This window comes from Silene latifolia, chromosome 7 (assembly GCF_048544455.1).
Source record: "Silene latifolia isolate original U9 population chromosome 7, ASM4854445v1, whole genome shotgun sequence".
Taxonomy (NCBI): domain Eukaryota; kingdom Viridiplantae; phylum Streptophyta; class Magnoliopsida; order Caryophyllales; family Caryophyllaceae; genus Silene; species Silene latifolia.
The window spans coordinates 117,003,510-117,075,598 of record NC_133532.1 but is presented as its reverse complement, the minus strand read 5'-3'; the positions used below and the strand labels follow the sequence as shown (position 1 = coordinate 117,075,598).

General features: G+C 40.6%; 3 protein-coding genes and 1 long non-coding RNA gene across 7 annotated transcripts in view; 2 read left to right on the top strand and 2 right to left on the bottom strand.

Annotated features, from left to right (window-relative positions):
- The first annotated feature begins 25,201 nt into the window (after nucleotides 1-25,201).
- LOC141592683 (protein RRC1) lies at nucleotides 25,202-37,969 on the top strand. 4 transcript variants are annotated; one of them, XM_074413442.1, is made up of 18 exons: nucleotides 25,202-25,380; nucleotides 25,635-25,724; nucleotides 25,971-26,106; nucleotides 26,283-26,328; nucleotides 27,556-27,616; nucleotides 27,697-27,834; nucleotides 28,461-28,574; nucleotides 28,845-29,010; nucleotides 29,365-29,477; nucleotides 29,615-29,683; nucleotides 30,118-30,339; nucleotides 32,998-33,056; nucleotides 33,201-33,285; nucleotides 33,637-33,774; nucleotides 34,794-35,018; nucleotides 35,539-36,275; nucleotides 36,464-36,630; nucleotides 37,387-37,969. In XM_074413442.1, exons 2-18 carry the CDS (start codon nucleotides 25,650-25,652, stop codon nucleotides 37,647-37,649), a joined length of 2,814 nt encoding a protein of 937 aa, XP_074269543.1. In that variant the 5' UTR covers nucleotides 25,202-25,380; nucleotides 25,635-25,649; the 3' UTR covers nucleotides 37,650-37,969. The 4 variants fall into 4 exon arrangements, with proteins under 4 accessions (XP_074269543.1, XP_074269546.1, XP_074269545.1 ...); XM_074413443.1 differs by having other exon boundaries at nucleotides 25,237-25,380; nucleotides 25,640-25,724; XM_074413445.1 differs by lacking the exon at nucleotides 26,283-26,328 and having other exon boundaries at nucleotides 25,640-25,724.
- A 1,055-nt stretch (nucleotides 37,970-39,024) lies between these two features.
- LOC141591277 (mediator of RNA polymerase II transcription subunit 4-like) lies at nucleotides 39,025-40,198 on the bottom strand. Its single transcript, XM_074411614.1, has one exon. The coding sequence runs from the start codon at nucleotides 39,861-39,863 to the stop codon at nucleotides 39,159-39,161; it is 705 nt and encodes a 234-aa protein (XP_074267715.1). The 5' UTR covers nucleotides 39,864-40,198; the 3' UTR covers nucleotides 39,025-39,158.
- Nucleotides 40,199-41,832: 1,634 nt separating this feature from the next.
- Nucleotides 41,833-42,889, top strand: LOC141591276 (uncharacterized). The gene is made up of 2 exons (XR_012520779.1): nucleotides 41,833-42,052; nucleotides 42,430-42,889. It is a non-coding gene; the product is annotated as an uncharacterized LOC141591276 (long non-coding RNA).
- A 28,334-nt stretch (nucleotides 42,890-71,223) lies between these two features.
- LOC141591275 (mediator of RNA polymerase II transcription subunit 4-like) overlaps nucleotides 71,224-72,089 on the bottom strand; it is a 1,992-nt gene continuing 1,126 nt past the window's right edge. The window contains exon 1 of the mRNA XM_074411613.1: nucleotides 71,224-72,089. This exon is cut by the window's right edge and continues 1,126 nt beyond it. Coding sequence (XP_074267714.1) covers nucleotides 71,347-72,051 — 705 coding nt within the window. The 5' untranslated portion in view covers nucleotides 72,052-72,089 and the 3' untranslated portion in view covers nucleotides 71,224-71,346.

The window sequence follows — 72,089 nt, the reverse complement described above, 5'->3', positions numbered from 1 at the left end:
AATGAAAGAGCTCAATAATATGTGGTGGAAATCCAATCTGAGAAAAGATGGGGTCAAAATTCGCTATAAGCACAAAATAATACACGAGGAAAGATTCAAACAACGACGTTTAAATGTGGACAGACCAAAATAAATTTCGTAATGGGCAGAAGGGAGTACATTGACATCTTCAAGAGATGCAAATGCCTTTTTGAACAACTGTAATCCATCTCTTACTAGTAATTTGAAGCTCACATAAGTTTCCATAAGCCTAGCGAATCTTATAATAAATTTTCTTTCAATTAGCTTCTCCGCAAGAGCAAACTAAGGAGTAGATATGTACTGAAACAACTGCAGAGACCAGGTGCAATTTAACAAGTACTCCATAATTCCGCATAAAGGAACGTTTGGAGGCTAATGTAAACAATAGAATAACTTTACTCTAATTAGAGGAATATAAAAGATAAAAAAGGCTAACTCAATAAAATTACTGAAAGTTTAACATAGAATATGTAGACGAATACCTTTGTGTTCAAGCCCAACGCAGTTGAAAGCTCATAGAATTTACGCATCAACATTTCTTCTTCTACCTAAAAGTCCAACACAAGAACTAACATTAATCATCACAATGGTAAATACTAAAGGCAAAAAGGCTAACAAGACAACAATATACTAAGATGCTCTGATCAATTTCCCTTCTCTTTATTTTTCCACAGTTATTGCACTTGACATTGAATGTTTCATATGAGGAATCATGCTATAGCTGCCTTAAAATCATTTTAGATTTTTAGACTGCTGTTTTATCCTTCTAATCATAATGATGATCTAAAACATTTTTCAAATGAATTTATCGAGAACCCTACTAATCATAAGTCATACAATACAGTTTCTCCTTCTGTTTTGCTACACCAGTTACTATAACAACATAGCAAGAATATTACTCTAGTGGTCCAGTGCCTAAGGGGTTCTACAAATAGCGAGGTAGGGGAAAGGCAAACGTATGCTGCATTCTCTGTCTAACAACACACCGTGGTTGTTTTGAAATGACCTAAAATGAAAACTACGTCAACAGTCACATCAAATAACTAATATTTTGCAATAAAAAGAAATGCAACCATTTTAATCAGGCATTTTGCAATAATATATCACAGTCCGAAACCAAAGAATAATGAATATAAGGCTCCGTTGGAAATAGCACAGTGTTGAACAGTAACTAACTCAAAAACAACGTAGTGTAAACTGTAAACTTGTATCCTTGCCCCCCTTCCTCTCTTCTTTTTTCTATATAGATGAAGTGAATTGGTATTTTAACAATAACATTTTAGGACAAGTCAAAATAAAACTTTTTGGAAGGTAAAATAAGGACCTGAAGTCTATGCAATTCAAAAGACATTTTCTTGTGAGCATCCTCCAGCAATTCCTTCTGCTTATCCAAATGCCTAACAAAAAAATAACACAGTATGTTAAAATCAGAAACCAGAAAGAAGAAAAGGATGACCAGAAATTAAAGCAAAAAGTAAGACAAATTAATAATGGAGCAGAAGAAGATTGATAAGCATTACTTGAGCATCTCTGGGGAATGTTTTGGATCCATGAGTTTTCTGATCCAATAAATAGAGAAATCACAATTAGCAGGATTAACAGGCGCCAAAGAAATAGGGCGAGAGATAGAATGTTGAAAGTCCAAGAAGACAAATGTAATGAGCCAATATTAACTTCTCACAAACCATGGCAAACCAGGAAAAGCAATATTAATCTTAGTTTTTAAAGACGTGAGGTGCAACAAGGCGATAAGGGTATGCAGTAACAAGGAGAAAGCAAAAGTGTGCGCCTTATGCCCACGAGAAGCATCACTTTTGGAAACAAAATTGTAACTTCAGAAGAAAATGTTGCGCTAAAATACCCTTAGTTGGATTATAAAGAGGGCTAACACGTAAGATATGTGTAATGGGCAAAGAGAAAGCATAACCGTAAAATAAATGACTAAGAAGATCTTAATATAAAATTAGCAAAACAGTAAACATCATTTGTTGCACCTTAAGCACAATTTAATTTGAAGAAGTGCACCTCGCTAAGGGGCCGAAGCGACAAGGCGCTAAGTGCGGCGTACGCCATATTTTTAGCAAAAAAATTGTACTTTTTAAATCAAAATTTTGGGCAACAATACCTTTTTTAGGAGTTTTCATATAGGCTATTGAGTAAAAATTACGAATAATGGGGCAAATAAATGAGATAATTAATCTAGAATGCACCGAAACGTTTTGGCTAGTGCCACATCCAAGACGCCCTAGGTGCACTTTTTAAAACTAAGGGCTCAAGGCACACTAAAGGCGCTTCCAAGTGATTTGGCTAGTGTCTTTATCGAAGTTGATCCCCCTAAGAGCGTCTGAGGCAGGCTTTTATAATCACCTAGATCAACTAACAACAAAACTACCCAACTCAAGATAATTTCCTCAAAATAATTCCCCTGTTTTTCTCATCTTCATCGGTTAAATAACGCTCAACAACAACAACAACAACAACATCAACACCAATGTTAATTCCTCAAACATTTTGACAACCTAAATAGCATCATATTCACATTTTACACCACCAATATTAAAATTCAAATCAAAATTCAACTATGAGCAGCTCAGCTCTACAGATGTACGAAAAAGACTTTAAAAAGAAAACCAAAGTCTAAATCCTTGAATGACAGGGAGCTCCGCTCGGGTTTTGTTATCAAATAAATTTGAAAGAGTAACAAATAGATGCACAAGTAGTGAAGAATTTCAATTAAAAGAAAGGGAGAAGTGTGAAGAAGCCCCTTTCTATACAACTACTACTGTCTTAAGAACTTGACACAAGAGAAAAAAGAAGCCTTATATACTCCCTTCGTCTCAGTCATTTATTTACCTTATATATTCATTGCGAAGGGTATTTTAATCAAATTAAACACGTGATAGAGACGGAGGGAGTATTATAGAAAGGTCGTCTAATAGTTCAACCAACATAATTAACACAATTTCTGAAACAATCAATATAACAATGCTTGAAAACTAAAATTACAAAAATCAAAGAAAGAAGAAAACCAGTTTGTGATGGCGATAGGAGGAGGTGAATGCAGTAGCGTGATCTCCACACGGAATTAATTGCGCCGTCTGCGGTTACAAAACTTGCTTTCTGGGTTTTATGTTATCAAAGGGTGAGAAGATGAATAGAAAGACGAAGTTACAGACTTACAGTAGGTTGGCTACTTAGCTGTATCCTGTATGGGTTCAAGCATTAAACTTTGACGTTGTTAACAAAACAAAAGTTTGTTTTTTTAAAAAAATAAAATAAAAATAAAGGGTGCACGAGTCGGGTCCGTGTTTCGTAAGCTAGACACATATCCAGCTCCGAATTATTATTCGAGGACCCTTACTCGACCCATTCTCATTGGATCTAAAAAAATGAGACTCATACTGCCCTCAAAGGACCCGACTCGATGTGTCTAGGTTGGGTCTTGGTGTCTTGGACACATCGACATTCCTATATACAACCTACATAAGCCAAAATGAAATTAGGAATTCAAGAGCTTATTGAGTCATGGGCTAATCTCGTTTCAATATGAGTTCGAACACACGTAGTATGATTGCACAAGTATAGGTTGTGGTTTACGAGCGAGGGGAGCCGAATTGAGCAAACTTAAAGGCAAGTAAAAAAATAGAGTTGTTAAGTTTTGGATATCAGCCACTTTAAAACATTTGTAGAGAGATATAGGCATAGAAAATGTAAGCACGAATTAATTTCTTATTTGTGTAATTGGACTTGTATCAATAAATTTGAATAACTTTACCAATTAAACTTTATCAAACTTAACGGATTAAGGTCAAACACAAATTATTCTATAAGACCTATATTTAGGTAAGACTAACCCAATAGCATAAGGCCCAACAAAATTACTTAATAAAAATATGAAATAATATTTTTATTTTAATAATCTAATATTTTAAATTAATAACATACATATTTAAATATGTTAGTTTTCATTATAAAGTATAAAGTTATCAAAATAAAATCAAAAACTTAATATATCAATGTTTTTGCTTGGGCTTTTCTCCTATTGGGCCAGTCTTATGCTATAGGACGGTCCTATAGGAGAGTTGCTGAAGGTCAAATTAAAAGGGATCGATTTCACCCAATGCCAGTCTAGCTCTAGTCACCCTTGCCATAGGCATATACCAAACTTGCAGTATCACAAATCAAATTGACATAAAGTTTCAAAACCAAAACTCAATTAACACAATCCAAAATTAAACGGAATAACCCACTTCTCACTCACCTCTATGATCCTTGAACACTCGACTCGACCCAAAATAGTGTATTTGGACCCTAACAAACTTGAATCTGACATAACTTCTATCATTAGCAACAATCATCCATATTCCATATAATACAAGTATATGACCGCCACGGAAACGCTAATTCTCATTTCAGATGAACTACTCCGTTTGACACCTTTAGACGGTCTTATGTGATTATTTTTATGGTAAATATGACCGTTTATACTGGGTCATAATTTTACCATAAAAATAGGGTTATGCTCATTCATGAACATGATTTCCTCAATCATAAACATAAATGACCATTATACCCTTGTCATTTTTACACCTCATTTCCCATTTTGTATAATCCTCTCAAATTACTATCAAACTCCGTCAAACCACCACGCTTCCCAACCGCCGCGCTAACCACCTGCACCGGATGAGCCCTCTCACCGGACCAGCCGCATCAAAACCCTAATTAATTAAGGCATTTTCAAGTATTCATTCAACTAATTCAATCTATAAATACTATTAAAAGGCTAGCCTAAAAATGCCACATAGACAATGCCACATTGGATGAAAAAAAGCCACGTATACAATAACATGTGACTTGGCAAACTAATATGACGTGGATTATCCAATTTATTATTATATTGCATTAATTTAATTCACTTATTTACTTTAAAAATCCATCCATATTCCATTAGATTTAAATTTAATTAACTCAAAAAAAAAACTACAATAAAAAAATACGCATTAACTATAAGTTAATAATTTCAAGATATTTCATATGGAGTACTATTATATGTATTCGAAATAAAAAAATTTGAATACATAAGAAATTAAGAACGAAGAAGAATAAATAAAGTTGAAAACAAAAAAAAATTATATTGTCACTAATTCACTACTTTTTTTTAAAGGCATTAACTCACTATTATTGTTACTATAACTTTGTTGTATATAGAAGATGTTTACAGAACTAATTAATCGACAAATAAGTATTAACGATCATATAAAATATTTTATTAGGAAAATGTAAAATATATGAAAAGGAAAATATTTATTTAATTTAAGTAATTTACAAACAAATTCTGTAAATACTTGTGAAATTAAACACTAATAATAGAATTTTAAAAGGATAGAAATACCGTATTTAGTTCATGAAATTATTTCACGTAAAGGATAAGGTTTTGGAAAATATAAAATATATGGAAAAGAAAATATTTATTTAATTTAAGTAATTTACAAACAAATTCTGTAAATACTTAAGTAAATCTATAAAATATAGTTAAAAAGCTAGATTAAAGCATTTAATTTAATTTCACATGGCATTAGCATTTAATATTTTATACCCTATTAATTTCCATTAATTTTTATTGACTGTTTAATTATTATTTATTAATTATTATTAGATTATTGGTTATTTGATATGATTCTTAAAAACAAAATTGAATGATTACTAAAAGTCCTTACAAAAAAAGTCATTACATATTGTGTAAAATACAAATAAAGAAAATCAAAAGACATCATTAATATTTTTAAACTAAATGTATATATTAAAGATTTGATGAGCTAAAAAAACCAAAAAAGGATGTAATTTACCAAAATTCACATAAAAGTTTCATAATTTACAATTATATTTCACATTTTAATTGAAATTTTTGGAAGAGAACATAGATGTTAGTGAATCGGTTAATTTTTTTCATATTAACACAACCCATAAAATTAAAGTATATATTTATTTATTTCTTTAAAATCTATATAATAAATAGTATAAAAAGGCTAACATTGAGTACACTTTTAAATGACATTTGATATAACCACGTGATTTTAAGAAGCCATATTACAAGTCTCATCATATCATCATTATTGTCTTTTATGTCCCCTAATATTTATTCTTACAATTACAATATTAAAAAAAATTAAAGAAGACAACAAACTTTTTATCTTCTTCCACTTCAATACTTTATTCAATTCACCACAAGCATTTAACCATACTTTTCATATTCTTTCACCATAACTCATTTCTCAAGTTTCTTATAATGATTCATATTTTTAGTTTACCTTAAATCTTTTGATGATATTATGACTTCTTAATTACTACTTTTTTTTTTCTTGAGATGATAATGTTTATTCCATGAGCACAACAATAGACATGCATTTTTATTATAATTTTTTATCAGCCTACAACTCATTCTTTTTTTTCATGTTCTCTTTTCCATTATAAGATTTTACTATATTGGTCAAACTTATTTGATAATATTTTAAATATTCTCGGTATATCTTATGCAATTTTGTATTTCGTTTACAATTGATTTTGGCATAATACTAATTTGTAGAATTGATTGAATTTTCGGGAGCATGACATGCACGGAGATCAATACATGCAAATGACAATCGACAAGTATGTGGATTTTTTAAGAGGTAGCATAGTATTTCTCATTTTTTTCTTGGAATTTCTTTTTTTGGGAGATTTTTTTATTTTAATTATTAATACAAAACTCATTTGATAATATTTTACATATACTCGGTATATCTTATGCAATTTTGTATTTTGTGTACAAATAATTTTGGCATAATACTAATTTGTACAATTGATTGAATTTTCAGGAACATGACATACTTAGAGATCAATACGTGCAAATGAAAATCGACAAGTATGTGGATTTTTTAAGAGGTAGCATGATGTTTCTCATTTTTTTCTTGGAATTTCTGTTTTTTTGGGAGATTTTCCTATTTTAATTATTAATACATGACAATCGGTGAGTACAGAACACAATTTAAGAATTATCAATTTTTTTTATTTTAGATATTAGTTCAATATCAGTTAACACGATATTTGATGTTGGAGGATGTGTTCATATGGATGATCAAATCTGAAACTCGTGAATGGAGTAATCACCATATTGAGGATGTATTTTTATGTCGTTGACATTTTAATTGATATTAGCCTATCTATTTTTGTTCCAATAATTATGCTAAGGTTTTTAGCCTATTAATTATTCTTGGCCTTTTAGTTGTAGTGATAGTATCGACACAACATCGACGGATAATCTTACAAGAGAAAAAAAAACCATCAAATGATAATTAAATTTGAAATGGAGAGACACGTATTCAATGTATTCAATTACTATATTAGTCTTACTTCATTCACTTTGTTAGGCTATTTTTCTTTTACCTATTGAAGGAGAAAAACTTGACCACCTTTGGTAAAATTGGCGGTTAAGAAAATCTTCAATCTCCGGAGCACCAATATCTTGAAGTTACATAATACATAACCCATGTATAAGTATTAATCATTGATTTCTATATAAACAACTTATGTCTATATACATGTAATTAGACTATTTAATTTGAGTATGATGAATTGAGAATGCAAATCATTACTGAATTTACGAGTTAGCATAAATTATGAATCATCAGATCAGCAATGAGCAACGTCATTCGTTCAACATATACATTCAAAAAAACTCATTACTAAATGCCTAAATCCCATTAATTTACTAGGTTGTTAATAGAGGAGAAGAAGAGTTACTCATGATTAGATTTTTTTTGTATCTTTTACAAAGACCCACATTTTAACGATAAATACAATGCCTCTATTCCCCACTAATCTCATATTATTATTGTTTATATTACCGTGTTATTATGTTCAATCTCATAATTTCCATCCTATTTTATCGTCTGCAATGTTCCCAAATCAAAATCTGTTTTATACAAGTAGTATTAATAAAAAAAGAAAATTTGTATAGGACCCGTGATTTTTCACGGGTTTCAAAACTAGTTAATTCTTCATATCTTTAAATTCTGGGTTTGCACCATCCATCGACCAAGCGTTGACATATTTGATGCTTTTGATGAGGTTTAATTCACCATAACCTTAAAATATTATCATAGTAATATGCTTCCTCCACATTATGTTCTTCATATTTGACTATACACGGTTTGACACTTTCTTCATAATTTTTGCTTGATTTCAGATTTTCAGTTGCCATCTTATCGGATACTCTGAGGTGAGGGGAAAGTGTATATCTACATTTAACACTATGGAAACATATCATATGTTGTTCTTCCATAGTTCCAAATAACATGAATTAATTATCTTTGTTAATTGAAGGTTATTGATGGAGTTCGCAAAATCAAGGATGGGCATACCATAGGTCGCTCATGCCCACCACTGCAATCGTCCACCACACGACAATAATTTCATCAAACCCTAATTAAATTATTTATAACCTACTTATATTATATTTTTGTATGTTAAATAATTAACATCTCCATACATCTAATAAACTATAAAGTTTAATAAAATTGCATAGATTTTAAATTTAATATATAATTTTATGATGATAATATTTAATACCATAAGTGTGCATCCCCTATTTACTAAATGAATAGGGGATTCTACGTTTTTTCCCGCCTAAAATATTAACTTCTATCTGGGCTTTTAATTTTTGCATTCTATTATGGGCCAAGTCTAACGTAAAAAAATGATTGCCAAAAAATATGTATAACGTTCTTCTATTCTACTATTGGCTAAATCTAGATCATCAACTCTTGCCCAAAAATAACGTAAAAATTGATTGTCAGAAAATAAGTATATAATCCTCAATCATTGCCAAAAAAATAAGGGGGCGTTTGGTTAGAGAAAGGGAAAGGGAAAGGAAATAAGAAAGGGTAAGAGGGGGAAAGGTAAAGGATTACCTAAAACTTAACTAGTTGTTTGGTTACATCAACAAAATGAATTATGGTGGGTTGTGGTTTATTTTGGTGTGCGGGTAGTGGGTTAGGTGAGGTGGTTGTGGAGGTGGTGATGGTGGTGATGGCGGTGGTGGTGACAGTAGGTTGGCTGTGGTGGTGGTGATGGTGGTGGTGGTGGCAGTAGGTTGGTTGTGGTGGTGGTGATGGCGGTGGTGCCGTCATGGTGGTTGTGGCGGTGGTTGTTTATGTGGGGTGGCTGTGGTGGTGGCGATGGCGTCGTGGTGGTAGTGATGGTGGCAGTAGGTTAGCTGTGGTGGTGGTGATAGTGGGGGTGGTTGTGGTGGTGGTTTTGGTGGTGGTGGTAGCGATGGCTGTGGTGGTGGTGGTAATGGTGATGGTGGTGGTGGCGTCATGGTGGTTATGGCGGTGGTGGTTAATGTGGGGTGGCTGTGGTGGTGGTTTTGAAGATGGTGGTGGTGGTGATGGCATTTTGATGGTGACTTGTGTGGTGGGAGTCGCAAGTGTGGTTATAGGTAAATAAGGTGGTTGAATGGTAACATGGGTAATGAAATCTGATACCTTGGGGGGGTTGGGGGTAAGGAATTAGATGTATTGAGGGGTAAGGTAGGGAGTTTCATTCTCTTTGTTTGTGTCAAACAAACACCAACAAAGAAAATCAATAACTTTGTTTCCCTTTCCCTTTCTTATAGACCTCCAACCAAACGCTCACTAAGTATACAGTCAATCATTGCTATAATCTCTTATATACTAAGAGAATAAAGTTTATCAAATTTTTCCCTACAAACTCCATCTATTTATATAAGGAAAGTAATGTGATCTTTTTCCAAACTATTATCTTTTCTTTAATGTATACTTTTTTTCATCAAATTCTCAATTATAATATTTTAATCAAAATAAAATAAGAGTGGTATAAAATTATAAAATACAAATTGTTAATCTTTCTTTGAGAATGACGTGATGCATACTTGCACTCTATAAAACAAAAATATAAACTAATATAGCTTTGTGAAAAAAAATCATTAAGATGATTTAAAGAAAATTAATAAAATGAAATCCTTAACTTTGTGATAAAAAATTCATTAAAATACAAATTTCATGACATACTCAAATTTTTTATTAGTTTTGCGGTTTTATTTTTTTCTCATATCAAAATATAATAAGGTGAAATATAAAAAAGTTAAGGTACAAATTTGAATGAGAAAGTAATACACACTAAAATGTAAATATTCTATAAATGCCGCGCATATACTGCGTGGGATCTATGCTAGTGTTTATACTAATTAATTATTTTATTTAAAAAAAATGACCATTTTCTAGTCTTCTATAAATATTTAGGAAAATTACCAAGCATCTTCTTTCTTTTAGTCTTCTTGAAATTGACCATCTTAATTAATTATTTTATTTTAAGGAAATTGACCATCTTAATTAATTATTTTATTTTAAGGAAATTGACCATCTTAATTAATTATTTTATTTTAAGGAAATTGACCATCTTAATTAATTATTTTATTTTAAGGAAATTGATCATGTTTTAGTCTCTTACAAATGTTTAAGAAAATTACCAAGCTTCTATAATTTAATTTTAACCCAAACTATATAATATTTGCATTGAAATCACTTAATCGGGTCCATCACACGGTGCTAGTGATTTAAAACTATATAATATAATTAATTTGTATAACTTTCTTTAATTACATTGAAATTCCTTTGTTTATGGATTTAATATATAGTATTGATTGATTGATGATTGCTCATCGAGATTTGTAATTTTTCTCAAGTAAAATTGGAGTAATTCTATTCCTTACTGTTCCGGGTGTAATTTCGGAGCAGTGTTTTGTGACCACGTAAGCTTGTGGAATGATGTCGTTGCTTGTCTCTTCCTTTCGCTCTCTCCTGTAAAGATGAACAAACTGAGGGCTCGGCTTGGTACCGAGCGTACTCACTCCGACGCTCAAGTCAGTAAACTTAAAGAGATTAAGTTGTGTGTTACTTGGCGAAATATATCGTAGAGAGATGAGGGAGTTTATGTGACACCCCGCGATAAAGCGGAAAACATAACTTATAAATTCAAGCGGAAATTAGGAAATTTTTGAAACTTTTAAAATTTAAAGCGCGGGTTCATTAAAATCCAAAACATAAATAAAGAATGCGGAAAGAAAGTTTAACTTATACAAACGTGATAGTCGAGGTGAGGGAAAATATATCCCTCGAATGACAATACAATAAAAGGTAGGTCTCAACAATCCTAATAAACTAACTACTAGGCCGAAGTGCTCGCTAGCTCACACATGTCTTCACCCCATGAATGCATCACTAATACACCATCATTCATGTAAACATGAACGCCACGATCGGTGGGGAGTAACTCAAGGTTCTCCCAGCCACAAAATGTCAAAACGAACATAACAAGGAACTAAAACAGGTAAGTCATATAAGATACATACAAAAGATAAGAATATCAAGTTTATATGTAAACATGGCAAATAATTGAGATGGAACAAGATAGGCCAACATTAGCTTAATAAAGATTCAGCTGATCATGTGAAACAATAAAATAATATGAAAGACAGGAATATGGTCATTTATACAAAAGCACGCATTTCAAAGAAATACAATATAGATATGAGATTAGAATCCGAATCATGTGAAGCAGTTAAGTAAGGGATCAACCAATACAAATTACAAGAATAGAAACTGTAGCCATTATTTGGAAAACCACTTAACAAACATTGCACGGGACGTGGCTACTAATGTCACATTCATACTTATGGCTTGCATCTCACCATAAGAACGGATGGGAACATCAATCCCGATGATCATATTGCAACTAGAGGGCTTATAGCTCACCCCTAGTATCCGATAGGACCAAGACAAACAACACAAGGCATAACTCTTACCTTGAAAGACAAATACCAATATCTATAACCAAGCAAGACCTTTACTACTCATATATAAATATATAATTCCCCTGGTAGGACGACAATGGTACTCCCAAGACTCGTCCTAGTCTAAATCGCCGACTCTCGGGGGCGAAACGGTCCCCGATTCGACATGCGGCGAACAGTCCGCATCCAAGACTCGATCGACGAACGGAAGTCGAGAACCCACAATCGGCGAAACAGTCAAAGAGGCGGAAGATATGAGCTAAACCCACGGTCGGCGAAACGATCCGAAAGAGGCGTAAAGATAAGTCAAGCAATACGGTATAGTATAAAGGCACTATCAAACGAATACGACTCAACCAAGCGATGCGAATCAACTTGGAAAGAGACTACTACACGACACAACCAAGCGATGCGAATCAACTTGGAAAGAGACTACTAATGAAATGAGCCGATGATAATCTAAATAAGACATTTCATGCCAAATCATAATCATGAATATGAATAAGTAACCCATTTCTTCAATATTTGTCACTTGAATAAAAATGTAAACAAACGGAAATGAACCATTTGTAATAAGCAAAACAAGCATTCAATTATAAACGACTCAATTTAATTAAACAAGTAGAATAATTTGCTCATATTTGAGATAAGATAAATAAATGAGAATGAACGGACTAAAAATTCATATTATAGGTAAATGAGACGTTTCATCAAATTTCGACTTGAATAAATAATAAATTCAACATTTATGATTAATGTGAGAAAAATATATAAATGAACGATATTTAATGAATTAAGTCATATAAGGCACGAGACGGGATTTAAATCATTGAAATGACCAACTTGCGCCAAAACCATCCATAACCATGACTCAAAGGAGCCATAAGATAAAGTCAACCATAACCCTATAAGACAAAATGTTGTCCGTGGCTCTTTGCTCCTAAATTAAGAGCACTAATACCACAATAAGCTTTTCGCTAATTCATGACAAACCAAATTGACTGCATCAATTACTTTTATGGATTATAAGCACTGAAACATGCTTACTCTCACCTACAACCATCATACAGATACCTCACGACTAAGCTCAATTGCCTCACCAACTAAACAAAAGAACTTCAGGTAATATCTAAACTACACCAATACGGATTTATGAGCGTACTAGAGACGGAAATGAAAGAGTAATCTACCCACAACCTCAACACTCGACATGTACCACAATGACACTCGAAATCACGCCATGACCGCCATCACCACCGTGTCACACCACCACCAATTCCCGCCTGAAACGGACCATGGCGGTCCCCGCACTCGGTACCCACCAAGCAAGCTAGTCCATTCCTGGGTCGCTCAACCCGACTCAAACACTCCTGCGGAACCAGAATTTTGACGGGCCTGACCATATTCCAAATTGTTTACGCATACTACCCAAAACCACCCACGACCCACCAAAAACGGTCCACAAAATAACCCTCTAAACATGCCGAGCACGGTCATGTCGGGTAACCCGCAAAACCATAAAAACTTGATCCAACAAAGGACCATGACCGTGGTTCACAACTCCTATCTTGACGCCCAGAACCCGCAACACTAGTCCCGCTTATCATTATTGCGACGGTCCCTAAAACAGGGGGACGAACCATCCCAAAACAGTCTTTACCAACAATAATTCGAGACGGAACTTTACATATGAAGGAGAAAGGACACAAAAACCAAACTTTACTGAATAAAAGCATGTAAAACGACCCATAAGACGAAAATTCGACATTTTGTCGAGTAACCTATCACCGTTACCTTTTTTGCTCTCCAAAACGCCACAGGGGTCGCCCAAGGATGACACGAAACCCAAAAACAGAAGAAATTAACCCAAAATCCGAATCCTTTGTAAGACGGCCGAAAAGAAACATGACGAAAGTCTGGCTCTTTCTTACATACAGAGAAGGAGGACGAGATGAGGAAGCTATTGGTGTAAAATTTATCGAATTTGGTTGAGAATGGAGGCGGGATCTGAGGTTGGAGCTCGACTAAAATGGCGTACGGTCCATTGCTTGGCTGCTGCTGTTTTGTTTTTTGTTATTGCAGGTGGAAATGCGCAGAGGAAGGAGGAGAAGAAATAATGGGGGTGGGGACGGGGCTTATAAATAATAATAATAATATAATACTATATTATAATCATAATAATAATAGTAATAATAATATATAATAATAAAAGAATTATTAAAAGTAGAGTGTAAGAGAGTGTGTTGTCGGAATCGGGTTGGTCCGAATTGAAATAGTTTTATAAGAGAAATGCGAGATCTTTGCTAGAAGGATATGTGACGGTCTAAGCTAGTCGGAATAATGTTTTGAGTCTATATTAACTTAAGACGGAAACTAATATTATTATTGTCACTATTATTATTGTTTGACTAAAATACGTATTTTTATATAAATTAAGTTTTAGAATATTCTTTTTATAAAATTCGTGCTACAAAATGAATTAATTAAATTAAATAATTTTAAAATATAAAATAAATTAATTAAACGGTTAAATAAATTTTATATCTCAAAATGGGAAATTCGCGGGTGTTACAGTTTATACCAGATTAGTGAATTGTGAGATGAATTGTGGATTATTGGATCGTTTTCTCAATGAGGATTGAGGAGTATTTATGGACTTTCACCTTTTATCACGTAGTAGCCAAGTGGCGAAGCGGTGGAAAGATCGCTTTCTACCCTCGGCCGAGGGACCCATGGCGGTAGGCTGACCCGTTGACTCCATGCCGAGGGGACTGGATGTGAGTACGCGGATGTTCTTCCCGGCTGGCTAGTTGCCTAGCCGAGACCAGTGACAGCCGAAGCGTGCGTCGCTTAAGGCATCTAATACGTTGACTTGTTGTCTTTTAGCTTTGACCTTGCTCAATGTGTTGACTCGGTCAGTGGGTGCAGAATATGCCCCATCAATTTGCCCCCAGCGTAGTCTATGCCGTGGTATGGACCTTCGATGAGTGTTGAGCGTATTCTGTGCAAGTTGAACTTCTTCTCCGGCTTCTTCTTCCGCGGCTTGGTTACTCGTTCGGGCCGTCTCAGTATCCCCCTCCACATGGATGTGTAATGGACATCAAATGTGGAAAAGAAGAAAGCGCTGGCCGAGACCAAGGTTGAGGGCCGTGTGCTTTGATTGCCCCTTGCCGTCTTTGCCAAGCTTGGTTGATCAGTCGGCCGTTGGCAAGTAGATACCAGGAAGCGTGTCAAAGAAGAGTGGTTACTGTGTGTCGATTGACATTCCGTGGCTGTATGCTTGACGCGTGGCTTGGCATTGATTGGTGGACGTTTCATGGGTTTCGCTCTGATTGGTCCGCTTCATGGGCTTTGCTCTATAAATAGAGCAGTTTGCCCCGTTTTTTGGCCATCAAACTTCATTTTCTCAAAAAAAAAAAAATTTATTCTCTCTAGTTTTTTGAAGCAACTTCTCTCTAGTCTTCAAAGCGTTACTCGGCGTAGCACTTTTCCAAGGTAAACAAACAAATTTTTTCAACTTTTAATTGTCAAGTAATTGTTGTCATGTCTTCTGCTGATGCTGGACCCAGTACCTCTGCGCCGGGGGGCGAACCGTCGCATCCTTATGAAGAGGAGCCACTGGTTGTCACCCCGATAGGGTTTGGGGGTCCTAAGTCGCCTTCTCCTGAAATTGATGAGCAATTTTTGGAGGGTATTGATGATGATGATGATGAAAGGACTCATTCTCCTGATGAGGAGAGGCCGCATCTCTTGGATCACGGCGACGCCTGTTCGATCAATCCTGATCGTGCCTGGACGAACAAGTTCGCTAGTTGTTCCGGTCCTGATCTTTTTGAAGACCATTACTCCTTCGGCAGGGGGTATAAAATTGTTATCCCTGAGGAGGGTCGGGCGGTCTGTTGCCCTCCTGAAGGCAGATCGGCGTGTACATCGGACACCGGAGTATGGGCTCCGGTTTCCTCACGAATGCATACGTTCGCCATCATTAAAGCCATGAACGTCGCCGTGGCACAACTGCATCCGTTGGCCATCAGGACGATTATCGGCTTCGTGTGGCTCTGTCTTTTTAAGGGGAGGCCCCAACGGTTTTACTGTTCGCCGGCTTCATCATCTTCGGCCGTCTACCCTCGGTGGCACGGGGTGGTACAGCGTGCGACGGAGCGGGTTACGTTACCGTGTCCAAGTGACATCTTGCAAGGACCGGAAGGGGCGGTGGGTATACGTCGAGTGCTTGGGAGGATTATCCACCGCCGGTCCTTCCAAAGCCGCGTCAACTTGCGGTGCGAGAGTAAGGGGGAGCATGATAGATATGTCTCCCGGAGTAAGCTTAAGATGGACGCCTCGAATGTCTATCTTAATGAGGACGAAAAGCGGGCAATGCAGCTGTTTGAGGCTGAGAAGGATGGCACGCCGAAGGGATGGATGCCCCAACGCAGATCATTCTTCGGGATGAGCCGCTCTTCTGCCATGTCGGCCTCATCACGGCCCTCGGCCCGGGGTGAGTGGGGTCGGTATGAGGCCCATCTTTGCTTTTTATGTTTGTTTTTGAACCTTGGTTTATTTCTTTTGCTTAACTCCTGCTTCGTTTCTTTTGCAGACCGATTTGGCCCGAAACTGCCTGTCTCCGTCCTCAAGAGGTTGGGACTTGACGAGAACAGGAGAGTTGTTGAGCTGCATCCCAAGGCCTTGCCACGTGATCGCAGACCGGCCCCAAACGAACTTATGGAGCAGGAGTTGAAGGCACTGGATGTGACGGCGGCTCAGGACCAGATTGCCGGTAACGTGCCGCGCCGGAGACCAAAGACAACGTCTACGGCGGCGACGACGTCATCTCCGGCTCAGTCTTCAATCCCCGTAATCCAAAAGGAGACGGTGGTCGTTGATGTTGAAGAGGAGGTCACCATTGTGGAGGCTCCTCCTTCTTCGAAGAAGAGAAAAGAAACGAAGTGCACGATGCTGCATTATTCTGAGGCCGGGAAAAGAAGGACTCAGGCCCTCTATCCAAGAAGGTCAAGATCGGTACGGATCTAACCCACGGCTCGGTTGGCTGGTTCTTTAGGCATTCCCGATGACAGGCTCTCTGACATGTCAATGAATGTTGACATGGATGCTTTGTCTGAAGTTTTGTAGATCAACCGTCGCCGTAGTCGTTCTTACGATCGGCAAATCGGGAAGCGGCTGTGCAGACGGGCAATCAAAATGTCACCGTCGACTCCTCATCCCTGACGGTTTCCCCCGCTCAGATTGCGGCGGAGGGTGCAAGGTTGTCCCGGAAGCTGGCGAAGTGGACTGAAATAGCCGGCGCTCACATTATGGAGCAAGAAAAGCTCATGGCTGAGTCTGCCCCTGCGCTTGAATGGCTTAGGCTCGAGCTTGCTGCTGCTAAGGCGGAGGCCGAGAAGGCGAAGAAGGACTTCGTCGTCACCATGAAGAACTTCCTCACTCAGCGAAAGCTTAAGGAGGAAGCTGAGAAGCGGGTCCTCGCCGAGAGCCAAGGTTGAGGTGCGTTGGGTGGCCGACGCCTAAGCTGCGGAGGAGAGCGAGAAGGCAAAGGGTGGTTATGATGCTATGGTTGAGCAGAGGGAAAAATGGAAGTCCCTGCATCTGACCGAGGCGAAGGAGCACAGGAACACAAAGGCTATCCTTGCACAGAGGGGGAAGGACATTGAGACGCTGCAAACCGTTGTCATCCCTGACATGTGTGCCCGGTACCGGGACCAAGCTGAAGAGGCTACCAGGGATGCAATCAAAGAGCTCGTTCCTGAAGGCTCCTTCCCGTGGCAAGATTTTGACCGGCTTCTTGATGAGAAGGCGGATGCTGCGGAGGCCAAAGCTGCGGAGGAGGCGAAGGCGGCGAAGGCTGCTGAGGAGGCTGCGGCCAAGGCGGTCCATGCTGAAAAGGTGAAGGCGGCCAGGGAGGAAGCTGAAAGGGCAAAGGCAGGTGAAGCTGCCAAGTCGGCTTCTAGGCCGCCCACTGATGGTGATGCTGCTACTGCTGCCGGTGGCGAGCAGAAACATGCATAGGGAGACGGGCGGTCGTCACCGATTCACCCTACCCTTGGATAGCCGGTATTCGGGGCCAACTATTGAGCCTTTCCTCCCTGCCATCCTTTTGGCGCTTCAAATCTTATGTCTGTAACCTTTTGTTGTACTTTTTTGTTTTTTGTAAAACTTTAGTAGGTTGTGTTTAGGCTATCCCTATGGGGACGGCCGTCGACTTTGTTTTGCCTCATCCTGTAAACATTTTTTCAATAAAGTTTGTTTATTTTGCCTCCATTAAGTTGTCTTCTTACGTTTCAACATATTGAGTGCTTTTTCGTTTTTACTTCCGCCGTGCGAGCGGTTAGAAGGCGCATCTCAATTGTACTTAAACGTTTAAACATGTTGGCATGTCGGTCGCTTCCTCCACCACCCCCGGTCTTAGCCGAGGCGGTCAGATTTGCGCTTCCCAACCGCCGTTGTGAACATGTTAGCGTATCGGTCATTGTGTCCCCGTCGCCCTCGGCCTTGGTCGAGGTAAAACAAGGTTCTGACTCGACAAATAAGTTCGTATCTGTAGACATATTGATCGCTTCCTCTGCCGGGCCTTCGGTTGGCCGAGGCGGCTAGATTTGCGTCTCAACTGTACTTATACGTTCCTATTAGCGTATCGGTCGTTGTGTCCCTGTCACTCCCGGCATTGGCCGAGGCAATTGGGGTTACGGCGCGACAACGTTCGTATCTGTAGACATATTGATCGCTTCCTCTGCCAGGCCTTCGGTTGGCCGAGGCGGCTAGATTTGCGTCTCAACTGTACTTATACATTCCTATTAGCGTATCGGTCGTTGTGTCCCCGTCACTCCCGGCATTGGCCGAGGCAATCGGGGTTACGGCGCGACAGCGTTCGTATCTGTAGACATATTGATCGCTTCCTCTGCCAGGCCTTCGGTTGGCCGAGGCGGCTAGATTTGCGTCTCAACTGTACTTATACGTTCCTAGGCATGTTGGTCGCTTTCGCGAGTATCAACTGCATTTGGCGTGACTGTCCGGCTTTGGCCGTGGCGTCTTCTTTGGCATGGCTATGGACAAGTATTTTGATGGAAAACATGGATTATTTTTCATAAGTTATAATCACGCGTTGGGGTGCCCACAACGGTCTCGGACACCTCCGCCGCTATACAAAATATTTCCTTAAGTTGTCCGTGTTCCAGTGGCTCATCAAAGGAACACCCTCCATGTCTGTCAGCCGGTATGTCCCCGGCCTCATTTTTTCAACCACCTTGTAGGGTCCTTCCCAGTTGGCCGTCATTTTTCCATGGACGTTTCCTTTGTTTGTGGCGGCCGACTTTCTTAGGACTAGATCTCCTACTCTTAAGTCCCTTTTGTAGACCCTACGGTTGTATGCTCTTCTCATCCGGTTTTGATATACTGCCAAGTTGAGCCGTGCCGTATCTCGACTTTCTTCGACCAGGTCTAGAGAGGCTCTTAGGCCTTCCTCATTTTCGACTGGGTCAAAAGTTTGCGTTCTGAATGTCGGCACCGTTGCTTGATTGGCGGGACGGCCTCGGTCCCATGACTAGGTGGAATGGATGCCCGTTGCTTCTTTCTCCGTGGTTCGAAGTGACCACAGGACGCCGGGTAGCTCATCAACCCATCTTCCCTTTAGATCTTCAACCTTCTTTTTTAGCCCGTTTAGGATTGTTTTATTAGCTGCTTCCGCCTGCCCGTTGCTCTGAGGGTGGCAGACGGAGGAGTATGCAAATTTGATTCCGAGCTCCTCCAACCAATTCATCACCATGTTGCTCCAAAAGTCTCGGCCGTGGTCAAATACCATGACTTGGGGTAGCCCAAAACGAGTTATGACGTTCTCCCAAATCACTTTTCTTACGGCCGCCGTGGTCTTGGCAGGTACCGCGACAGCTTCGACCCATTTGGTGAAGTAGTCAACGGCGACAATCAGGTACTTTCTTCCTCCGGAGGCCGTCGGAAATGGCCCTAATAAATCCATCCCCCACTGTGCAAAAGGAAGGGGACTAAGCACCGGTTGCAGGTCTCGGGAAGGAGCATGTATCACCGGAGCATGCATTTGACAATTCTTGCACTTTTTGGTCCTTGCTCTGGAATCCTCAAGCATGGTAGGCCAGAAGTAGCCGGCTCGGAGAGCTTTGTGGGCTAGCGTTCTTGCCCCCATGTGATGTCCACAGATGCCTTCGTGAATCTCTGTCAGTATGAGCTCCGCGTCGGCTGGGCCGACACATTTCAAGAGTGGCCTTATTACAGACCTTCTGTACAATTCTCCTTCGAACACTAAGGACCTTGCGGCGATCCTTCTTATCTTCTGAGACAGACTGAGGTCCTCCGGCAACTCATTTGTCAGCTTGTATTTCATTATCGGAGTCATCCACGTCGTCTCGGCTTCGATGTCGCCCACCATGCCGACGGTCTCAGTGATGCTTTTAGCATTTCTGATATCCACCAGCACGGTTAAATTCTTGATGCTTGAACTGGCAAGTTTTGAGAGAGCGTCGGCTCGGTTGTTCTCGGACACTGGGATGCACTTTGTATCGGAAAGATTTCAATTTTGAGGTGTCGGCTTTTACCCTCTCCAGATACCTTATCATCCCATCGTCTCGAGTCTCATACTCTCCTCGATTTGATTAGCCACTAAGAGTGAATCTGTCTTCACACGACATGCTCCGCCCCGCAGCTAGCTAACTCGACTCCAGTTATCACCGCCTCATATTCGGATTCGTTATTTGAGGCCGAGAAGGTAAACTTCATGGCGTACTCAAACTCGTCCCCGTTAGGGCTGATGATAAGGATGTCGGCTCCTGGGCTGTTCGCCGTGGAGGACCCGTCGGTATATACTTCCCACACACCGGGATTTGATTCTTCTTGATAAGTGCATTCGGCCAGGAAGTCTGCAAGTGCTTACCCCTTTATCGAGGGCCTCGGTTTGTACTGAATGCCGAAGCCGGAGAGCTCCACTGCCCATTTAATAAGCCTGCCTGATTTTTCGAATTTTTCTAAGGCTTTCTCCAATGGCTGGTCGGTTAAGACCGTCACGGGATGTGCGTCGAAGTAGGGTTTTAACTTCCTTCCGGCAACGACGACGGCGAGGGCTGCTTTTTCAATCAGTGGGTAATTCCTTTCGGCGTCCAGCAATGTATGGCTGATAAAGTAAATTGGGTATTCTTTGCTTGTTTTCTTCCTTGACGATTACGACCGGCCGTGGCGAGGTAATCTGCTAAGTATAGATATAGCGTCTCCCCAAAGATCGGCCTAGACGGGGTCGGCGGTGTCGAAGGTGAGCTTTCGATTGCACGAAAGTTGTGCTCTGTTGCTCCCCCCAGCTGAAGTTTTTATTCCCTTTCAGCACTTGAAAGAACGGTGTGCTCTTGTCGGCTGACCGAGAGATGAAGCGGGCAAGAGCCGCCATTCTCCCGGTCAGTGTCATAACCTCTTTTCGATTCCTCGGTTCCGGTAGGTCCAGTATTGCTTGGACTTTCTCCGGATTGGCATCAATTCCACTGACACTGACAAGTACGCCGAGTAACTTGCCGGCCCGGACACCGAAGTTGCATTTCTTTGGGTTGAGCTTCATTCTATATTTCCTTAGTGAACAAAATGTTTCGCTTAAATCGGCCAAGTGCTCGCTGTCAGACTTGCTTTTTACAATAGCATCGTCGACGTAAGCCTCGATGTTTCGCCCTTTTTGATCTTGAAACACTTTGTCCACCAGCCTAGTGTAAGTTGCGCCAGCGTTTTTCAAACCGAACGGCATCATTTTGTACATGTATGTGCCGTGTATGGTGATGAATGCGCACTTAGGCATGTCTTCTTCGGCCATGAATACTTGATGGTACCCTGAGAAGGCGTCTAGCAGGCTCAGCATAGTGTAGCCTGCCGTTGCGTCAATTAAACTATCTATTCGAGGTAAGGGATAGCAATCTTTAGGGCATGCTTTATTAAGATTTGTAAAATCAACACACATCCTCCACGCCCCTGATGACTTCCTCACCATTACAACATTTGCTAGCCACTCAGGATAAGTACAAGGCATGATAAAGCCCGCCTCTAATAGTTTATCTACTTCGGCTTTGATGGCCTCATCCTTCTCGGCCGAGGAGTTCCTCATCTTACGCTTGACGGGCGGCGGTGGAGAGTACGTTCGGCTTGTGAACGATCACCTCCGGCTCACGCCGACATCTCGAGCTGCTTGAGTATGCGAAGACATCTTTGTTCTTCCTCAGCAGGTCTAGGAGATCGGCTCTGAATTTTGGCTCCAGGCCGACACCGATAGTTACGGTGCGCCCTGGGTCAATTTCCACTTCCTCGGTCTCGACTCCTTCGACCATGCCGACATTGGTGTGCATCGGGTCGCCCTCCTGCTGTAAGGATGGGCTCTTCCCCTTCTCTGACTTCTTCGCCACTTTGAGGGATTGCATGTTGCACCCTCTGGCAGATACTTGGATGTTGACGATTTCGTCTCTCTCGTCCTTTGAGACAAGCTTGTGTGCCTCCCCCCGGTCCGAGACATACATCAGTGTCAGGGCCCGGATGGACATTACAGCATCGGCCTCGCTCAAAGTGACCCGGCCTATAAGAACATTGTAGGCAGACGAACCGTCGATCACCACGAACTCAGACAGAACATTTTTAGCCGCATCGGCTTGGCGAACATCACCGCGATCCCGATTGACTCCCGGGGTACCGGGCCGGCCCCGGAGAAGGCATACGACGGGTTAGTGCAGGGGCTCAGGTCTTCAATCTTCAGTCCGAGATTGAGAAAGCATTCCCTGAACATGATGTTCGTGTAGGCGCCTGTGTCAATTAGGCACCTCTTGACCAAGTGGTTGGCTATGTCTAGGTGGACTACCAGTGGGTCGCTGTGCGGGGCAACGACTCCCTCGTAGTCCTTCTTTCCGATGGTTATATCGGGGACGGTGGAAGCGGGGATCACTGTGGTGGGCACAAAGTTGATGGCTTGGTAAAGCTCATTCAGGTGTCGTTTGTGCCCATTAGCTGACCCACCGTTCTCGTTTCCTCCGATGACAACCTGGATCACTCACATCCTCTGGAATACTGATTTTCTGTTCGCCCCGTCGGAGCTTGTTTCTGCGCCTCCAGCTACATACTTGCTGAGGGCCCCTTTTCGGATCAGCTCCTCGATGGAGTTCCTCAGATGGCGACAGTTGTCGGTCTTATGGCCGGGTTGGCCATGGTAGTCGCAGAACTGGCTAAGGTCGCCGTCCCCCTCGCCTTGGGGGCCTTGCCCATTTACGCCCTCGTTCTTGCTTAGGCGAAGACCTCGGCCGGTGATTTGACCGGGGGGTGAGACCGTGTACCTCTTCGGGATGTATGGTTCGAACCCCCCCCCGCCCGCCGGTTACATTTCTGTTGAATCTTTCAGGCCGTGACCTATTCATGTCACGACGTCCTTCGTCTACGTTGTCCGTGGCTCCTCCTTTACGGGTGCCCGGCTTCACTGTGGCCTACCCAGGTCTTGTGATAGTCCTCCACCTTTATGGCTCGGTCGGCCATCTTTCTGGCGGAGTCTAGGTTGAGGTTCTCGCACTTGATGAGCTCATTTTGAACTCGCCTTTCGGCGAGCCTTTCATCGGTCGAAGGCGCCGATTCGGTGTTCGGCTCACGAATCTGCTGAACCTTAGCGTCGAACCTCTTCACATAACTTCGGAGGGACTCGTCCTTCCCCTGTCGGATAGTTAGGAGATCCGAGGTCTCCACGGCCCTTCGCTTGTTGCAAGCGTACTGGGCTAAGAAATTGTCCCTTAGTTCGGCATAACAGTACACCGAACCATTGGGTAGCCCCTTGTACCAACTCTGAGCCATCCCATGCAGGGTCGTTGGGAAGACTCGGCACCACACCTCATCGGGTTGCTCCCACACCGACATGTACGACTCGAAAGCCTCGGCATGGTCGGTCGGGTCGCTATCCCCTTTGTATGATATGGGTGGCAGCTTCAGTTTGGTCGGCACCGGGACTTCGAGGACATAGGCATTGAGGGGCTGTCTGACCACGTGCCGAATGACACGCGGTGATCGGCTCCTCGCAATCCTAGTCCGACTTCTCTCCCCGTGGCGGGAAGGGCTTCTTGTTGTCCGACTTTGGAGAGTCGGACTTCTTTCTTCATTTCTTCCGGGGTGGCCTCGTTGGTGCCGCGACGCGGCGTCCTCCGCGAGTGGGGAAGGACTTTGAGTGCACATCGGCACCACGGGCACCGCCGGCGTCCTTGCATGCCCAACTCCTTGTATTGCTCCGGTCAAGTTGTTCGGAGTCACTTTGTGGGCCCTGGTCACCGGTGGGAGGCGCTGCGCCCCTCTCGCCGTGACGGGGGTAACCCGTACCACCCATCGGGTCCGGGAATAGCTTTAGTTTGGTGCATCGACCACATGTCCCATGTGATGACACTGACGTGAGCGGCGCGTGTTCCCAGCTCTCTTGGCATCTCGTACTTCACGGCTCAATCACTCGGCCGGTGGGGGACTACCGATCTCGAGAATTAGGGAACGTTTCATCCACGGTAGAATCTTTGTTTCGTCACTCACAATTACTTCTTGTTGTTTTGACATCCTCTTAGCTTTTTGAGTGGTTTTTTGGTTTTTTTTTTTGTAAGGGAGGTGACTAGCTTTTAGTATCTTCTTCCCACAGACGACGCCAATTGTTCCGGGTGTAATTTCAGAGCAGTGTTTTGTGACCACGTAAGCTTGTGGAATGATGTCGTTGCTTGTCTCTTCCTTTCGCTCTCTCTGTAAAGATGAACAAAGCGAGGGCTCGGCTTGTGAGCGTACTCACTCAACGCTCAAGTCGGTAAACTTAAAGAGATTAAGTTGTGTGTTACTTGGCGAAATATATCGTAGAGAGATGAGGGAGTTTATACCAGATTAGTGAATTGTGAGATGAATTGTGGATTATTGGATCGTTTTCTCAATGAGGATTGAGGAGTATTTATAGACTTTCACCTTTTGTCGTGGTAGCCAAGTGTGAGAGCGGTGGAAAGATCTGTTTCTACCCTCGGCCGAGGGACCCATGGCGGTAGGGTGACCTGGTTGACTCCATGCCGGGGGACCGGATGTGAGTACGCGGATGTGCTTCCCGGGTGGCTAGTTGCCTAGCCGAGACCCAAGTGACAGGCCGACAGGCTGCGTCGGTTAGGATGTCTAATACGTTGACTTGTTGTCTTTTAGCTTTGATCTTGCTCAATATGTTGACTCGGTCAGTGAGTGCAGAATATGCCCAATCACTTACTTTTTCAATTCCTCACCATTTTTCCTTAGCACGAACCAAACACCGATTTAGTAAATAGAGGATTATTCATGAAAATTGGTAAACATAATTAAAACCGTAGATACAAACCCAACTAATTAAACGCAGCTCTCAAATCTCAATTACACACTACTCCTATTCCTCCAACCCTATACAACGAACGAACAGACCCAAATCCCTCAAATCAACCCTAATTTCCAAACAATCCAGTACAAATCGTCTTTCAATCAACTGAATCAAGGTAATGTTGTTTCTCTCAATCGTATGATTCGTTTTATTTTTTATTTTTTTAGTTGTTTAATTTTCAATTAAACTTGATTTGGCTGTAAAATTGTAATTATTTATTATAATTTTAATGTTTGAATTAAAGGTGGTCAATCAAACTTGTTCGATTAAAATTATTGTTAACTGAAATACTTATTATTTTAGATTGTGATATTATAATGTTAGTAGTAAGAAATTTTAATTTAGATAATTTTTATGTGGTGTTTTTAGCATAGAGATAGAGAGATGAGCTCGTTTTCGATTACTCGGAAGAAGACTCCATTCCAGAAGCACAGAGAAGAAAAAGAGGCAAAGAAGAAGGTGTAATTATGTTATGATTTGAGATTCGGATGCTTGATTTTTCTGCAGCAGTAGGTCTCACGAGAGACCGTCTCTTACTAATTTAGTGGGAGACATAATAGGGAAAAAAGAAATTTAGTGGGTCACTCACCCCATCATGTGAGAGGTCTCTCAGTAACGCTATTGAGAGACCGTCTCTCCGGAGTTTTTGTGTTTCTGAAGGGGGTTTGTGGGGTTTTTGCTGATCGTTTTGGTGTTTTAATATAGAGGGCAGAAGATGAGACAGCTCGTCTGTACGAAGAATTTATCGAGTCATTTCAAGGAGAGGACACTCCAGGTTCAAAGGCATTTGTACGAGGAGGCTTAATTAATCCTAATGAGAAAGCGAAAGCTGACTCGGAAGGTTAGGCTCTTTATGAGTTTTAAGTATTGTATTCTGCGTTGCAACCTTCATTTTTGAGCACTATTTAGTTGGTTCCTAATCTTGCTTTAGTAGCTGTGATATGGCTATAAATGCTTTACAATGTACATCGGATACATTAATAAAAATATGGGCTTTTTACTATTCACAAATGGCAGGTGGAAATTCCAAAGATGGTGTATCTGGTTCAAAGAAGGGGAGTAGGTAAACTATGCATTTAGATCACATGTCATGATGCTCCATAGATCAGGCACTGTGGATTCAATAGTTCTGATTTATCTGCTGTCTTGCTTTTTTTTGAGTCGGGTGTTGGTAATTATGGAACCAGATTTCTATGTGCTTATCTTCTATGTGTATTACCGTACCGTATCAATTTAGGCATCTTTTTTGCATGCACAGTTTCTAAGGTGTTTTACCTCACTTTTTTGCATCCATTCGTTACTGGTACATTATACAATCAACAAATTTTCCTTTTGATCGGCGCGTATTCTAGAGGTGACATGATAGTCCCAGTCAGTATGTGAGTTAACCAAATTTGATATATCATTTGTGTTTGTTGCCTCAACTAATGCTTGTATTTATTGGCCTAAATAACCTAATTTTGTATCAAATGGTTCATTGGGAAAGTCAGTGGCTACCCTTTGACATGTAGGAATTTTTTCTTAAGTTTTCCTCTTTGTTGACCTTATCTTTGGTACTACTGGAATGATAAGAGTAATCTAAGATTCATAAATGTAAGTTGCGTAAAAGGCTTAATGCAATCCACATTGTTATTTGTTCAAACTTTTAACTGTAGAAGTGTAGTATTAGTGTCGATAAAATAGGTCAAGACACTTCGTTGACCGTGTCTAGGTGTCGTAAAAAATAGAAATGGATTGTTCGACACTCATACATGTCAGACACGACTCCTTGTCAGAGAGTCGAAGTAACACTGGTGTATTCCAAAAGAGTGAATGCATGAATGGGTAAATGTAAGATTCAAACTTTGTGCAAGAGAAGACCTAATTCATGAGTTAAGTTATGCCGATATTCTGATGATTGTATGGACTAAGGAATTGACAGTTCTATGAAATCCTTGATCACAAGGCTCGTCGAGTTGGGTAAGAGTGTCCATGTTAGATATTGATGTTAAAACCATGGATTTTGTATATTTGGAGGATTTATCTGAATAGAATGAAATATTTTTAGGTCATTTTGACAATCACCTTGCTGGAAGATTTTAGCTAGCTAGTTTGTGTCCCTGGATTGTAATTTGTAAAGTATATGTATTAACACTATCCAGATGATGGATAGGATTTTTCCATTACGGAGACCAAGTGTGTTTTAAGTTTTCTGCCTTTAGTCAACATTTTCTATTTTGTTGTATCCAATGTATATGTTACCTTTCGACATTGTCGTTTTCGAGTGAAATCAATGTTCACGAATTGGCAGATATGTTCCATCATTCTTACCGCCTCCGATGGCAATGAAGACCAGAGAATCTGAAAAGGAGGTAGGGATATTTTCTGGTAGATACTTGCTGGCTTTTCACTGTCAAGTTATTAATTTCTGTGGTTTTCATGGGCCGTACAGGAACCTAGAGAAAAATCAAAAGAGAGAGAGAAAGGAAGGACAAGAAACATTGACAACTTCATGGAAGAATTAAAACATGATCAAGAATTGAGAGAAAAGAAAAATCAACAGCGTGATGGGCGCCATGATGATGTTTCGGTTAGCAACTGCTATTTTTATTGATATTTCATGCTGGTTGTGACCCCATGCTTTTGTTTGGCATATGATGACTTTCGTTGTGGAGGAGCATGTGTGTACATGCTCATGCTATATTATAGATATAACCTTTATGTTTTGCATGGAAGAAGTTTCTTCTATAATAGGATGCCGATCCCTGGCACTCTCTTTGTTTTATCTAATAAAAGGTAACTTCTGGGACTTTCAGCCGTTTGACCTCCACTTGGTTACAGAAATGAAACTGTAGATCCAATGGCAGTCCCACTTCTAGGGCTTGTTATTTTCTATAAAATTTTTTGGCGTGTATCAATTGATTCATCACAGCTAAGTTGAAAATATAATCAGTAACATAACAAGCTTTATGTATTACGCAATATTCTGTTCATGCTTTGACAGATAGTCGGTGGGGAGTTGTTGGTGACCATAGATTGTTTATTGTTAGTGGGGCATTACCGCATTAGCCTCTTGCTCTTGATTGCTTGAGACTACATTTAGCGAAGACGAGATGGTGGTTTTGTCTAGCCTGCACTTATCTCAAACAACATTGTGTATTCCAATTGCTTCACTCATCAGACAATCACTTGGATCTAATTCTTTACCATTTTCAGCCATTTTCTCGCTTCGACGAGCTGCCCGAAGAATTTGATGCAAGTGGGAGGGGTTCATTTGATGACAGTGATCCACAAACAACAAATCTCTATGTTGGAAATCTGTCACCAAAGGTAAGTGCGTTGAAGTGCCCATGTATCTTGTCTGAATATGATTTTTTATATGCTGCCTAAAACAGTATAGATGGAACAATTTTGATTTCAGCTGTCTGTCTCTGCCATAATCTTTTGTATGTGATACTGGCAAGGTTTAATGGGTTAATGTGCTTGAATAACCTGAGAGTCTTACATTCTGTTATATTTAATGTTTGATTTTCACAATATTCCTTTTTATGAGGTAAAAATGAGGTGTAATGACTCCTTACATTAATTTAAATAATCTAGGTGGATGAAAATTTCCTTTTGCGTACGTTTGGGAGGTTTGGACCTATTGCTAGTGTAAAAATTATGTGGCCAAGGACAGAAGAGGAGCGGAAACGCCAAAGAAATTGTGGTTTTGTTGCTTTCATGAACAGAGGTGATGCACAGGCTGCGAAGGATGAAATGCAAGGTATGCTTACTACAACTTGGCTTTTAGATGTGTCTTTTGGATATACAATAGCCATCTATTTTTGTTTTGGATATCCGCAAATCCTTTCGTGAAATCCGTAGACAGTTAGAGTGCTCTTTCTTTCCACCTATTGCCATTGATGTGAGAGAGACTTTTAGCAAGTCTTGATCAAGTATACATATAGTTCTGTTTTTTGGCTCTTGACATTCCATTCATGTGGAAGACGCAGTGTGAATTTGGCAGGATGCTCTGCTATTGTTTTTATTTTTTAAAATCATTATGCTTTGAGTGCCACGTATTAATACTATGGTAGAATGGAAGCTAAGGTCGATTTTATTGATATGCTTTCTTCAGGGGTAATCGTGTATGAATATGAATTGAAGATGGGATGGGGTAAATCTGTGGCTCTTCCATCACAAGCGCTGCCTGCACCTCCACCTGGTCAAATGGCCATCAGAAGTAAAGAGGTTGACTTGCTTATTTATTTAGCAGGACATTGGGTCTCCAGCTATTTTTCATTGCTCAGTACCCGTCATTATGTATTCTGTGTTTCTTTCACCAGTGCCGTGTTTCTGATTACGCTCTTTTGATATCTGCTCTGCAGGGTGGCACTGTAATTCTATCTGGTTCAGGTACCCCTGTGGCTCCTGTCCCGAGTCAGAATTCTGAATTGGTAGGCACTCCTTTTTTGATATGTTCTCACCCACAACTTTCCTTTTTTGAAAACCATCTGTTTCGGATGTCTTTTTTACTAGTACTGACACTACCGAGTGTCTTCTAATAGTTGACTGTCTATTTTTAGAAGTTATTTGCTTGTTGCATTTATGCACAATTGAACACGTTGAGACCTGACTCTTAATTTGTTATGTTTTTGACTTCCATTGTGCTTGCGAAAACCGTAGATGGTTTCTATAGTGTACCTTTTCTTGTATTTTTTTCTCTACTTCCTCAATTCTTTTCCATCTGGGTCGCGAACACCATTTATCCCCCATGTATCTTTAAAATATATTGGGAGAATTTTTTGTGAAACTGAAGGAGGATGATTGGAGGTTGTGGTAGTCAACTTGATTTCTGTAATGGTTTCTAATGCTTTGCTTGACTTTTTAGGTCCTTACTCCTAACGTCCCAGATATAACAGTAGTACCCCCGGAGGATAAACATCTTCGTCATGTCATAGATACTATGGCTGTATATGTTCTGGATGGTGGATGTGCGTTTGAGCAAGCAATAATGGAGCGTGGACGAGGGAATCCTCTTTTTAGTTTCTTGTTTGAACTTGCCTCAAAAGAACACATGTACTATGTTTGGAGGCTTTACTCCTTTGCTCAGGTGTGTCTCCTTTCCATCACGTGTAGACATTATGAGCTAGGCATGATTCCTCTTTTATTTTTTTATTTTCCATATGATGTTATTGTACTGTAAGTCTGTAACTTCTGTGAGAAGCACTTTTGATGAATTATGTTTACGAAACCATAATTTTTAATATCAGGGCTTACTAATGGGAGAGGGAAAGGGAGAGGAAGGGAGGGTGAGGGAGAGAGAGAAGACAAGTACCATTCAGTTTCTTCAAAGACATCTCCATGGTTCTGTTTTACTGTTGTTACTACTACATTTTTCAGAGTGCCTTACTAATCTTCCACCTATATCTTTTGCTTTTGTTTCCTGTGAGGAGACACTAATATAAAGGGAAGGGAAGGAGAGGGGAGGGTGAGGGTGAAGGAGAGGGGAGGGTGAGGGCTTTTAAGCAACTTGTCTGTTGATGTCATTTTGTACCATGCCTTTCTTGTAGGCTTTCTTAAAACCAATTTGGATCATTATCTGTAAAATTTGCCGTCTTGTTTAATGGATTTGATTTGGGGTCCGGGTTCCTTGTTGACATGCTGGGGTTCATCATGTTTGTAGTGGAACGTTGCTGAGGTATCATTCACAATAATCGTAGAGCGTCTAAATTTCCTCAAGATGATTCAGGGTATCCAATCGTATGATTATTTTTTCTCATTAGATTCTGCTAGCTGAGTACCACGTTCTTGTAGCCGGGGCAAAATTAAGTTTCCTGGTGACAAATTCATAAAGATGACACTCTGCGCTCTTTTATCTTGTAGCTAACTACTCCTTCGTTTCACTCCAAATAACCCCATTTCCCATATTTGGGAATTTTATTCATTTAGCCTCATTTCCCATTAGCAGTTTTTTTATAATGAAAATGACGATTTTATCTTCTTTATGTCTTTTATATTAAAAATAATTCCACTCACTATGATTTTTATTGAATCCTTACTACAACCTAACAACTTCAATTGACACGCTAATCAGATATATTACTCAACTCAGTGCCATTATTAAGCCTAAGGGTGTGTTTGGATAATAAAAGTCGAAGAAAAGAGAGGGGAGGGGGAAGGAGGGAATAGAAAAGGAGGGAAGGGAAGGGGAGGAGTAATGGGGTGTGGGTGTTTGGATACCATTTCCCTCCAAATCTTGCCTATTGTGGAGAGATTTTGATTATCCTTGGAGGAGGGAAAATGGATCCCTCCAAATCCTTCCCCCTTCGTTTCCCTCCACCCTTACTTGCTATCCAAATAAGGGATTTTAAATCTCCTACTCTACTTCCCTTTCTTTTCCCTCCAAATCTCTCAATCCAAACACACCCTAAAGGACACCAATTACGGCTATTCTTTTCCTTCATTACCATTCCACCGCCACCACACCATATCCACCATCACCCCTTACACCAGACTGCCCTACCCACCACGATTCTCACACCTGACTGCCTTACCCACCACCATACCCGACCTCTCTGCCCACCCTTACACCAGTTCCCACCACCCACCACCACAATCACCTCTACCTACGACCAGTGTGGCATGGTTCGGAGTTTGGTGGTGCGAACTCCTACCTGCTTCGTCTGTACCGGAATCGGATCCGTTCACGAACCAGAACGATGAAACCAACGAACTCGTTATCAAATATGGAGTGTTATGAAGGCGATGAAAAGATTAGGCTTACCTAGAAATGGAAGCAGTAGAAGGCAAGTAGAGGGAGCTTGGAAGCCATGGAGAAGCTTTAGGAGATGAAGACGAGTGGTTAATTTTGCCGTGGTAGATTTATGGGGAAGGGTAAAAGTTGATATTTTTTTACTCCTTTACTTTTTTTTAGAGAGAGAGATTGTTTTGTGGGTCACAGTGTTATGGGAATTTAAAAAACTTTTCTTTTTTTCTTTGGTTAAGTGGGTCTTTAATTATTTACTCGTGCTTTAAAAAAAAGAGGTGGGACCTAGGTATAGTAGGTATGACTGGTTAATCTATCTTCCAACATTTATTACCGTGTTGGCATGATATACCAAAATGAATTTTACCACAGATGTTGTCTTATTTAAATAATATTATTCAAGATTGAAACTCGGTTTACAACTGGGATACGCTGTTCGAACCCAGTTTGGGAGAGGTAATGAATTACGAACTCGAACCCGTTTCTCGAACCGAACTACAAACCATGCAACACTGCCTTGACGCCCTCTACCCTCCACCGCACTCGGCCTCTGATACTGGAGAGTGGTGTAGCAGTGGCCATTGAATCATGGTGGTGGTGGTGGTGGTGGTGGTTGATTGATGATAGGTGGTGTGGTGGTGATGGTTTCGTGTTGAAATGTCTTTAATCAGAAGACATAGGGTTGAAGGTAGGTAGGGAATAGGATGAGTGTTGTTTGGTAATTTTCAGCCTTCTGTTAAAAACTGTGCCAAACCCTAATATGGGCTAATTGGAGAGGAAGGAGTATAGTTTCTTTACATGTAGACGAGAAAATATTTTGAAAGTTGAAACTACTTGGCATAATGTTCTTGTATTTAGAGCCTTGGTGGTGTATATGTGCCAAAGAGTAGCCAGCATTTAGGAGCAATTGTTCCACACATCTGTTTCAAATTGTTAATGTGTTTCTCTCATGTAAGGGCAAAATGTAAGTTCCGTTTCCTTATTTTTGTCTACTTGCTACAGGGTGATACTTTGCAGAGGTGGAGAACAGAGCCTTTTATAATGATCACTGGAAGTGGGAGGTAGTTTTCCTCAATATTACCATGTTTAACCTCCAATTTTACCATGTTTAATGTAGTTGTCTTTCTGTTCTCCCATGGTTTTGATACAAATTTATATAGCGTTTTTGATTTTATATTACAAATATAATTTATTGATGTTTTTAGGTGGGTACCACCAGCGCTGCCAACGCCTAAAAGTCCAGATACTGAGAAGGAGACAAGTTCTACATATGCTGCAGGAAGAAGCAGGGTATGCCTTAATGCTGTACTGCTTCATGTTGGTGCAGTCTGACTATTAACCGTGTTTCTTTTTCAACTCTGAATAGTTGGGTCAGTCATTATTGTAGGATAGTCATTCATGAATAGCATCAATATTTCAAGCTTAAAGTATTGCTTACTTCCATCATACGGCACCTTTAATCCATGCCTCCATGTACGTCGGGGGTGGGGGTTCTGACGTGCCTAGTTTTGTGTAAAGAGAGATGGAAAACAATTATGTTTCTTCTCTTACAAGCTCAATACACATGACCTTGTGATCTGGCCGCGCATGATATTTAGGTGTCTTCTTGATGTAAAGTATCATTTTACTTTACTTTTGCAGCGTGTGGAGCCTGAGAGGACACTAACAGATCCTCAGAGGGATGAGTTTGAGGATATGCTGCGTGCGTTGACATTGGAGAGGAGTCAGGTGAAAGATGCTATGGGGTTTGCCTTGGATAATGCTGATGCTGCTGGCGAGGTATACAATATTAGTTGATCTGATATTATTAAAGTAGGTTGTCGAATAATCATTTCTGGATATTACGTTGGTAAGGCTTACCTCAGGCCTCAGCTGACCAATTCCTGATCTTAAATTTAAAGCATTAGATTGTTGACATACTCCTATCCTCACGAATGAGGGGAAAATTTCCTGATTACCTCATATATTACCATTTCTGTCAATTTGCCTGTACGCAACATGTATCATAGAGTGGTTAATGCTACTAATTAATGTCTAATGATGCAGTTTATACCTTTTGGCTTTTGCATCAATTTTCATAAATTTCATCTCAAATTTGTATCAATTGTGTCTGGGTTAACGTAGTAGGAGATCCCTACAGAAAGAGTTGCGAAATTTTAATTTGGGAGGGAAATTTGATTTTATTGCAATAATCTGTTGAATAGGCTATCAAGTGCCAATTTTCCATACTCTCCCAATTATATACAGTAACAACACTTTGGACCATCTAGAATAATTTTTTGTCGTATGGAAGCGGCATGTTTTGTATATAAGTGGTCTGTTTGTGTCTGATTTCAATGTAATAATTGATGAAGACGAATGGATGTGGGAGATTTGAGGCATGCAGACTGATAGACATTTGCTATCAAACACATTGCGCCAATCTATGGCGGAATAAAATAGATTGGATGGTTCTGCAAGTTGCGGGTACTGTAGATCCGTCTCTAAGATAAATCACATATATCTTTTACAATTCCGCACTATGAGTAAAATATAAATTTTGTATTTTTTAATTGAGCTCTGTACTTCAGTAGAATGGCAAATAGTTGGCAGTTTTGGTACCACATGGTCTAGCATAATTGTTGTCCTCTTGTATCTGTTTGAGCTACCTGCATTTTTCTTCTTGCATTCCATTTGATATCTCTTGCATTGTTGGTGTCTCTTATTGTGTTGATTTACGTTTTCACGAGAATTTCCAGATCAAGGTCTCAGATAGCTTGGCTTCTAATTTCTTCTATTTTTTGTTCTCTGCTGTGCAGATTGTTGAGGTTTTGACGGAGTCACTTACTCTGAAGGAAACTCCCATACCAACTAAAGTGGCAAGGTTGATGCTTGTGTCTGATATACTTCATAACAGCAGCAGTCCTGTCAAGAATGCTTCTGCATACCGTACTAAATTTGAGTCGACGTTGCCTGACATAATGGAGAGCTTTAATGATTTGTACCGTAGTGTAACCGGAAGAATTACTGCTGAAGCTCTAAAAGTAAGTTCTAATTTTGTAATTTTTTTTTTCAATGTGGATACAATTTGTCTTTTGAAAATTAACTCAAACTGACGCCACTTTCACAATTGCCACAAAATAATGTGAACTGTCTACTCCTTACAATATGAACTCTAATATATTTTCTTCTAATGTAATTTTAAGTTTTTAAGTTTTAACGACGTAGTGGTCACTTGAAGCGATTTTTTTAGTTACATTCCAACTAAATGTTCTATGTAACTGTATTAGTCATGCTATAATGACGGGATTGTTGCATTCCAGATTTTGCTAAACTGACTCTTGGAGACAATTTTTATCCAATTTTCAAAAGTTTTCTGGTCTTTCAATGACGGTCTTCAGCATCGTGTTTGATAGTTTATTAGTTGATTTAGTTAGGTGTACCTTTTTCAGTTTTCCAAGTGTCAAGGCTTGCTTATAATTTTCATTTTGAATTATTATAATATGATGTTACTTAATTTGTGATATTTCTTGTTCACTCCTAACTTGAATTTGATGATTGCAGGAGCGGGTGATGAAAGTGCTACAAGTTTGGTCAGACTGGTTTCTGTTTTCGGATGCATATGTGAATGGATTAAGGGCTACTTTTCTGCGACCCAGCACTTCCGGAGTCACTCCATTTCACTGTATTTCTGGTGATGCTCCAGAATTGGATCCAAATGCGGGACCCCAAGATGTGAGTGACGGGAGCAAAGCTGACCAAGATGCAGCATTGGCCATGGGTACGGGCGCCGCTACGAGAGAGCTGCTTAGTCTCCCTCTCTCTGAGCTGGAAAGGCGTTGTAAGCATAATGGACTTTCACTTATTGGGGGGAGAGAAATGATGGTTGCACGATTGCTTTATCTGGGAGAAGCTGAGAAACAACGGGGATATGAACTGGAAGAGGACTTGCAATATGTGCACACAAAATCAAGCTCAGTTAAACATGTAAATATGCCTAGAGATACTAATGTCGAAATGGAGGCTACCTTCCCTCAAGCACTTGCTATCCCACAGCCAGAACTGAAAGCATTTGCTAATATCGAAAAAGCTGAGTCTATATTGCCAGCCTCAAAATGGGCTAGAGAAGATGACGATGATGATGATGAGCCAAAGGAAGGTTCTAGAGGTCTGGGGTTGGGTTACTCATCGTCGGGTAGTGAGATTGCTGGAGATGATCCTACTAATGCAGACGATAATGAGCATGTAGCTCAAACTAGTACTGCAACTCAACCTGAAACCATAATAGACGAAGAGCGGAGGTTTGTTACTACCATTGTGCTTGTTTGCTTTTTTTGCAGTTTTAACATCTTTGGCTTAATGCAGCCATCTCCTGCTTTTTAGGGTGCTTTACAGTGTAGCTGTATGGTTTGCTGAAGTTTAATTTTTATCCGTAATTCATTGGAACGAGCTTTAACATAGGGTCACATCTTTTTCATATTTCTTGCAGACAAAAATTGAGACGTCTTGAAGTTGCATTAATGGAATATCGGGAGTCTCTTGAAGACCGGGGTATCAAAAGTTCTGATGAAATTGAGAGGAAGGTTTCTGTTCATAGAAAACGTCTCGAATCAGAGTATGGGCTATTGGATTCAAGTGATAATCATCCTGGGAGCAGTAAGTTTTTTTGGGCTCTCTGCTTTTAATCCTCAAATCCAGTGTGAAATTATCTTGCTAGAGTAATCAAATCTGTGTTGCTAAAGACTTGGCATTATCTGACAATTATGGGTGCCCAAGTATCCCATGTGATTATATAAATTTGTATGAATGTCCTCGTGTTTTTTATGTGAGGAAATCTGCGTGTCATACCCCAAGTCTGATTTTCAAGTGCCGGACATGAGTACGATTTTGTAATGTGAAGAATTGGTCAAACATAGAAGTAGAACCAAATTTTTGCAGGTGACATTGTTTCTTTCTTAGGTTCACGTGGCTCATATATGTATGAAAAAATCTCATTTACGGTCTTCTCATAACGATATAATAACCGAATGGCATAAACCTATGAAATTGCGAGATAAACCAATGGAGATTTCATTCGAGGATTTTTGTGTTTCTGTTATAATAACTGAACGACACAGACCTATGGGCTTTGTGATGCAGCAGTTGTAACTGTGGTTTTTTGTTCATAGAAGCTAAAAATGTTACCTTAGGACTTCTTATTCTTTTGCTCATGTAATATTAGTCATCCGTTTCTACCTCCTACAGTATGCTATTGTCGTATCATATGTAAATCTGTCCGGTCATTTTTGTGTTCATTGATATTAAAATTGTTACCCTTGAGAGTTCTTATTCCTTTGCTCGTGCTATTCTGCTATGGATAGTCGGCTATTATACTTCTAGAGTACGTTAATGTTGTTTGTACATGTTTCTCAGAAAGATCAAGTTACGAAAGACGAGACAAAAAAGATGATTTGCGGGATTCTTCCCGGAAGCGTCACCGAAGCAGGAGTCGAAGCGGGAGCCCACCACGTCGATCACTGAATAGAGGAAAAGAAGATGGAGATCGGGATTATCGTAGTGCCAAGGGGAGGAGTAAATCTCATGATTCAGACAGTGAAAAGAGAAGTGGCGGTATTGGTAATAAAAGAGATAGAGACCAAGAAAGGGACGCGGATAGAAGGCGAAGAATCAAGTAATAGTTGTCTTTGCTTTCGGGCCTAAGAAATCACGACTGCAAGTTAGCTGAAGAGGATTGCTGTCGACATGGTGAAATTACTTTGTAACTGCATTTTTTGTGTGTTTTGAACTAGTATGGGGGTGCAGCACTTATTCTGCAGTGAACACATATCGCCGGTTGTTTCCGGAAGGTTGTCAATTTGTCAAGTCAGAGAGTATAATTAGAAATTTAATATTGTACGTTTCAGTATGTGGAGTAATTGCTTGATTCAGTTGAGGGAAGCACTTGTCAAAAATAATGCCCTTCTATCATTGTTTTAATATTTTTCATTACAAAACATGAATTGTGGGTTGTACTTGTATACAACTCATGAACGAGAACGAGTTAATTCTACTTTGCACTCTACTTTGCGACGAAGAATAATGCAGTATATTTACCATTAAAATGGACTAAGATAGACAAGACGGTCATTTAGAAAAAAAGACGATTTGCGGTAAGCGAATGAAATGAAAGTGTAAAAGGACATTTGTTGCGAGGCCGAGAGGGAATGAGAGAATCAGTCCATCTTTACTGAGGAGCTTCATTTTAAGAAAACGAAAGAGTGATGCCTTGGAAAAGATTTGGAATTGGCGAGGCGGTTAGCCGGTTACTACTGAAAACTCAACTATCAACACACTACATAAAATTACACATTTTAACAAATAGCAACCTTGTACAGAACACCCTTAAACCGCACAAATACTATCTTACAACCAGTTGTATAGTAGCATTGTACAACTACCTCAAAATTGTTGAGCTTTTACACAAAGTTGTTGAGTTATTTTACAAGTTATTGAGCTTAATAATTATTTTGTTAAGCTCAATAACTTTGTATCATAACTCGATAATTTTGTTAATAGAGCTCGATAACTTTATAACAAAGCTCAACTACATTGAATAAGTTATATATACAACCAGTTGTATAATACATTAACTGCTTAAACCGCAGACTACAGCACGACGTTGTATCAGACAGCCAAAAGATATAAGAATCAGAACAATGCAATTAGAACTTTCAAGATCATCCAAATTCCAAACATTGCAGACTCGAGAGAACTCAATTCTGAATTGAATCTGAATATAAGTGGGCAACTGAAAATCTTAGGCTAGCAATTGAACCAGAACAATATTTGAAAAATAAGTCAGTTTTAACATTCATTTTAACATGATAGTTGTTGATAAGCAGCTAAGAACCAAACAAATGATATAACAGGACAATCGAATACAGGACAACCGCAAATGGGACAGGCAATCAACAACAAGATAACTGAATTCAGGAAACCTGAATACGGGGACAGTGGAATAAGAGATAAATAAATTGGATACCCTTTAAATTTATACAGAATGATTCAAGTTAATCAAGAATTCATGCTTGCATTCTCTAAAACACAGTAATGCTACTGCTAACTTGTGTTTGCATACATTAAATGACACCTAAATACAAGACAACCAATCTGAATTGCCGACCAAAATTCACGAGTGTAGCTAATTAATCCTCGTCGTCTGAGATTTCTTCATCAGAAGTAGAATATTCATCACTACTACTGTCATTATCACCAAGAATATTGATGTCAACCTTGTTGACATGTAAAACTTCATCACATGCTCTTCCAGGAGGACGTTGTTGTTGTTGCTGGTAGTGTACATTGTTAGGAGATAACAATGGAGCTGATTCCATTGGTGGCAATGTGATGGGATCCCCCGGCTTCCATCCACGAGGCGGCAAAGGTAAATCTCTGGGTAACTCCACCGGCATACCTGGTTGCCAACCAGCTGGAACAGAAACCGGGAAATTTGGGGGGAGACCCATTGTATTAGGTTCGGGTATAGTAGGGATCTCCATGAGGGGTTCGATATCCTCGGCCATTTTAGGTAGGCCCACATCGAGATTGGCGAAAGTGTACAGTTGGGAGGCCCGCATCTGATCCTCTTGTGGAGCCGGTGGAAGAGCGCCTCGTAGTGGTCCCCCAGCACGAAACTCGGGTGGTGCGAAGGTTGTATAGCTGATCTTCTGAGCATACCGGATGATATCTGATACTTTCAAAGCGGAGTTACCAATATCTTCTAGCTTTGATCGCTTAGGGCGGCGATAATCAGCATAGTCGTCTAAAAGAACGTCGAGAAGTCGCTCAGCCGCATTCATTTTCTCAGTAAAGGTAAGAATCGGGGCGTCTTTGATTGCAATTTGTAACATTTTGAATATTCTCCAAAGAAACCTGAAATAAGAATATTATATTAGGAAAAATCACCAAAACATATAGACGGTATGAGACAATTTTACACGTGAAAGAATCAACATCGACTACTACCACGAGATTCCTTCAATGACTTACGGGTAGACGAATGATTGGGACGAAGGGAGTATATTAAAAGAGTAAGAATTATCAAGTATAATTAACTTAATAGCATCAATTCAAGACAACAAAGTATGATGTATAATACTTACTTGTTGACGTTATATCTTTAGTTCTTCAGTGATCTCCCTCGCAAATTTTCAATCTATAGAGAAACTTGGTTGTACTCTTTGAAAAGTTGGGCGAAATCAAATAAAGGTCGTGAAATAACCCAATTTCTTCTTGTTTATATAATGTATATATGGATATTTAATTTAGGAAATCTATTCCACTTTTCCATTAGAATTAGGAAATATTTTTTTATTAGGAAATTTTCGGCTAAAATTAGGAAATTTTCGGTAGTATTTTGTACACTTGTTTTCTAAAAGTACTATTTTTTTTTTGGGGTTTTTTCTAAAGTGTGCCAAATGATCATATTTTTCTTAAGCTAAGACGGTCTTACTCATTTGCTTACCTAATACTCTAATAATAGTAATATGACTAATATCAACGAACTCGTTTTAATATAAGAATTTGGTGAAAATTATAAAAATGGGGTTGAATGTCACTTTTGGTGAAACTTAAGGGGCTTGATTGCTCGAAATAAAACTTATGGGGCCTAATTTCACAATTGAACAAAGGTAAGGGGCCTAATTACCACTTTCGCGGAAACGAAATACTAGGTGGTAGTTTGTAAAATACGGTGAATGTTAGGTGATAAGTAACAATTTTCACATTTTTTTATTTTATTTTTCATCTGTGTAGTTCTGAAAATAAAACTTCCACCTTTCATCCAAAATTATTGGATTGTATGTCATCAATTGGGGGCATCTGATAATCGCCCCTTGTAATTTATTACTCAGGTATGTGTTACATCTTATTCAATTCAGCTTTACTGTTTTTGCTTTTGTTGTTGTAAATTTGGCTAATTTTTTGGCGTTTGTATGTTTTCAATGTCAAAGTTTGTAACTTTGCTTAATTCAAGCTTTGAAAATAGTGATTTGGAATCTAGATACTCCCTCTGTCCCGTTATTTGTTTGCCTATTTCATTTTGGGCGGTCTCAGTCGGTTGTTTGTCTTCCTATCATGGGAATGCCTTTGATCGGCAATTTGATCCTCCACATTCAATTTATTACACTTGTCATCAAATAATTGGCGTCTCTTTCCTTGGTCTTTGTGCCAAAATCAAAATCAAACAAATGATATATACCCCGTGCTAAAGTTTGTATTTTTACTTAATATTGAAATTGTAACTTTATATGTCGATTATGTGTCTTAAACTTTGTTGTTTGTTAATTGTTTGACATCTTCAATCTGAAAGGCGATATCTTTGACATTATTCACTTTTTTCTGTCTTGGGTTACCTGATTATGAAATGAAAGTTGTTGCTTATAAATTTAAAGTTGTTTAAGATCGATTGCATGGAGTTATATGATAAAAGTTCAATCGTTGGATTGGTGAGGAGTTATAGCGAAATTTTGAGTTTTCGGCCTATGTTAAATCAGTATAATTTTTGGCCCATCTTACTTGAAGAGATTAGTAGGTATGCTAGTAAGCCACGATTACTTTTGCATTGGCTTGTGGTGTAGGGTTGTGAATAGTTGGAAAACCATACTGAAGCTTTTGCCCTTTTATACTTTTCTGAGTTTCTCACGTTTTTTTTTATCCTTACTCATTCGATCACAGGTAATAACCGTGTGAAACAATATGTATGATCAGCTCTTCTGTGATATTAGAGAAATAATAATAATAATAATAATAATAATAATAATAATAATAATAGGAAACTCTTAATAAATTATTAAGATTAGGAAACACTATGATAATATTGTGAGAATTTTAAATTAGACGGTAATAGAGTATCTTTTACCTTATCTCAGATTAGGAAATTAGTATAGTGTTGTATCTACTATAAATATACTCGATTAACTTCCTTATTTGATTACTCTGATATTTTCCTCTTACGTCCCAGGAAAGTAAAAGTTGATATCTTTTACCTTATCCTGCTTTGTGAAATTCTATGGGCACTCTTTCCCTCCCGGTAGAGAGAGTAAGTTTTGTTTTACCTTGTTAATTCATTGGATACTGAGAAGTCATGACCATGACCGCATCGGTGACCGATATCACATTATAATACCGTCTTTGCGATTGAAGAATTAAACTGAATCGAATTTGCATTTGTCGTAATTAGTTAGTTACATATTTTTCGGGTATTTATTTAATTTATTTAAGAGGAGTAATACTAAAACCCTAAAGGTAGTACTCCGTATATAAGAAGCATATTGTAAAGGTATACATACAACTATACAAGCCACTGTAAGTATTAGCTGATCCTTGATGATATGCGGTCCCTAAAATAGTGGTCCGTGTCCTGAATTCTTGTAGTGAGAAATTGTAATTTGTTGATTGGTGGTGATATTGTTTCAGGAATGTGGCGAGGGTGAGGATCGTATAAGTGAACTGCCGGATGACATTCTTATGAGCTTTGTATCAACAATGGGGATGAAAGAGGCGGCCAAAACCAGCATTCTTTCGAAACGATGGAGATACGTCTGGGCCAAAGGGACTCATCTGGACTTTAATCACTCAATTATATTACCAGAATTTAATGAATATTATTTTAGAGCGACTCGCGCCATAAAGAATAAATATATAAATTGGGTGAATCAAGTAGTTGACATACATAGTAGCCCATGCATCAACACATTTAGAGTTTGTTTTGCCTTTGAGAGAAGCGATGCTCATCACATTGACAAATGGGTTAGATTTGCAATATCTAAGCAAGTTAAGAACCTAGAGCTGAGCTGGTTGATGTTTGAGAAATCTGTATACACTCTTCCTTTCAACTGATCCATTTTATCATCAAGTGATCCATTTTTATGTCATATATAGTTGGGTGTATTATCTGCCGAATCTCTTCCAACTTTCTGCAATCTCAAGCAGTTGACTCTGAAGGTTGATGAGACGTTCGAAGATGAGCTTATTGCTTCCATAAATCAATTTCTAAAGGCATGCCCAAAGCTTTGTGAATTTAAGGTGGAGGTAATGTTCCACTGTCGCTTATTTTTATTTCATTTATTTTGTTCTCATATAATTAACAGTTTCAATTGAGCAATATATTCATGTTGTTTCTCAAAGGTATGACTTAGCCCATTCTTTTTTGAACTTAAAGTCACTTAATTTTAAGTTACTTCGATCTTATAAGTTCCGTTCGATTCGATCCTATAAGTTCGATTCGGATCCTATAAGTTGATTCGAGATCCTAAGTTCGATTCGATTGAATCGATCCTATAAGTTGATTCGATTCAAATCCTATAAGTTCCTTCGAGATCCTAAGTTACATTCGATTCGAGATCCTATAAGTTGATTCGATTCGGATCCTATACGTCACTTAATTTAAGTTCGATTCGAATCCTATAAGTTGATTCGATTGGATCTTATAAGTTCGATTAAGTTCGAATCCTATAAGTTCGATTAAGTTGAGATCCTATAGGTTGATTGATTGATCCCGATCTTATAAGTTCGGTTGATTCGAGATCCTCAAGTTTGATCTGAAAAAGAATGCGCCTAGGAGAGTTATATACCTAGTTGTTTCTCATGGTTTTTGATAAGGTCAAGTTCACAATCTAGTATATATGTAAAAGAGGCTTTTTTCAGGCAATTCTAGAGAGTCCAACTTTTTTAAAACACGGTTTTTATTTTTAATAATAAACTCAGTTGGAGATAATTACGATTTTTATTTTTAATAATAAACTCGGCTGAAGATAATTATTTTGAGCTAAAAGATTTGAATCCTACATAAGATAAATCTCCAAAAAGTCATATACATATATATATACACATGGACAATTAAAAGAAAATCTTAATATATAAACAGATTTTATTATTAGTATATAAAACATACGTCATATTTAATCAAATAAGAGTTGTAGACTAACACAAATACACCTCTCCTTAATCTATCTATTTATATAAGATTTGGAGACGATTTAGATCAATAATTAAGTGTATATGTCTCGTATAATTGCACTGGACACTATGCTTTTATGTTACGTCTATATGCTAGAGTTCTGTTGTTTAGTTTTGTTGTTTTGGTCGTTTGTTTTATTATTTTTGCTTATGATGTTTAATTATACTGATTTTCTGCAGGAAGTAATGACACTAGCAAGATCATTCAACGACATCAACAACCATCAAATGAAGATTAGACACAATAATTAGGTACTTTTATTGTCACAATATGAAATAATATGAAAGGTAATAGTCAAAACCTATATCGGGCGCTTATCATATTGAATGAGATTTATGTATATACATACAATGTACTTATGTACCCATCGTATTGTTCATCATTGTCAAAATTGTTGAACCTTCACAATTAAATTTCCGTTAATATATTTGTGGATATTTACATGTTATTTATGATGATTGCACATAGTTTATTTTGCTTTCAGATTTTACTAATTTATTTAAATAATTTACTATGTATAGAATATGGAGATCGCTGGAAGTGAGAAGTAGGATTTGGTGGTATAGACAACTTATAACCTCTTTGTAGCAATGACATATATCGCCACATACTCCGTAAATATAATGGTGTTTACCTAAGGAGTTGTTTAGTTACCCACTACGTAAACGTATACTAACTACTACGGAGTATATGTTTTGCTATGAAATTCTTTTTCAGGGGAACCATCGACAATAAGTGCAACTCACGAAGCTTGCCTTGGGATGTAAGAGTACTCCTCTTCAATTCCTACACCAACGACTAACGTATGTCTCTTAACATTCTTTCATCTACTTCAAAGTATTAATGTTACAATATGCATATAACTATTACTCATTACGTGATTTCTCATATATTTACGTATTTGTTCGTTTCTAACTATTTTTATTTTTTTTCAGGAGTTCATGGCTTAACGAGTTTAATGACGAAAGATGAAGAAGTAAAAAAAATCAAGTTCGTGTTCCGATATTATGGGATGATCGTAACCGTCCAATATTTGTTTGTATGGGTTTAATCGATAAGGAAATCAAAACAACTAATCATTATGAAATTTGTTTTTATGTTTGGTCAATATTGATTTCATTTGTACGTCAATCGTAGACATGATATTTCAACCTCTCTATCTCCATTAAGATTCAAGGCCAAAGACATGAACTATTAGCTACGTCTCCTCATTCTGCTTTTTTACTAATTAGATTAAGTTTATGATTTAATATTTGCTTATCATATTGTTTTTGTGTTATCAATAGAGATTTCAGTAATTTTTTTTTTTATCAGAACACTCATTTATTAATAAAACTAAATTAATGGATTTCTTACGCAAAAAAAAAAAAAAGACTTACATGTGTGACCGTCCTATTCTAGAATTTGTGTACAAAGTTATGGAGTTCGGGTTGAGTTGACTTTTTTAATAAAATTCTCACGATTTTATATTTTTTATTAATAGATATAATGGTGTAAATTTTATTGTGACTTTCCGAGGATAATCAGCATGTAAGCAGAATTCCAATAACTTATCTTCTACACTACTATAGTAACTAATAATTTATTATTTAAAGATGCAAATAACTTAATTAAGCACACTATCAAAGAGATCGAATGCATGGCCGAACAAAGCCATTTTTCTCATGACACTAATGCAGGGAGTACCCATCAATCTAGGTGAAGTGATTATTAGTAGGTAGACTATGGCATAGTTTCCAAGTTATATAAAATATGAGAAGTCAATAGTTTAAGTGTAAAATCTACACCCTCCTATTCAGCCTATAGTTTATTTCAATGTATTAGTATATACTCACATTCTCACGAGAAAACTAATGTTAAGAAAGTAAACATAATTTATCAGTTGCGAATATACAATTAGAGACGAGTCAATATTATAACCCGTACAACGTACGGGCACAAAATCTAGTTGTTAACAATCCAGACTTGAGTTATACATCTTGTAACGACTAACAAGTGGCAGCGTAAATATAAACTTGCATGCAGTTTCCAGTTTTGTATGATGATAGCTTGTATGACGAGGCTTATCAGCTGAATGAATTGGACTCGTCTAATGATGATGACAAGACTAAGAATGACGTCAGAGATTGGGAGTACTTTGAAATGAGGTATAAAATGGAATTAGAGCGAAAAGGTCACCCAAATCTTAGAGAATTTACGGTAGTGGATTTTATGGATGCGATGTAGACGTCGAGTTAATATTGTTTATCGTGCTTATTTCGTGCAATCTTGAGACCATCATATGTGATTGTAGTCATGCTCATACTGATGCGGGGGAAGTTATTCAAGAAGATGCTCAAGTTTTAAAAAGTCGGGCTGCTAAGCTGCTGAAACTTATCCCCCCAAAGATAACCCTAGCAGTTATTATTTAAGTGTATGGTCATTTACTTTCTTCCAATCTATGTAACCCTAGCAATTATTTAAGTGGATGGTCATTTACTTCTCTTTGGATGTATGAAACCCTAGCAGTTATTTTAGTGTATTTCGTCATTTACTTTCATATAACAATATGTATTGTTATTTGTTAGTTTCATAATTATTGTATGGTTATTTTTACACTATAATATTAACTTTGTGTTGAGTGTATCCTTTTATTATGGATTTGATTTTAAGATGGCACAACAAATTGGCTTTATTGGCTATATGCTGTAAAATTTTCATTTGTGACTGTCCAAAGCTTGTGACGTCTCACGGTTGATTTAAATAACGATATAAAGGAATCCTCTAGTATGCAGGTTTTTTGTTTTTCGAAAGCAGACAAGGCTTTATTTGGTTTCATACTTTTCTGTTTTCTTGTGAATTTTTCTTTAGGACTCAACTCACTGTAGGTCTACGGGATTTGTCCCTTCTTGATAATAAAAAAAAGTTCTTTTTTGTCACAAGCGAGAATATCCGTTTGCTCTGCCTTGGGGTATCCTTTTTCCATGTGTCTTCAATAAAAACATAAGAAGGTTGTTTAGATTGTTATAACTAGTATTGGTGCCCGGCTTCGCTCGCATTACCTCTACTTACCATTAATTTTTTTTTTCATTAAATAAAATTACTTAAAGTTGCATAACCCATACATTTATCATTAATATATTTTTCTATCACATATCCTAAAATTATGATAAAATAAAATTTGAGACAAATTCAATACTCCCGCTATTAATATTTTATTCTTATTAATGAAACAATAGTAATAACATTTCACTACTTGCCCGTAATCATTGTTATTTTCACTACTCCCGCCGTAATTATAGTTACTATCACTACTGCCGCATTGATATTGATAACTTCACTACTCCCGCCGTAATTATTGTTACTTTCACTATTGCCGCATTAATATTGATTATTTCACTACTCTCGTTGTTGTTTCTACCACTTTCACTAATCTTGCTGATAATATTGTTACTTTTACTATTCAAATGAGTGATTACTATCATATAACTATATCCAATGTTACTACACTTCTTTTCTTTACTGGCGAAATTACTTTTACTACTTAGGCATGTAATTTTAAGAGGATTATATATTTATATAAATATATTACATATATGCATTAAATCAAATCGAAAGAATTATGCAATATTATATATTATGGAATCTAACTTAAATTATTTATAACCTACTTATATTATATTTTTGCATGTTAAATAATTAAGATCTCTATACATCTAATAAACTATAAAGTTTAATAAAATTGCATAGATTTTAAATTTAATATATAATTTTATGATGATAATAATTAATACCATAAGTGTGCATGTTTATACTAATTAATTATTTTATTTTAAGGAAATTTACTATCTTCTAGTCTTCTATAAATATTTAGGAAAATTACCAAACATCTTCTTTCTTTTAGTCTCCTTGAAATTGATCATCTTAATTAATTATTTTATTTTAAAGAAATTGACCATCTTAATTAATTATTTTTGTTCCGGGTATGAATTCCGAAGCAGGTTTGTTTACCACGCTAGCTTTGTCGAATAATGCCTCTTCTAGCCTTGATTGCTCTCCTCGGCTTTCTCCTGCAACAACGAGCAAACTGAGGGCTTGGCTTTGTGCCAAGCGTACTCACTCCGACGCTCAAGTCAGTGAACTTATTGTGATTAAGTAGTATGTTGCTTGATGACGTGTATTGTAGAGAGATGAGAGAGATAATACCAATTTAAGTGGTTCTTAGGTTAGATTCTGGATCCCTTCCTCAATGAGGTTTGAGGAGTATTTATAGACTTTCACCTTTTGTCACGTAGTGGCCAAGTGGGCCAAGTGGCATAGCGGTGGAAAGATCGATCTACCCTCGGCCGAGGGACCTATGGCGGTGCGCGAGCCCAGTTGACTCCATGCCGAGGGTTCTTGGATATGAGTACGCGGGTATGTGCCCTTTGGTAGGTTGCCATGCCGAGACCCATGCTTCTGCAGCCGAAAGGCCGCATCGGCCGGGATGTCTAAGTCATTGGCTTCTTTGTGGATATCTTTGACCTCGTTCAATATGTTGACTTGGTCGGGTGCGAATATGCCCCATCAATTTGCCCCAGCCGTAGTCTATCTTGCCGTGGTATGGGCTCCGATGTATCTTGAGTGTATATTCTGTGTAAGTATTTTTTGCAAAATTTCTGGTATCGGCTTCTTCTGAAGCATCGGCGTGGTTCTTGTTAGGCCGTACCGTATCCCCCCTCCACATGGATGTGTAATGGACATCAAAATGTGGAAGAGAAGGTGCTGCTAGCCGGCGGACCCAAGGTTGAGAGTGCCGGTGTATTTTTGATTGCCCCCGGCCGGTGCTACCTAGCTTGGTTGGTCGTGTTGCCGGCGGAGGATAGATACTTTAGGAGTTTTGCTGAGGAAGATGAATAGGCAAAGGGATATGAAGGGGCGTGTTGAAGACGTTTGGTTACTGTTGCTTTGATTGACATTCAACTGTTGCGTTGATTGACATTCCGTGTACGCATGCCTGACATGTGTCTCCTCGTTGATTGGCTGACGCTTCATGGGCTGCGTTTTGATTGGTCCTCCTTTATGGGCCTTTGCCTATAAATACCAGATCTTTGAAGTGAAATTGGTTAACAATTTCATTCATTCTAAAAATTTTCTTCTTTCCAAAATTCCAAGTCTTTCCCTCTCTTCCGATCTTCAGAATTTTTACGTCGGCGTAGCACTTTTCTTCAAGGTAAACCAAAAAACCCTTTTCAACTTTTTGTTTTGTTTAAGTAATTGTTGTGAACCATGTCTTCTACTGACGCCGGTCCCAGTACCCGTGCGCCGGGGGGTTCCCCGTCGCGTTTTGATGAGGAGGAGGCGGTAGCCGCAATTCCGTTAAGGTCGAGGGGCCCTAGGTCTCCTTCCCCTGAAGTTGACCCCAGAGTTCTGGAGGAGTGGGAGGATGATGACGATGTGGATGATGAGGAAAGGAATCCTTCCGGTGCGAAGAGGGCGACAGTCTTGCATCATTACGATGCCTGTACCATCGGCCCCAATCATGCTTGGACTGATGGGCTCGCCCGCTGCTCTGGCTCTGAATTTTTCGAAGAGCACTTCTTTTTTGGCAAGGGGTACAACATTGTCATCCCTAGAGAGGATCAGACCGTCTGTTGCCCTCCTCCGGTCACATCGGCGTATATGAGACACACGAGTATGGTCTCCGGTTTCCTCTCAATATTTACGTCTCTACCATACTACAGGCGATGAACGTTGCAGTGGCGCAGCTTCACCCGTTTGCCGTTAGGACTATAGTCGGCTTTGTGTGGCTGTGTCGCTTTAGGGGGGTGATCCCAACGGTAAATTTATTCCGCCGGATGCATTTCCTTCGAATGAATGTTCAAGGCGGCCGGGGGTGGTATAGCGTCCAGACTGAGCCAGGCTATCTCACCGTATCTAAGCTCTCCTCCTGCAAGGGCTGGAAAGAACGGTGGGTGTATGTCGAGGTCCCAGATGATTATCCGTTGCCTCGGTCCTCTGAGCATCGCGTCAACTTGCGGTGCGAGAGCAAAGGGGAGCGTGAGAAGATGATCCCCAAGGGCAAGAATAAGATGGACGCCGGGAGTGTCTATCTTAATGAGGACGAGAAGCAGGCACTGAAGCTTTTCGAGGTCGATGATGATGGGGTGCCGAAGGTTTGGTTGCCCCCGACGCAAATCATCTTGATGGACGAGCCGCTTTGCTATGTCGGCCTCATACCGGCCCTAGCACAGGGTGAGTGGGGTCGGTGTGAGGCCCATTTCTGCTTTAATGTTTTTCGTTGTTTGTATCTTGACATGTCCCTTTGTCTAAGTTTTACTTTGTTTCTTTTACAGAGCACTTTGGTCCCGAATTGTCTGAGCAACTCCTCGAGAAGATGGGGCTGGACAAAGACGGAAACGTTACGGAGAAGAATCCGAAGGTCGATGTGAATGACCGCCGTCCGTCGCCTCGACCTCCCGAAGGGCTTGGGAGACGGCGGCCCGAGCCAAGGTAGCCGCTGCCTTGCCTCGCCGGGTCCGAAAAGCCAAGTCTAAGGCGGCGCCGGTGTCAACCTCGGTTCCGCCTCCACCAGAGGTGGAGGTCGTTAACATTGTCGATGGAGAGGATTCCGATGCTGAGGGATCTCCGCTTAGGCTTAAGAGGAAAAGATCTACCCATGCCACCGATGCTTCTGCCTCCGTCGCTCATGTTAATGCCGGTAGCCGAGGAAACGGGTCAACCGGTCAAGAAGAGCAAGCCCTCCGTGAGATCTAACTTGCGGCTCAGATTTAGCCGGCTCATTAGATATACCTGATGACCGGCTCTCTGGTATGTCCATGAACGTTGACGTGGACTCTTTGGTTGAATTTTTTGTAGATCAACCGGCGCAGTCTGTCCCAATTACTGAGCAGCGAGTTGAGAAGAGGCCTATGCAGACGGCGGGAAAAAATGTCGACTCCGTACTCGCGTCGATATCCAACGACCGGCTCATAGCGGAGGGTACAAAGCTGAGCAAGAAGGTTGGGATTTGGTCTGACCTGGTCGGCTCTCGTATTAGGGAGCAAGAAAAGGCCTTGGCCGAGACGGGACCGTTGATAGAGCAGCTGAGGCTCGATGTTGTTGCCGCAAAGGGGGTAGCCGGGAAGGCTAAGCTTGACCTCCTTGCCGCACAAGCGCGGGTCGAGGCAATTGAGAAGTTGCTGTTGGCCGAGAAGGCCAAAGTAGAGGCTGCTTAGGTCCGATTCTGCCGCCGCCAAGGAAGGAGGAACGGACAGTACAAGGGCGGCTACGACGTTGTTGTCGCCCAAAGGGAGGAGTCGAAAAGGGCGTATCGGCTCCAAGCTGAGTCGCACAGGGAGACTAGTGCTATCCTTGCCCAAAGGGAGAAGGATATTGAGACACTTCAAAGCACTATTCTTCCTCGCATGTGTGCTCAGTATAGGGACCTGACCGAAGAAGCTTTCAGGGAGGTGATAGATGAGGTCTATCCGGATGGCTCCTTTTTGTGGACAAAATTTGACGAGCTGTTCGACGATAGGCTCGAGGCAAAAGAGAAGGCTGCGGCGGACAAGGCCCGAGGATGCGAGGGGCCAAGAAGGAGGAGGAGGCGATCTGCTGCAAAGCGGCCCCGGCGAGAGAAGGCGGTGAGGATGCTAAGGCAACTAAGAAAGCTGCGGCGGATAAGGCAGCTGAGGATGCTAAGGTTGCCAAGGAAGCTGAGGATGCTAAGGTTGCCAAGGAAGCTGAGGATGCTAAGGCTGCCCAGATTGCATCTAAGTCGCCCACCGAGGGTAACGCTGCTGATGGCGGTAAGGGCAAGCGAAGAACATGGGAGACGGGCGGTCGTCACCGAGCTCACCGGCGTCTCGGATAGCTTCGACTATTCGGGGCCAACTATTAAGCCTCTTCTCCCCGCCATCCTTTTGCGCTTCAAAGAACCAGTCTGTAACCTTTTGCTTTACTTTTCTTTGTATTTTGTGAGACCTTGGTAGGTAGAGTCTTGGCTTATCCCCAAAGGGGACGGCCGTCGTCTGTATTTCTCCTTCTTGTAACTTGTTATCTTTTTCTTAATGAGAATTCTGCTTGCTTTGCCTCTGGCTTGGCCGAGGCATTTGATTTATTCCTTCACTTGTCTTCTTGCGTTAATTAATTGAGCGCTTTTCGTTTTTACCTTCGGCTTGGCCGAGGCAGTTAGAACGCGTATCTCAACTGTGTTTAACGTCTTTAAATTCGGTCTTAATTTGCCGAGGGCAGTTGCGTTAATTAATTGAGCGCTTTTTTCGTTTTACCTTCGGCTTGGCCGAGCGCTTAGAATGCGTATCTCAACTGTGTTTAACGTCTTTAAACTCGGTCTTAATTTGCCGAGGCGATTCGTTAATTAATTGAGCGCTTTTCGTTTTACCTTCGGCTTGGCCGAGCGGTTAGAATGCGATCTCAACTCCGTGTTTAACGTCTTTAAACTTCGGTCTTAATTTGCCGAGGGCGTCGCGTTTCACTCGTCTCTTCCCGGCCGATTCACGGGCAACGGAGTTTACGTTTTGACCGCCGTTGAACATATGTTAGCATATCGGCTCGTCCCCCCCGTCACTCCGTTAAAGGCCGATGATCGAGGTTTTACCCCTGTCTGTGTGTACATATGTTAGGATGCCTTCTGATTGGGGTAGATTAACACTTTGATGAAAAACCTGGGTGACTTCTCATTAGATATGAACATGCATTGGGGTGCCCACAATCGTTTTGGGCAGCTCCGCTGTTATACAAAGTATTTTACGAGATTGTCGGTGTTCCAATGGCTCATCAAAGGTACATCTCCCATGTCCGTCACCAGGTATGTACCCTACCTCATTTCTTCAACTACCTTGTAGGGGCCCTCCCGATTGGCCGTCAACTTGCCATGGATGTTTCCTTTGTTGGTGGCAAAATGACTTCCTTAGGACCAGATCTCCTACTTTTAAGTCCCTTTTGTGGACTCTTCGGTTTGTAGGCCCTCTTCATTCGGCTCGATATCTTTGCTAAGTTGAGGCGTGCCGTATCTCGGCTTTCTTCGACCAGGTCCAGGGAGGTTCTTAGGCCTTCCTCGTTTTCATCCGGGTTAAAAGTGGCCGTTCGAATGTTGGCACCGTTGCTTCAATCGGCCAGGGATCGCTTTACCCGTAGACTAGGTGAAAAGGACTGTACCCCGTTGCTTCTTTCTCCGTGGTCCGGAGGGACCATAGCACGCCGGGTAGCTCATCGGCCCATCTTCCCTTGAGGTCTTCAACTGTCTTCTTCAAGCCGTTGAGGATCGTTTTATTGGTCCGCCTCCGCCGTCCGTTGCTCGGGGGTGGCGGACGGAGGAGTATGCAAATTTGATGCCGAGTTCTTCCAACCATTTATTGTGTCACTCCAAAATTCTCGGCCATGGTCGAACACCATGACTTGGGGTAACCCAAAACGAGTTATGACATTTTCCCGCATCACCTTTCTTACGGCCGCAGCTTTCGCAGACCGCCACGCTTCAACCCATTTGGTGAAGTAGTCGACGGCGACGATTAGGAACTTTCTTCCTCCGGATGCCGTTGGGAATGGCCCTAGTAGATCCATTCCCCACTCGTGCAAAGGAAGGGGATTAAGCACCGTTGCGGGTCTCGGGAAGGTGCGTGTATCACCGGAGCGTGCATCCGGCAGCTTGTTGCATTTTCTCGGTTTTGTTTACGGAATCCTCAAGCATGGTGGGCCGTAAGTAGCCGCTCGGAGAGCTTTGTGGGCTAGTGTTCTTGCCCCCATGTGATGACCACATGCCTTCATGTATCTCTCGGTATTAGCTCGCATCGGCTACTGGACCGACACATTTTAGGAGTGGCCTTGTCGCGGACCTCCTATATAACTCTCCTTCAAACACCAAGTACCTTGCTGCGATCCTCTTTATCTTTTGTGAGAGGTTGCGGTCCCCCGGTAATTCGTTTGACGCTTTATACCTCTTTATCGGAGTCATCCATGTCGTCTCGGCTTCCACGTCGCACACCATGCCGATGGTTTCGTCAATGCTTTTAGCGTTCTGATGTCCACCAAAGACGGTTCGGTGATATTCTTTATGGTTGAACCGCCCTTTGAGAGTGCGTCGGCCCGGTTGTTCTCGGACACGGGGATGTGTCGCATTTTGAATGACTTCAATTTTGAGGTCTCAGCTTTTACCTTTTCCAGGTATCTTACCATCCCATCGTCCCGAGCTTCAGACTCTCCTTCGTATTGGTTAGTCACCAAGAGAGAGTCCATTTTCAAAATGATGTGTTACTACGCCCGGCGGCTCTGGGCTAACTCAACTCCGGTTATCACTGCCTCATATTCGGATTCGTTGTTTGAGGTCGAGAAGGTAAATTTCAAAGCGTACTCGAACTCGTCCCCGTTTGGGCGATGATAAGGATGCGGCTCTGAGCCGTTCGTGGAGGATCCATCGGTATATACCTCCCATGCCGGGACACGATTCTTCGATCGTGCACTCGGCCAAGAAGTCGCGCGCCGCCCTTTTATCGAAGGCCTTGGTTTGTATTGAATGCGAAGCGAGATAGCTCCACCGCCCATTTGATAAGTCTGCCTGATTGTTCGAATTTTTCCAGTGTTTTCTCCAACGGCTGGTCGGTTAAGACCGTCATGGGGTGTGCGTCGTAGTAGGTTTCAATTTCCTTGCGGCAACAACCACGGCAAAGGCCGCTTTTTCAATCGGCGGTAGTTTCTCTCGGCGAACAGTGTATGGTGATAAAGTATATTGGAGTCTTCTTTGCTTGTTTTCTTCTCGACGATTACGGATCGGCCGTGGCCGAGGTTCTTGCTAAATATAGATATAGCGTTTCCCCCAGTCAGCGGTCGGGCAGGGGTCGGAGAGTTTGCGAGATGGGCCTTGATTGTTTGAAAGCCGTGCTCTGTTCCTCCCCCCAGCAGAAGTCTTTATTCCCCTTCAACACTTTGAAGAAAGGGGTGCTCTTGTCGGTGACCGAGAGATAAAACGGGCAAGGGCGCCATCCTTCCGGTCGATATCATAACCTCTTTGCGGTTCCTCGGCTCCGTGTCGAGAATTGCTTGGACTTTCTCGGATTGGCATCAATTCCCCGGCGCTAACAAGCACGCCGAGGAATTTGCTTACCGGACACCGAAGTTGCATTTTGTCGGGTTAAGCTTCATCTTGTATTTCCTTAGTGAACAAAATGTCTCGTGTAAATCGGCTAGGTGCTCGCCGTCGGACTTGCTCTTGACAATAGCATCGTCGACGTAAGCCTCAATGTTTCGCCCTTTTTGATTTTGGAACACTTTATCCACCAGTCTTGTGTAAGTCGCGCGCGTTTTTTCAAACCAAACGGCATCATTTTGTACATGTAGGTGCCGTGTATGGTGATGAATGCGCATTTAGGCATGTCTTCCTCTGCCATGAATACCGATGGTATCCTGAAAAGGCGTCGAGCGGCTCGATTGTGTAGCCCGCCGTTGCGTCTATTAAACTATCTATCCGAGGCAAGGGGTAGCAATCTTTCGGGCATGCTTTATTAAGTTGCGTAAAATCAACACACATCCTCCACCCCCCTGATGACTTTTTAACCATTACAACATTAGCTAGCCATTCAGGGTATGTACAAGGGATGATAAAGCCTGCTTCTAACAACTTATCAACCTCGGCCTTGATGGCATCTTCCTTTTCGGCCGAGGAGTTTCTCATCCTCTCGCTTCACAGGGCGAGCGGCCGGGGAGTACGTTCGGCTTGTGAACGATGACTTCTCGGCTTACACTGGCATCTCGGCGGTGAGTACGCAAAGACGTCTTTGTTCCTTCTCGGCAGTCTAGGAGATCGGCCTGAATTTTGGTTCCGGGCCGACACCGACAGCGATCACGGTGCGTCCCCGGATCAATCTCTATCTGCTCGGTCTCAACCCCTTCGACCATGGCGACGTGGTTGGTGCTCATCGGTTCGTCCTCCTGTCTTAAGGATGGGTTCTTCCCTTTTTCCTCTTTCTTTGCCACTTTGAAGGACTGCATGTTGCATCCTCTGGCCGATATTTGGACGTTGACCACTTCGTCTTTTTCGTTCTTTGAGACGAGTTTATGAACCTCCCGCGGTCCGAGATATACATCGTTGTCGTGGCCCGGACGGACATTACAAAGATCGACCTCACTCAGGGTGACACGACCGATGAGAACGTTGTATGCGGATGAGCCGTCGATGACCACGAACTCGGACATCACATTCTTGGCCGCGTCGGACCGGCGAACATCAATGGTAACTTGATAGACCCCAGGGGGACCAAGCCTGCCCGGAGAAGCCGTACAATGGGTTGGTGCACGGGCTAAGGTCCGCAATTTTCGTGCCGAGCCCCGAAAGCACTCCCGAACATGATATTCGTGTAAGCACCCGTGTCAATCAGGCATCTCATGACCAGGTGGTTAGCTATGTCTAAGTGGACTACGAGTGGGTCGCTATGTGGGGCGATGACTCCTTCGTAGTCCTCCTTCCCAATAGTTATGTTCGGGATGTTGGAAGCGCGGGCGCTTGTAGTGGGCACGAAGTTGATTTGCTCGATCTGATCCGTTCAGTCCGTTTGTGTCCGCGAGCGGATCCGCCGTTCTCGTTTCCCAGATGACAACATGAATTGTCCCTATCCGTTCAAAGACGGACTTTTTATCCGAGCCGCGGTGTTAGTCTTTTGACCTCCGGCAACATATTTCTTGAGGCTCCCTTCCGGATCGGCTCTTCAATGGCATTCTTCAAATGCCTAGCCGTTGGTTAAGTGACCGGTGTGGCGTGGTACTCGCAGATGGCTCGTGTCACCGTCCCCCCTAGGTTTGGGGGCCTTTCCCATTTCTCGCCCTCGTTTACGCTCGGGAGAAGACCTCGGCCCGATACGACCGGGGGGTGTGATCTTTGTACTTCTTATGGTAGTACGGACTGAACTCCCCGCGTCCGGGGGTTACGCTTCTGGCGGGCTGTCGGTTCGTGACCTATTATTGTCACGGCGCCCTTCATCCGGCTTGTCCTCCCGGTGGCTCTTTCTTTCCGAGTGCCCGGCCTCGCCGTGGCCTATCCATATTTTGTGATAGTCTTCGACCTTAATGGCACAGTCGGCCAATTTCTGGCGGACTCAAGGCTCGAAAGCCACCGCACTTGATGAGCTCGTTTTTCAAGTCCCTGCCGGGGAGGCCTTTCATCGATCGCGAAGGCCGCTAGTTCGCTGTTCGGCTCCTAATCTGAACCCCGGCATCGAACCTCTTAACATAACCGGAGTGACTCGCCTCCCTCCTGCCTGATGGTCAGGAGATCCGATGTCTCGACGGCTCTCCTTTTATTGGTAGAGTACTGGGCCAAAAACGCGTCTCTTAGGTCGGAATAGGAGTATACCGATCCATCGGGTAGCCCCTTGTACCAGCTTTGCGCCATTCCAACCAATGTCGTTGGGAAAATTCGGCACTGGACCTCGTCGGTTGCTCCCACACCGACATGTGAGACTCGAAAGCCTCGGCATGATCGGTTGGGTCGCCCTCTCCTTTGTATGATATAGATGGTAGCTTTAGCTTTGGCGGCACTGGGTCTCTAGGACGTAGGCACCGAGGGGTCAGTCGACCACGTGTCTAATGACACGCGGCGATCGGCTCCTCGCACCCCTTGTCCGGCCCCCTCCCCGTGGCGGGAAGGGCTTCTTCTCCGACTACGGTGAGTCGGACTCCTTCTTCGACTCGGTGAGTCGGACTCCTTCTCCGACTCGGTGAGTAGGACTCCTCTCGCTCCTGCCTGGGCATGCCTCGTGGGCGTCGCGGCGACGTCGTCCTTCCGCGAGTGCGGGAAGGGCTTAGTTCTACCACCGACACTGGCTCCCCGCGTCTTGGTAGTTTCGGCCTCTCTTAGTGCTTCATTCGGGTTTCTCGAGTCACCTTTTGGGCCCTAGCTTCCTGGACGGGTCCCGCCGCTCTTGTCGGTGTGACAGTGTGAGCCGGCGCACGACAATCGAGTCCGAGCTGGCTTTTTCGCATCAACCACACGCCCATGACGGTGACCTGGTCGGCGGGCAAATGGCGTCTCGGCATTATTGGCATCCCGAACTCCGGTTGAATTATCCGGGCTGGTGGAGGGCCGCACAACCTGCATTGTGGACGGTATCATCCGGGTGGAGGGGCTCTTGATTCTAACACCTCTTGTTCTTTTGACATCTTCCTAGCTTTTTGGGTGGGTTTTTTTTTTTTTTTTTTGTTTGGGAATGACTAGCTTCTAGTATCCGTTATCCCCACGAGACGCGCCAATTGTTCCGGGTATGAATTCGAAGCGAGGTTTGTTTACCACGCTAGCTTTGTCGAATAATGCCTCTTCTAGCCTTGATTGCTCTCCTCGGCTTTCTCCTGCAACAACGAGCAAACTGAGGGCTTGGCTTTGTGCCAAGCGTACTCACTCCGACGCTCAAGTCAGTGAACTTATTGTGATTAAGTAGTATGTTGCTTGATGACGTGTATTGTAGAGAGATGAGAGAGATAATACCAATTTAAGTGGTTCTTAGGTTAGATTCTGGATCCCTTCCTCAATGAGGTTTGAGGAGTATTTATAGACTTTCACCTTTTGTCACGTAGTGGCCAAGTGGGCCAAGTGGCATAGCAGTGGAAAGATCGATCTACCCTCGGCCGAGGGACCTATGGCAGGCCGGCGAGCCTGGTTGACTCCATGCCGAGGGTTCTTGGATATGAGTACGCGGGTATGTGCCCCGGCTGGTAGGTTGCCATGCCGAGACCCATGCTGCAGGCCGAAAGGCTGCATCGGCTGGGATGTCTAAGTCATTGGCTTGCTGTGGATATCTTTGACCTCGTTCAATATGTTGACTTGGTCAGCGGTGCAGAATATGCCCCATCAATTTTATTTTTAGAAAATTGACTATGTTTTAGTCTCTTACAAATGTTTAGGAAAATTACCAAGCTTCTATATAATTTAATTTTAACTCAAACTATATAATATTTGAATTGAGATCCCTTAATCGGGTCCATCACACGGTGCTAGTGATTTAAAACTATATAGTATAATTAATTTGTATAACTTTCTTTAATTAATTGAAGTCCCTTGGTTTCTGGATTTAATATATAGTATTGATGTTACTCGTGCGATATAGTCTATTTATTTACGAGAACAAGAGTTAGTTGAAGTGGTAAAAGCTCCTACTCCAACTATAAAGTTGGGGGCTTGATTCTCATCGGCGATATAGTGCGCTCATTTGAATAAAAAAAATAGTGTATTAGTTTACTTTGTGAAAAAAAAAAGCGAAGACAAGGAAGTTGACACTTTTTATTTATTTAATCGATTAGTTTGAATTAAATCCGTTGAGTTTTATGGTCGAAACATTGTGTAAATAAAATGATTTACGATTTTTTTTTATATTTCTCTTTTTAACCAAACTTTAGCTCTTATTTTAGGATTTGTAACACTTTATAATTTATTTATTATCTTAAACATATCACGTGTCAAATTAAAAAAAAAGTAAAATTAAGGAGCCATAACCCCTCATATTATTTAGTTTCTAAATGTTATTGAAATACAAAATTAGTGTTGCCCTTTTAACTCTATCACATATTCACATGGCAGAACTCCAATTTTCATTTATTTCCTGGAGAAACTGAAAAAAAAATATTTGTTTTTTATATCAAAGTATAGGTGGTTTTGGAGGGAAAAAGTATCGATAAACTTATTCTTTTTGTTATAGCGGGATTATAAAAGTTAAGTTTGTTGAATTGGTGTTAGACCTGATAAATCAGGTCAATTGGATCGGGTCAGGTACGTTCGCTCTGTCATCTTATCGTGTTAATTTGGGCTAGGTCGGGATATTTCGGGTTTCGGGTATATTGGTCATGTAACACCCCGTATTTTATAATAACATTTTATTATAAAAGTATTATATTAAATTAATTATTTCGAAGTGTGTGAATGTATTTTGGAAATATTTATATATTGTCTTCGTTCTCTATTTTATTATTTCTCGTTTTGATATACTTTTAATTGGGTTAAAATGTCCGTGCAGGATTTTGCTATTTTAATTTAATTACTACTTTTCTTATATAAGTTCTCCAAGCGTTTTATTAGGGCTCATCCTGATTTGTAATCAGATAATCCATTGTATGAGCTAATGGACTCAAAGCCCACTTATAAACCCTCTCTTATAAATACAAATCCCTAAGCTAGCAACTAGGTTGCTCAACCTAATTTGTTAGACCATCCCCAAGCAAGGTCGTGAAGGAGGTCGTGACCTTGCTTGGGTCACCTTAATCATGATTAAGGAAAAAATTAGCGTGACCCAGGTCGTGGCCAAGGCAAGTAAAGGTCAGTTTGTGACCTTTTCTGGTGACCTCGACCTCTTCCGTGACCTGCTAGGTGTCATGTTCTGTTTGGTTACTCAAAAATAAAAGGACACACTTCACCCTTGTCTGCCAAAGTAATGCTACTTCCCCTGCATGCCTGCAAATCTGCAATTTCCCAAATAAGAGAAATATATGAAGAACTAGTTAAGAAACTAGATGAGAATTATACAATAAATCAAAACAATAAAAAATATGAGCATATAAAAAAGAACTATATTTTTAAATTGTCTATTAAATGAGCTCAATTTTGATATATTTTGACATTCTTAATATTTTTATAAATAAGAAAATCAAAACAACCTCAAAATAGAAAAAAATAAAGATAAATACATGGCTACCTGATGGGGTTGTGAAGGTGATGGTGAAGACGGTGTTGATCGACGACGGTGATGGTAATCGTTCAAGATGACGGTCGTGAGTCAGACGATCTGAATAGGAGATGTTAACAGTGTTTGATTGATTAAGAAATAGAAGATCGATGATGGCGAAGATCGGCTGATGTTGAAGATCGATGATGGTGATGTTGATGTGTTTGTTTGGGATTTTATTGAGAAATTGTTTTTGGGATTCTTTGTTCATCTGGGTTGGGGGGCAATGAATTTGGGAAAAGGGGATTAATTTTTAGTTTGGTTTGCTGTGTCTTTGTGGTCTGACCACGTTAAAACTTTTTTTTTTTTTTTTGAGTTAGTTTAATACTCCGTATTAAAGTTATCATATTGATTCGTTTTATTTTGGAGTTTGTTTAATACTCCGTATTAAAGTTATCATATTGACTCGATTATGCTGTTCAAAATAATAATACATTTATTACATTGAATAGATTTTCATTAAAATACGGCGGTAAAATTAAATTAATATTTTTACTAATATCCGAATTAAAGATAAAATATTTATTATCTACTCGTAATTATTATTTTACAATTAAATTAATTATGAAATTATGAAAATAAAATTAAGTTATATAAATTATATGATAATTGGAAAAAATGAGAAAAGCTTTAGTGGGGTAATTATGTGAGAAATGATTGAAATTGTTGGAAAGTGGGAAATGATTGAGTTGATGACCTAGGTCGTGACCTTCTGCTTGGGAGGGTGAAAGTGGGTCAAGATTAATAAGGTGAGATTAAGAGTAAAACCGGGTCGCGACCTAATTAGTGCGACCTTTGCTTGGGGATGGTCTTACGTGAAAAGCTGCCGCACGCCTTCTCCCTCCTTTTATCTCTTTTGTTCTTCTTTTCTCCCTTTGACTCCATTGTTGAATATCTTTCCTTCCTCCAAACTTATACACAAATTATATTTTTACAATCTTTGCTCTTATCTCTACAACATATGTATCTCCAAATATTTTTATGAGAATTATTTGTATGGGCCTTTAGACCCACCTTTAAAGTCTCTTATTTTAATGGGTAAAGAAGAAGAAGGGTTTTCATGGCGTTTTCAAGGGTTTCGATTTGTGCCTTTCTTTAGTGTCAGTTTTCGGGACGTTGACACGTGTTGGAGACAAGGCTTTGTTGGTCGTTTTCTTTATGGAGGTTTTCATTAATTGCTAATAAGGTAACTAGGTGTTTTTCTTTAATTGTGTTTATGCCAATTGATATAATTAATATGATTTAATGATTGTTTTGTATGATTGGTACATGTATGATTGTTTATTATCATGTTAACTATATTTTCGCATGTTTGTATATGTTTTTATGTATTAGATATATATCGTATGTTGTTTATGTGTTTATTATGGGTGTCATGTGCGTAATTAGGGTTTACGAATAAACCCTAGTGGCGGCATGATAAGCGGCCAAGAGTTCTCTCCAAAGTTATAGCTAAAGCTAGTATAAACTTGATGATGATTCATGAGTTATAGCTAAAGTTAATACAACTTTGGGTGGCTACTCTAGTTATGGCTGAAGCTACTATAACATTGAAGTACGAGTTAAGGTTATAGCTGGAACTAACATACCCTGAGATTTATGGCTCAAGGTTATGGTTGGAACTAGTATAACTTTGAGTTTCGTGTCAAGGTTATAGTTGAGGTAGGTATAACTTCAAGTTATATGTATTGAAGTTATAGTAGAGGTTACTATAACCTCACATCTAAAGTTCATGTTATGGTTAAGGTTACTATAACATTGATCATTAGTAATTGCTTCATATGTAGAGTTATATCCAGTTGTAGTATAACATTATGTTAGCTTATGTCTTTGGTTACTCTATTCATATGATGAGTAGTACAGTCAGTTATACTGTTCTATAAGTTGAGTCGTGATGTTATTCGTGCTTTGTTGGTGCTGTCAGTTATACTATGTACTTGTTATTTGGTTGGTTGTATAGATGACGATAGTATCAGTTATATACTATCGGAATGAACAAACGCTACCCTTCGGGGATTCTTATGGTCTATGGTCGGGGGGGTAGCAGAGTGTGACGATCCGCACACTTGAACCCTTAGATTTATTTTATGCTTATGTAATTTCATTTTCCTTGTACATTTGTAGTAAGTATTTTCATAGTAGTTTTAGAATAGGTTTCCATAAATAGGTATATCGCTATTCTGAACTAAACTTGTAAATTCAATGTATCCTGCTACCAGGACCAAATAATCAAATTTGCCTCTATGAGAGGTGCTAGTCAATGAAAACCCGCTTCTCATCCAAAAGCTTGTTGTTGCTTGTTGCTTGCTTTCAATAATCGTATTGCTTACTTTTATTGCTTTCGTGTGCCGGACTTGATAATCGTGACTAGGATTCCCGACACACACCGACCCGAGACCCGAGTATCGTGCTAGTGGGCGATCCCTCACTAGTACGAAGATCCTTGTCGCTTGCATCTTGCCTTGAGACGGGCAAGGGTGCGCGCCACGGTCCGGCAAAAGTAGCGGACCGTGACATTTGGTATCGAGCCCGGTCTTGGACGGGTTTACGCAAGCCGCATTTGTTCATCGAGATCGAGAAAATGGGCGAAACAATCGAGGACCGAGTGGATGCCTTAATGGACACAATCGACGTCAAGCTTCCCAAACTCGAGAGCATCGTTATGCGGATGGCTGCGAGCCTCGAGGAGTTGCAAAAGACGGTTTGTGACCTTGAGACGAAGGTGGACGGGATGGACACCCGCATCCAAGCGATCAGTGGTGCGATCCCCGACGATCGGGAGGAAGAGATCAATCATCTGCATCGAAAAGTCGAGATGTTAGAGAACACTTGCACCACGCTCGTGAAAGCGGTGGGCAATGACGGGAAATCTGTGGGGAGCCATAAGGTGAAGGCACCTCCACCTCGTGCCTACGATGGGGCGAGGGATTCGAAAGCGGTCGATAACTTTATCTTCGATATGGAGCAATACTTCCGAGTAAGTGGGCTCGACGAAGACGCGGAAGTTGTCACTGCAAGCATGTATCTAGTCGACGATGCCAAGATGTGGTGGAGGGCTAGGTACAAGGAAATCGATGCTGGCACGATTACGGTGACATCGTGGGCCGACTTTAAGAAGATCTTGAAGGATCACTTCTACCCCGAGAACACGGAGTTTGTTGCTCGGAAGAAGTTGAAGGAAATCAAGCACACCAAGTCAATCCGAGAATATGTGAGGGAATTCTTAGCGTGCATGCTCGAGATTACCGAAATGTCCGAGACGGATAGGACATTCGAATTCATTGACGGGTTGAAGAGGTGGGCACAACAAGAGGTCATGAGGCAGAATCCCAAAACTCTGTCTTCGGCCATATCGGCTGCGGAGCGCCTACTCGACTTTCACGGAGAGCGAGAGGCACCAAGAGTTGTGGCACCAACGGGGAATATGGGTGCATCACAAAGTGGGTACAATGGACAAAGGCCACAAAACAGCGCCATTTCAGTTGGGAACAGTCGGTTCCGCTCACAAGGAAGTCAAGCCCAATCGGCGAGCACTACAAACTCGCCCTCAAGCTCGTCTTCTAAGGCGGGAAACTCTACTGCTTCCACAACGAAGAGACCGTTCGCGTGTTTTGTGTGCAAGGGTCCTCACAAGATGGCCGATTGTCCGAATAAAGCGGAGTTCAATGCCATGTTCAAGCAGATGCCGAAAGGGGCTCAAGAACGTCTTGATGGGGCGTTGGCCGACTATCACCAAGAGTGTAACGAAGACTCGAGTGATGGTGAAGACCAACCACGGATGGGCTCACTTCAAAGGATCAGCGCGATGGGGAAGTACGAAGATTCCTCCGCCAAGAAATCCCACGGGCTCATGTACGTGGACTTGATGGTGAATGGGAAGCAAGCACGAGCCTTGATCGACTCGGGCGCCTCCCACAACTTTGTTACTAAAAAGGAAGGCGATCGGTTGGGGCTAGTTCTGCGGGATGCTAACAGTTTGCCTAAAGCGGTCAATGGGAAAATGAGACGCGTCCAAGGAGTGGCTAAGAAGGTCGCGGTCCAAGTGGGTGAGTGGGCGGGGGAGCTCGACTTCACCACCGTTCCATGGATGACTTCAAGTTAGTACTCGGGATGCGTTCTTTGAAAAGCATTGGTGGTATTGAAACCGAGTGACGGATCGATGCTACTAATGGGGTCTATCGTAGTGAAGACGGTAGACAGCGATGAAGACAAAGGGCAGCATCGAATTTCGGCTATGAGGGTGATACCGACGCCGAAACAAGGGATGCGACCTTGGAGAATGCCTAAAGGTTCGGTGGAGCCGAGGGCGAACAAGACCCAGGCTAACTACGATGCTAAGTGGCCTGGGAGACGAAAGAAGAGTCTACCCCCTCACCGAGGAGTAGACAATGAGGGCCGAGATGCCCAAAGAAGTAGGCCTCATACCATCGGGGGCCGCGTCGATGTCTTTGAATCGACGTCCTGGTTTGCGGGTCAGTCGACCCAAGAGATAAGGCCTCGTACCATCAGGGGGCCGCGTCGATGTGCTGAATCGACGTCCTGGTTTGCGGGTCAGTCGACCCAAGAGAGAAGGCCTCGTACCATCAGGGGGCCACGCCGAAATGCTGATTCGGCGTCCTGGAGAACTCACTTACCCTTGAATTCAGGTACTGAAGTGGTGATGGACAAGGTGAAGGTGCGATGGAGCGAACACCTTGAACGATCTCGTAAGATTTCCGCTCGAGCAACGAGGACTTGGACTTTCCAGAATGATCAGAGGCGAGTGATAAACTTGGTGGACATGATGTTCGGGAGTCTCGCCGTCAAGGAAATGTACTCTATTCTTGAAGGGACGATGAATCCGATCATGGTGTGGACCGAGAAGTATCTACAAGCCGGACTCAGGAGAAAGCCAAACCACAATGCAGCATGGACGGCCATAGCTCACCGAGGATGTCTCACTGAAGCGCCGTTCGAGATTTTTGTGTTGCCGAGGGCGGCAACAGATTAGGTGGGGGAGAGTGTGACGATCCGCACACTTGAACCCTTAGATTTATTTTATGCTTATGTAATTTCATTTTCCTTGTACATTTGTAGTAAGTATTTTCATAGTAGTTTTAGAATAGGTTTCCATAAATAGGTATATCGCTATTCTGAACTAAACTTGTAAATTCAATGTATCCTGCTACCAGGACCAAATAATCAAATTTGCCTCTATGAGAGGTGCTAGTCAATGAAAAACCGCTTCTCATCCAAAATCTTGTTGTTGCTTGTTGCTTGCTTTCAATAATCGTATTGCTTACTTTTATTGCTTTCGTGTGCCGGACTTGATAATCGTGACTAGGATTCCCGACACACACCGACCCGAGACCCGAGTATCGTGCTAGTGGGCGATCCCTCACTAGTACGAAGATCCTTGTCGCTTGCATCTTGCCTTGAGACGGGCAAGGGTGCGCGCCACGGTCCGGCAAAAGTAGCGGACCGTGACACAGAGGCAGTTCGTTATATGCTCTGTTCCCCGAGTGTCGTTCGGTGTAGCAGAGGCAGTTCGTTATACGCTCTGTGTTTCACCGAGAGGTCTGGCCAGGTCTTAGGCATGTAGCGGTGGTTATACGCTACACATAGTGTGGATGCGATTCGTTATACGGTCCACAGTGGATGCGATTCGTTATACGGTCCATACCGACTATGGAGGCGATTCGTTATACGCTCCATATCTAGAGCGATTCGTTATACGCTCTAGTGGTTAGAGCGATTCGTTATACGCTCTAACAACGCGTTCATTCTATACATTGTGTTTTGCAGCTAGGGCGATTCGTTATACGCTCTAGTGGTTGGAGGCAGTTCGTTATACGCTCCATTAGTCAGAGGCAGTTCGTTATACGCTCTGAGGGTTGTTTGGTTTGGTTATGGTTGCTTTGAGTTTGATTGTCCTAAGTTTCTACATGGCGTCGTAACATGGGTTGTTGTCATGTGTCGTCTCATGTGGTTTAATTTGGAGTTATTGATTAGGTGGTTGTCCTAATATGTCATGGTTTGATGGTAAGTTTGTGTGGAGTCTTCATGAATATAGATGGTCTCACATGTTTACTAGTTTTGCATTACAATTGTTATTGATTGTTAGTTATATTCAATTGTTGTAAACATGACTGGGAGAGCATCTAGTTACTCCCGACTGATTGTCGACCCGTTCTCGGTTGTTCGATTGTTGTTTGTTTTGGATGATATCTTGCTTTGGAAAGTTAAATGCGGCGAGATGAATAATAAATTAGGACTTTGCTTTATGTTTTAAGAACCTTGAATAATGTATTAGTTTGTTTTGGATTTTAGTAGCGAACCGGATTGGTCAGGTGTTTCCGCCACCTTGACCCTTTTTATCGGCATCGTACTCTGATATTTACTTTATATAAGTTTTTCCTTTGTTTTATAATCCGGGTTGTTACAGGTCCGGTCATTTTCGGGTCAAGCGGGTCATGTTATTCGGGTCTGGGTCATTTTCGGTCAATGACCAAGAGAGAAGAAGTACGTTTAGTGTTATTACCTATTTTTGGTTTAATTTTGATAATTTATTCTTTATTTTTTTAACGTAAATAATATTAAGTGTGCTTTAAAATAAGTCATTTCAAGCCTTTTTTTTTATCAACTAATGTTATACTTTGTCGATTCATATTCGGGTAGATCTCGATCATTCGAGCGGGTCGATTCTGGTCAACGGCTCGGGTCATGTTCGGTCTAGTCAGTTCGGGTTTCGGGTCACACTTGAGATTGTATTTCGAGTCAATTTCGGCTCGGGATCAGCCTTTTTGGGCCGGGTCAATCAGGTCGGGTTGGAACCACCCGATTTTGTAAATAAATGATTTACGATTTTTTTTTATGTTTCCGTTGATACCCGTACCTGTCGGTATTGAAATTTACGGAAAGTCCGCCAACCACCGATGACGATAGGACGTGTTTTCAATGATGCTGCTCATAAAATGGATACGTTTTATGGATTTAAATCAGAGTTACGTCGACGACTTTGGTTGAAATAAATAGTTATTTATTTCATTATGTCTATGTTTTGTATAATTTATAAAATTAATGTTTTTATTTCATTTATTTATAATTCTGATGATTTTTGAAATAAATGAAATTTATTTCATTTGATTTTGAATTTAATTCGAGTTTCAAGATTTTATTTATGATTTAACGTAATAAATTATTTTAAAAGCTTTTATTCGAGTCTCAATTCAAGTTTGTTTATTTTGATTTGAAAAATCAAAATGTTTTTGTCTGACGGTTTTATTTTTCGCTTTATTTAATTCAAAACTTCGAGTATTTGAAGCGGTTTTTAATCTCGTTTGTAATGCGATTTTTGGGCGAGTTTGGGCTTTGTTTTTTGCACGACTTTCGAAGATGATTTTAGCCTAATCCCCCCCCCCGGGGTCTTGAGTTGGTCTCCCATTATCAGCAACTTCCTTCCTTCTTTTCCTCTCCTTACCCGTGTTCACACCTAATACCACCCAAGCATTCAAGCTCGCATCAAACACCATGAACCATGACCCAACCCATATCCTAAACTTGCCTAGCCATGTCCTAGCCACACATGAACCATACTTAACCCAACTAACCCATGTAGCTGATAGTGGGGTTTGTCGTACTCCCCCAATCAAAAAATTTATTCAATTAAGCTAATATAGTAGGGTAGTTGAGGTCGAACCATAAGGAGATCAAGTATTGAGTACTAAAACCACTTACAAGATTCAAATCCAACTCAAACGAAACTTACATTAATCCCAATAAAACACATGTTTCACACTCATAACTCTCAAATACAACCACTCATCACAAATTATTAGCATTTGTCCAACTACCCTCATGAAAACTACCACTCAACAAAATATCTACACGTCTTTACTCATCAAAACTATACGATCCAAAAGGTAAACAAAGCATTGATCCATATATAAGCAAAGCAACACATTATTAACAAACATTGCAACGCTACGAAACAATGAAACTATGTTTCAAATACAAAATTTAAAACTTAATCTTATACACCATGGTATAACAAAAAATGTTGGGCAAAATTTTAAGGTGAGATTCTCGACTTAAGACCATACATAGTATTATTAACAAAATTGTAAGCTTGCGGCACCATAAAACCAAGTATTAAGCACAAAATCAGAATTTGAGCATCAACATTATAATTTTCCACACATTTCACCATTGACAAGGTTGAGGCACTATGAGACAATTAAGCCATGTTTCAAATATAAAAATCAACATTTAGGGATGTACACATGAAATCTCAAAAAAAAAAAAAATTGGTCCACTTTTAAAACGGAAATTTCGATTTAAACTATGTTATTACAGTGATACTCATAACTTCACAAGGATTATTGCCTAAAAATAAACGTTAAGCTAAGTTTAAGATAAAAGAAGGAATCAAAGATTTGGTCAAGATTTTAAGGCGGAATTACCAACTTAGGACAATACGTAGTATTACTAATAGAAATTGAAGTATTATTACTCAATTAATTCAAGAGGACTTTAAAACAAAATTTCCAAATTTCGAGACCATGCCTAACATCATTAAACAACATTTAAATCTTTACGACATAATTAGATAAGAATGGGGTATAAAATCGAATTTTCAGTATAACTAACATACATGTCAAAACTCGAGGCAATTGTAAGGCAAAATTGTTACCTTAATACAACACAGTGCAACATCAACAAGCACTAAAGATCAGGAATGAAGTTCCAACTAGGGATGTCAATTTCACCCGCATCCATCGAAACCCGATCCACCCGATCCTAAAAGATGGATGAAAACCCGATTTAAATGGATGATGGATGGATGACGGATGAAACGGATGATGGATGACGGATGGGTTGGATGAAGAAATTCCACCCGCCATCCACCCGCCATCCATCCATCACCCGATTTTATTATTTTTTATTTAATTTTTTTTACATATAACACATTATTAAGATATAAAATATTTAAATTTTCATATTTTTCTACTCTCAATATAAATATTTTGTGAACCTAACCACTAGAAAGTTAAACTAAAATAATTATCTAACTTTATTTTTGTAGAGAAAAAAAATCATCACTTTTTTTAACTTGAAATATATAAATACACAACACCCGTTTATCACCCGATCCACCCGTTTCATTCATGGATGATGGATGGATGGATGACGGATGATATGTTTCACGGATGACGGACGGGTTGGATGAGATTTTAAAAGGACGGATGGATGACGGATGAGGCTTCACCCGACCCGAACCCGATCCATTGACATCCCTAGTTCCAACCCAATACCACTCAAGTATAATTCCTGATTCTAAACTCATACCCATGCGCGAAACATACGCCCCTTAAAGGTATTATTAGAAGTTACTCCCTGCATTCCAATCATTTGTTTACCTATTTTATTTTGGGTGTTCAATTGTTTACCTTTCTATTTTAGAAATGTCTATGATGAACAATTTGATCATCCACACTCAATTTGGCTCACTTACCTAATTTATTTCACCTATAAACATTTTCACAAATTCTCATTATAGACGAGAGATATCCGTTTATAGTTATAGACGGGTCAAATATCCACCCACTTTAAGCATAAGACAGACAACAAGTTACATGATGGGGCCCAAAAATATCACCACTTTAAGCATATTTGACCTGTTTTTCACTTTAGACGGATATATCCGTCTATAATGAGACTAATTGAAACATCCTCTATATACTAAAAGAATAACACAACTCTAAATTTTCCCGCTCAAATTTCCCTCCTATGTATTCACCTTCTAATAAGTGGCCCATTTCTCAATAATTGATTTCACTCTCATCCTCATTTTATTAACATACCATAAATAAAAAAAATTCATTTCCTTAAAGTTCTATTTTTACTAATAAATGATCATAAATATTAAATTCCAAATTTAAGAATAAGGAGATAAGGGGCAATTTAAAGTTCTACAGTATTTTTTAATAGACTTTATTATTAAATTACAAATAAAGTTACTAAATTAATCGTTCTTATCTTTAATATAGTCATCTAACAAAACCGTGCATAAATGCACGGGAACTATACTAGTTTTATATTATGAACTTGTATTATATACACCTTAGATTCTAAAGCTTGTTTCATTCAATCATTTCGCTTATAAAAAGAATACTACAATGCAACCCTGCATCGCATGGACATTAGATCTAATTTTATAAACTCAAATTTTGTTTGGGATCGAGTTATGGATTATATTGTGGATCGGTATGAATTTGGAAATAATATACCAGATCGAGTGTGGATTTTAAAGTTTTGATATGAACCCACGATCCATTAAATAAGTGGATTGGGTTTTAATCTCGCAAAATCCGATCCAACCGATTCATGACATCCTAATTCCTAAATCATGTCGGGCATATCAAGTAAGCTAGGTTTTGTCAAGCTAAAATATCATCGTTTGTTATTTGGTGTTGGTTTGGTTCAATCCAAACTTGAAGAATGAAAAAATAGATCAGCCATTAATACTTTAATTTCTAATCTCTTTCTACCGAAAATGCACGAATCTGCAAGAAAAAATGTGACATTGCTTGCTTTCTGACTTCATATAAATATACAAACACAAGCTGATGAAAAGGAATATATCATCAATAAATTCTACAAAATGTTAGATACCAAATTAGAAATTATCGACTAAAATTCACGAAAACGCGAGTGTAGCTAATCCTCGTCGTCTGAGATATCTTCTTCAGAAGTAGAATATTCATCACTACTACTGTCATCATCACCAAGAATATTGATGTCAACCCTGTTGACATGTAAAACTTCATCACATGCTCTTCCAGGAGGACGTTGTTGTTGTTGCTGGTAGTGTACATTGTTAGGAGATAACAATGGAGCTGATTCCATTGGTGGCAATGTGATGGGATCCCCCGGCTTCCATCCACGAGGCGGCAAAGGTAAATCTCTGGGTAACTCCACCGGCATACCTGGTTGCCATCCAGCTGGAACAGAAACCGGGAAATTTGGGGGGAGACCCATTGTATTAGGTTCGGGTATAGTAGGGATCTCCATGAGGGGTTCGATATCCTCGGCCATTTTAGGTAGGCCCACATCGAGATTGGCGAAAGTGTACAGTTGGGAGGCCCGCATCTGATCCTCTTGTGGAGCCGGTGGAAGAGCGCCTCGTAGTGGTCCCCCAGCACCAAACTCGGGTGGTGCGAAGGTTGTATAGCTCATCTTCTGAGCATACCGGATGATATCTGATACTTTCAAAGCCGAGTTACCAATATCTTCTAGCTTTGATCGCTTAGGGCGGCGATAATCAGCATAGTCGTCTAAAAGAACGTCGAGAAGTCGCTCAGCCGCATTCATTTTCTTAGTAAAGGTAAGAATCGGGGCGTCTTTGATTGCAATTTGTAACATTTTGAATATTCTCCAAAGAAACCTGAAATAAGAATATT

What these genes read in the sequence shown, in the direction of transcription:
- LOC141592683 (XM_074413442.1), top strand. Translation starts at nt 25,650, where the DNA reads ATGAGCTCGTTTTCGATTACTCGGAAGAAGACTCCATTCCAGAAGCAC. An exon ending in GGTTCAAAGAAGGGGAGTAG is followed by an intron (nt 26,329 to 27,555) that starts GTAAACTATGCA and finishes ACGAATTGGCAG; the next exon opens with ATATGTTCCATCATTCTTAC. An exon ending in GGCGCCATGATGATGTTTCG is followed by an intron (nt 27,835 to 28,460) that starts GTTAGCAACTGC and finishes TACCATTTTCAG; the next exon opens with CCATTTTCTCGCTTCGACGA.
- LOC141591277 (XM_074411614.1), bottom strand. Translation starts at nt 39,863, where the DNA reads ATGTTACAAATTGCAATCAAAGACGCCCCGATTCTTACCTTTACTGAG.